The 72,089-nt window shown below is 37.4% G+C and overlaps 1 protein-coding gene across 1 annotated transcript; it reads right to left on the bottom strand.

The window, feature by feature from the left end:
• Window positions 1-4,608: 4,608 nt before the first annotated feature.
• LOC128579168 (ankyrin repeat domain-containing protein 26-like) lies at window positions 4,609-25,905 on the bottom strand. The gene is made up of 7 exons (XM_053581402.1): window positions 25,649-25,905; window positions 24,615-24,767; window positions 19,511-19,581; window positions 19,071-19,164; window positions 17,767-17,840; window positions 17,349-17,433; window positions 4,609-5,085 (listed from the first exon to the last, which is right to left on the bottom strand). Exons 1-7 carry the CDS (start codon window positions 25,871-25,873, stop codon window positions 4,879-4,881), a joined length of 909 nt encoding a protein of 302 aa, XP_053437377.1. The 5' UTR covers window positions 25,874-25,905; the 3' UTR covers window positions 4,609-4,878.
• Between the last annotated feature and the right edge of the window lie 46,184 nt (window positions 25,906-72,089).

Here is a 72,089-nt window from a genome sequence, read left to right on the forward strand (position 1 = left end):
ATCTTGATTTTTTCATATTTTATTTATTTTTTTATTAAATCATAACTATGTACATTTATGTGGCACTGTGTACTAATTTGATATAAATATGGAATGCTTACATCATACTGATTAACATAACCATCACCTCAATTATAAATTGTCAGTCCAATTCATAATTGCCAAGTCATGGAAGCAACCCAAATGCCCATTAACCCAGGAACAGATTAACAAATTGTGGTATATGTACGTTATGGAATAAGATCTGGATCTATGATGACTCCAGTCTTGCACTAGATGATGGGAGGCTGCAGTTATTTTGTCTGCATTCACAAGTGAAAATTGTCAAATATTAAAGGACTTTTAAAAAGTCTCTCTCACTTTATTTATTTATTTATTTATTTTTTTGTAGAGACAGAGTCTCACTGTACTGCCCTCAGTAGAGTGCCATGACGTCAAAGGACTCACAGCAACCTCTAGCTCTTGGGCTTACGCGATTCTCTTGCCTCAGCCTCCCGAGCAGCTGGGACTACAGGCTCCCGCCACAACGCCCGGCTATTTTTTTGTTGCACTTTGGCCGGGGCTGGGTTTGAACCCGCCACCCTCGGTATATGGGGCTGGCGCCTTACTCACTGAGCCACAGGTGCTGCCCTCTCTCACTTTATTTTTATGTTCCTATTAAGTCATGTATTTTTCCTCATACTTCTCTTAATAGAAATGCAGAATCATTGTCCCCAAGTGAATTATTTAATACAGTGCCTGGTACAGATGACAAAAGCAAAAGGGGGAGAAAAATATCTCGGTGACATTGATCACTGACAAGGTACCACCAATGGTTTGTGAAGTGTGTGGAGCAATATCTTAGGAAAAACTGATGACTGCCAGAGGAAATAAAAAAGCTTAATGAACTGCTAATATTTTCATACATAATACTAAGTCAAAAGCTATCTTAGCTCCCTATGGAGTACAATGCACCAATTATTTGTAGGAAAAGCACTGCCCCTATCTCCATGTTCTTTCTGTTTATTTGCAGGTGGAGATTAGGTTTCAGGTGGCAGGGGTAGCTTGAAGTCCAATATTAATATGAGGAGCACATTTGCGACTTTGTTTCTAATTTTTCATTCTTAAATATAGGAATATTGTAATATATACAGAACACAAATGTATCAGCAAATTTTAGCTAATTAAGAAGATTCTCTCATAACTGGTAACTTACAATCTATGTCCCAGGGAAATCTAAGTGTCCAGAGAGAACACTGTAGGATTAAGAGTCAAGGAAGTCACACCTAGAGAGGCAGCATGCCTCCTTTAGCCAGACGACTGTGTTTCTGTTTTGTATAATACGGTTTCATGCATTTTTTAAAGAAACTTTATATTTGTAAAAAATTCCAGAAACCCGTAAAACACATTAATGTAATCAACCCCCTAAATTCATATTAGAGGCAACACTGGGTCAGAGAGATTGTAGTTTGTCTAAAGTCAAAAAGGAAATTAGCTTCAGCCCGGGAATGGGCTTTAGGTCACCTTCTTGAATGTGGAGTTCTTTTTCAGCTACTTTCTGCACATTGATAAAACCACACAGATTTTTAAATATAACTCAGAGAAAATGGAAGGAATATACACATTTAAAATAAACATTCCTTTCCTTCTGAAAAATTATGGGAGAATATTTCCTCCAAAATCTTCCCTTTCACTGCATCTGTACTTATACATTCTTTCATCATTATTCTATAAAATGATACATTATCTGACTTTCCTGGTAAGAGCCAATCAGGACATTTTATATTTGCAGAGTATTTAACACTCATTTTCTTTTTATATCCAGTAGCTCAATTTCATGACTCGGAAGTACATAGACCCTGATCATCTCATGTTTTGTTTTTAAAAAAAACAAACACTAAGTAAGAAAAATAATGAAGAAAAATTTGTAAGCTAGTATTTTGCCATTTAAGTATTAAAATCATCATGAAAATTAGTTGCTATTTGTTTTTGTTCAAACAAATGTTTTATGGTTTTTGTAAATTCTTTTTGAGACAGGGCCATGCTATATTGCTCAGGTTGGAGTGCAGTGGCTATACACAGGGATGATCACCGCACGCCACAGCTTGAACTGCTTGGGCTCTGGAGCTCATCCTGCCTCAGACTCCCACAGGAATGTGTTCCTGTGAACGGCCTTTGTAATGTCCCCCAGAGTAAAAATGGCCAAACATTAGATAAGCAATTTAAATTGGGACAAGACAGTTGAAGTAAATTTTTCTTTATGGCCTCTACAATTGACACAGCTTGTCATCATCGGATCCATTTTGAGATTTGCAGAAATGAATTCTTACTATGAATAAAATAAAATGGCTGTAATATCAGGTTCTTGTTACATCTCCAAGAGAAATGGGAACCATGTGTTCCTTTACAAGAAATTCTGAGTAGGAAGAATTAATTGATTCTCTTTGGTTGTCATTGCTATTTACACATCTTTGATACTTTTGCCATCTTGGTCTTGGATCATTCAAGCAATGGTCAAATAGAGAGGCATGGATAAACTTCATTTTAAAAGCTCAATTAGTTGCTTGATTTCACTATTTAAAAAGTATAATACAATTGCCCAGAAATCTATACATTTTATGAAACTTGATACAAAACCGCCATAAGTTCAATGGTAATTAAGGACATATGGTTATGTAATAAAGTAAAAAAAAAAGAAATTAATTAGAAACAGAAATTAATATTTCTTTGTATTACAGGCTTATTGAATTCATAAAAAGTGTCTATGTTGGATTCCTATAGGTAGTAAACATCCTATGTGGTTAAAGTTTTGGATGGCAAGCATTCCCTTGTGATTAGGGGGTGGAACACTTTAGGTGGTTCAGGAAACCTTGAAGTGTTATGAAACACAGTCACAGTGAAATCAATTACAAAGTAACTCAGAGCACCTATGGGTATTCATTCGATTATTAGGCAATAATGTTCAATACCCTAAATGTAACTTAAATGTAGCTTTTTAGAAAATGTAAAATGCATACAGTAATGCATTTATGGGGTACAGTGTGCTGATTTCATACACAATTTGGAATGCTTACATCATACAGGTTAAGATCTATCTCTTTATGATTTAATAAAAAATTAAAAAATAAAAAATTTAAAATGCATCAGTTTAGTTATATTTATCCCATCAAGGTAACAAATGGGTATCTCTTGAAAATGAGAGCACCAGATACTTAAAATAAAATTTCTGTTTCTTTTCTTAATTAAGGTAGATAATTATGATCTTTGCTTAACATGTTAAGTTAATTAAACAACTCAGCATTTGCACAAATTAAAAAGAAAAGTTACGTCAGAAATTTGAAACTCAAAAGAAAAAAAGATAACATAACTAACTTTGGTTAGGTAGTTCACTAGGCTGTTATCTGAAATCTCTGGGCTTGAGGCAGAAGATCACCAAGGTTCCCTTCAAATAAACTTTCTGTTGAAAACTACACTTTTTAAATATTTTCAATACAAGTGAATCTGGAACTGACCTTATGGCAAGAGTGATACATCAAGATCTGTTACTCTTTTTTTCATCAAGCAAATCAGCAGTGTCTTCTGTTAGATTTTGATGAATTCTATGAAGATTGCAAAAGATGAGTGGTTAGTATTTCATTTTTCCTAAAGCATTCCTAAGTGGCTTGCAATTTAATATTAAGAAGTTGGCATAAGTGTAAATAAAATTTCCATTTAAACAGTGTTTTGTAGCTGAAAATGTGTCAGGGCAGGCCTACTCTGTGCAACTGCAGTTATAAAAGCATTCTAAATAAGAAAATAGTTTCTAATAAGAAAATAGTTCAAGTGCAGAGGGGAGAGGTATGGCTGTCAATGATGCAAAGATCAACAGGGTACGCTCGCTGCCTTCTGTAATGGCTCTCTTTATAATAAACACTTGAGGGTATCATTAGAAATACTTATGTTTAGAAAGCAACTATGTGCAATAGGGAATATATCAATTTGCTTGACTATACTAAACATTCCACAACAAAAAAGTTAGAAAAAAACTTATTCTCTTAAGCCAGTACAAAGATTAAAAAAAAAAAAAAAAAAAGTTCCTCAAAGACTTCTTCGAGCACTTGCTTTTGCCACCCTTTTACATTTCACCCACTATATGGGGAAAGTTAAGTATTGGGCACTGAGAGATAATTCAGAGCAACAACTTCTAGGTGAGAATGAGATGGCTGAGTTGGTGATCAAGAAGAACTTCAGCAAGCACCGGTGGAAATTAGCTGCTAACACTGTTACCAAGGCATGAGTGGTGGGGCCTAACCTTTTTGTGTGTCTTCCATACCTCAGGCTGACCATGGCATTATTTTTAAGAACTTCGTGAATTATCCATTCCTTTATCTCTGTGTTAATCAAGTATGCAAGTTTTGCAAATATGCCTTTGTGTTGAGTGGAAAAACTATACCAGAAATTCTTTCTCAATGTGCCCACTAGTGCCAAGACCAAAGATCACAGCCAAGAAAAGTTAATTTTCCAGGTGCCAGAAGATGCTGAAAGAATAGTTGTAGTACTTGACTATTTGGGTTTAAGTTGTAATCTTCATTAGATTAATGAAACTCATTAATATTTTTACCTAGTGGAATGGTGGCAAGAAATTTATAACAATATCACTGTCTAAATTATAAAGCTACAAAAATATCTAGCTGAAGGAATAAGAGATCAGGTTCACTACATAATAATTCATATGAAAAAATTTCATATAAAATCATAAAAAGGGAGAAAAACAAACTGCTCTGAATGAATATTTCAAAATTAAGTTCACTAAGACCTGTTTTTATTTCCAAATAATTTCATGAGCTTCCCTCCCTAAAAAATTATGCATTGAGGAAAATTAATGAACTTAATTTATTTTCTATGATTTTGTGTTTTGACCTACTCTCTTAGTTTTTTGTATGACAATTTTCTAATTTTCAATTCTTTTAGATAGAGTTGCTTGTATTTCCGAAATGTGGTTTCATTGATTTCTTCTCGAGAAGTTTCTGTTACAGAGATTTCAGATTCCAGATATGCAATACAGGATTTCATCTGAGCTCCTGCTGAAACAATATGCTCTAATTTTCCTTGAGATGATGCTCCAGTCTAAAACATATTGAAAGGATACATTTTAAAGAATTATAATATGAATAGTTATTGTATATTTATTTTTTAATGTGTTGAGTCAGTGATGCCCTGAGTAAGTTTAAACATGGGGAGAAAGCATACATTGCAAATGTTCATCATCAAGATCAACTAAGTTGGCAAAGCACCTATAGCTCAGCAGCTAAGGTGCTGGCCACATACATTGGGGCTGGTGAGTTTGAACCAAGCCCAGGCCTGCCAAACAAGGACAATTATAACACACACATAAAAAAAATAGCTGGGCATTGTGGTGGGTGCCTGTAGTCCCAGCTACTTGGGAAGCTAAAGCAAGAGAATTGCTTAAGCCCAAGAGTCTGAGGTTGCTGTGAGCTGTGACACAAGGTTACTCTATTGAGTAAGACTCTGTCTCAAAAATAAAAACAACAAAAAAAGTAAGCTGTTAATATAATTCAATATTAAATATAATTATACAAAAGGAATCATTATGTTAGAACTCATGTAATATGATCATTCAAAGAATATTAGAATCAATTTAAATTTTAAAAATGTTAAATAGTGTATCTTAAGAACAATTCAAGAGTGTGGTCTAATTTCTAAATCACAGCTTTTTCTTTCCTGTGGATCTATGTTAACTTCTCTTAATAATCAAATGATTTTCTTTTTGTTTTATTTATCAAATAATAACTGTGTACACTAATGCATTTATGAAGTAAAATGTAATTTGATAGACAACGTGGAATGCTTACATTTAAATGATTAACAGAACCATCTCCTCGCTTACTTATTTGATGTGGTAAGGCATTCGTACGCTTTTCTTAATAGTTTAGAAATGTCTCATTGCATTATGTAAATTAGGTTATTCTTCTTAGTAAAGTATCTCAAAAATGGGGAAAAAAGTATCCAGTGTATTCAATACTAGTATGAAATCAGTATATAATCACCTACACATTCACAAGGAGGTCAGGAGCAGTGTAGGACCAGCATAGAAAGCAGGTGCCTTCTTGCAGAGGCTGGCCGACCCTCTGGCAGAGGGGTAAAGACAGGGAAGTACTGTCCTGCAGATTTTTTGGACTTGGGTGCTCACCACAGCTGCCTTGGGAGAGCCTGCGTGAGAGAGTGAACTTGAATGGTGCCCAGTGGCAGGGATTGAACTACCAGGCAGGGTGTAACTTTGATTAGGTTGGCTGCCATCAGAGGGCTGTCATTGTGGGAGGGCCACTGGGAAGAAACAGCCTGCAGGGTCCCAGCACGTGACTGGCTGTGGTGCACCTGATGAGCTGGGTAGCCATCCTTGGGGTGAGGTGGATGGTTCTCACATCCCAGAAAAGCCACTTTGTGGCCCAGGGGCACTGTTTGGAAACTTGAGGTGTGTATCCTAAAAAGTCTGGTAAAAGCTTCAGGCCCCCACCCTGCTATGACTGAATGTTAATGAAACCACCATGCCCTGACTGAGGGATAATAAGTCAGAAAGAAGGAAGCGGGTTTCCTCAGCAACTAGACAGTGGCTTCCCACATCCATCTTATATAGCAGAATCAGCATGTTTGTTTTGCATCTCCAACCCCCAGAGTGCCACCTGAAGTCCAGGTAATATATTGCTATCTGTATGTATATTTAAAATTTTTTCCTTCTAATTTTTTTAAATTTTTCTTTCCTTGTGTTTTATTTTTTCATTTTTAATTTCTTGTATAATAAGGATTGCATTTTGTGTTAGCATTTCTTTGCTTTTTAAACTTACTTTTCTATTTTTTCTTTCCTTCCTTTTTCTAGATTTTTCTCATCTTTCCTTCATAAATTTTTCAAATGATAACTAAGGTATCCCTCTATCCCTCCTTTCCCCCCCAAAGTTTATAATTTTATTTATTTTCTTTATTTTATTCTCATCTGCTTTGTTCTCTTTCATTCTGTATTTTATTTATGGGACAGAGCCTTGCTCTGGGGCTTAGGCTGGGGGTCCATGGCATTGGCATGGCTCAAGGAGGCCTTAAAACCTGGGCTTGGGTGTCCTTCTCACTTTAGACTTCCAAAGGACAGTATTAGTAGGCCCCCCCAGTGACACAAAGATGTTTTGTTTTTGCATATGTTGGAGGCAAGGTCTTGCTTTTGGTCAGGCTGATAAGGAGCTCTTGACTGTGGAGAACCCAACTTCCTTGGCCCCTCAGAGTCCTGAAATTGCATGTATGGGTCAATGCACCCTGTTGAACACCACTATTACTCCCGTATTTCTCTTCCTGTCCTTTCTTTTCTTTTTCTTTCACACTTATTTTCTGTTTCTTTTCTCCTTTCTCATTCATTTCTCTTTTCTTCCTTTCGTCCCTGTACCAAAAGGCCACTCCAACATTCAAGCACAGAAACAAGAACATTTAAGAAGGAGGACGTGAGAGGAAAAAGTAGGGGAAGGATATGGATAAAGAAGAAAGCACATATGAGGAAAAACCAACAAGAAAAAAAAATCTGGCAACACGAAAAACCAAAACAGATCAACCCTAACCTCAAGGGACCATGAGGCAGCTACCATAGAGGATCCCACCTAGAAGGAAATTATGGAAATAACATCAAGGGAATTTAGAGTATGGATGGCAAAAATGATGAAGGGAATTGAAGGGAAAGCGGATAATCACTGAAGGGAAATCCAAAAATTGACTTAAGAAGTGAATAAAAGATAGGAAAGAGGTACTAGACCTTAAAGAAATAAAGGAGTCACCCAGGGAAGTTAAAGATGCAGTAGAAGTACAAATAATAGATTAGACCATGGAGAAAGAAGAATCTCAGAGCTAGGGGATATGTCTCTTGAGCTAACTCAGGCATTTAAAGAGGCAGAAAAGAGTAAAAGTAGAGCTTAGAGAATTATGGAAATTCATGAAGCACACAAATACACAAATTAAAGTGATCCCTGAGGGGAAAGGAAAATAACCCAAAGGTATAGAAGCCCTTCTAGAGCATATTGTCAATGAAAATTTCCCAAGCATCACCAAGATTCTGACACAGTCCTCTTAGATGCATATCAAACTCTGGTTTATCTCAACAGACACATTGTAATGAACCTGTCCAAGGTCAAAATTAAAGAGAAAATTCTGCAAGCAACCAAGAGTAAGCACCAATTGAATTATAAGAGCCAATCCATTAGGGTGACAGTGGACCTTTCAGCTGAAACTTTGTAATCCAGAAGAAGGTGGTCATTGACATTTAACTTTCTTGAATACAACAATTTTCAGCCCAGGATTCTGTATACTAGTTTTTAAATTTGACAGAGAAATCAAATTTTTTATTGACATGCAAACATTGATGAAATCTTCTACTACACGTCCAGCTCTGCAGAAATACTCAGACCCATTCTCCATACTGACCATCACAATGGACCTCCTAAAAAAGTAGACACCCAGAAACTGAAGAACAAAACGTAGCTTCCACATTGGTGCAAAAAATAAAATTAAGCAATGGACCTTCACAAAATAAGGTGAATAGAACTCCACGATACTTAACAATTCTCTCAATGAATGGCTTGGATTCCCCACTGACAAGGCACAGACTGGGTGACTGGATAAAAAAGCACAATCCATCTATATGCTGTCTCTAGAAACACACCTAATGTTGAAGGACAAAAGAAGACTCAGGGTGAACCAGCAGTTAAGTAAGCGAGGAGATGATTACCATTTGCCTGAATTATTGTTTTCCAGTCCTTCCTCCTGAGTCTTGTTTTATCCTTCAACATGTACAATCACCACATTATACCCCATAAATGCATTAAGGTACACAGTTATGATTTAATGAAGGAAAATATATTTAAAATATTAAAAAACAAAAGGAAATCAGAAAAGGAGGGGTTGCAAGTTTATTTTCAGAGACAATTGTATTTAAAGCAAAAAAGTAAGTAATAACAAAGAGTGTCACTATATACTGGTCAAGGGAACAATAGAACAAGAGGACATTTCAATTCTAAAAGTATATAACACCCAACTTATATGGTCCCAGATTTATGAAGCCAACACTAATTGTCTGAACAATATAATATCCTACAACACTACAGTAGCTAGGGACTTTAACATTCCTCCAAGAGAAATGGACAGAGCCACTAAACAGAAACTACACATAGAAACAAGGAACTTGAATGCTACCCTAGATCAGTATGTTAATAGACATATATAGAACACACAACCCCAAAGCCAAAGAGAATATGTTCTTCTATCAGCCCATAGATCATACTCCAGCCCACAGACACAAATCAAACCTCAACAATTTTTTTTGAAAATTTTAAATAATACTTTGCATCTTTTCAGTCCACCAGGGAATAAAGATAGAAATCGATTGCAACAGAAACCTTCATCCACACACAAAGTCCTGGAAACTACAAACTTTATGCTACGTGACAGTTGAATCAAGGAGGATAAAAGAAGGAAATTATTAGATTTCATGAACAGCATGACAATGAAGCCACAGATTCCCAAAACCTGTGGGATACTGAAATAGATGTCATAAGAGGAAATTTATTGCATTAGATACCAACATATGAAATATAGAAAGAGAGCACATCAACAGCCTAATGAATCATCTCAAAGAAATGGAGAAGGAAGAGTAATCCAATTGCAAACCTAGCAGAAGAAAAGAAATAACCAAAATTAAATTAGAAATAAATGAAGTTGTAAACAAAAGAATCATTCAGAAAATCAATAAAATGGAAAGTTTGTTCTTTGAAAATATAAATAAAATCAATAAACCTTTGGCCAGATTAAATAGAAAGATAGCATTAAAATCTCTAAAGCCTCAATCAGAAACAAAAAAAGGGGAAATAACTACAGATACCACAGAGATACAAGAGATTATCTCTGTCTACTACAAGCAACTCTATGCCCAGAAATTTGACAATGTGGACGAAATGGACCAATACCTGGAATCACACTGTCTCTCTAGACTTAACCAGGAAGAAATAGAGCTCTAGAACAGACAAATATCAAGCACTGAAATTTAAATAACAATAAAAAAGCTTCCAACAACAAAAAGAAAATCCCTAAACCACATGGCTTCACGAGAATTTGATCAAAACTTCAATGAAGAGCTTATACCTACCATGCAGAATGAATTCCAAAACACTGAGAAGAAAGAAACCTTCCCTAGCATGTTCTCTGAAGAAAATATCACCCTGATACCAATACCAAGAAAAGACCAAACTAAAAAGAGAACAACAGACCAATTTCACTAATGAATATTGACAGAAATATACTCAACAAAATCCTAGAAAATAGATTTTATCTATACATTTAAAAAATTATATGTCATAATCAAATCAGCTTCATCCCAGGGATGCTAAGATGAAGCTAGTTTAACCTACACAAGTCCATAAACATAATTCACCATATCAATAGAAGCCAAAATAAAGACCATAAAATCCTCTCAATAGATGCAGAAAAAACATTTGGCAATATTCAGCATCTTTTTCTAACAAGAACACTTAAGAAAATAGGCAGAGATGACATATTTCTTAATTGGTTGAAGCCTTCTGGGACAAAAATCACAGCCAATTTCACACTGAATAAAGTTTTCCACTTAGAACTGAAACTAGACAGGATGTCCACCATCACCACTGGTATTCCACATAGCTCTGGAAGTTTTAACTAATGCAATCAGGAAAGAGAAGGACATTAAGTGGATACAAATGATGGCCGAGGAGGTCAAACTTTCACTCTTTGCCAATGTTATCATTTTATACTTAGAGAACCCAACTGATTCAACTACATGACTCCTGGGAGTGATCAAGATATAGAGTAATGGTGTGGAGTATAAAATCAATGTGCTCAAATCAGGAGCCTTTGTGTATGCAAATAACAATTAAGATGAGAGGCAAACAGGGACACAATACCCTTCAGAGCAGCTTCAAAGAAAGTGAAATACCTGGAAATATACTTAACCAAGGACATGAAAGATCTTTACAAAGAGAATTATGAAACCCTAAGAAAAGAAATAGCAGGAGACATGAATATATGGAAGAATATGTCATGTACACGACTGGGAAGATTTGCATTGTTACAATGTTTATAAAACCCAAAGTAATGTATGGATTCGATGTAATTACCATTAAAATACCAACATCATACTTTGAAGAAATGGAAGAAAGAGTTCTGCATGTTGTATGGAAACAATAAAAAAACCCATAAAGCCAAGGAAATTATTAATAATAAAAACAAATCCAGAAGTATCACTCTACCAGACTTTACATTATATTGTAAGTCCACAGTTATCAGAACAGCATGGTACAGGCACAAAAATAGAAATACAGACATATAGAACAGAATAGAAAACCTAGAGATGAAACCAGCTTCTTATTGCTATCTGATCTTTGATAAACCAAACAAATAATCACTATTCAATAAATGGTACTGGGAGAACTGGATAATTCACATAAAAACTGAAAGTGGACCTGCACTTTTCGTCAACTTACAAAAATTGAATTCAAGATGGATAAAAGTTTAAATCTAAGACATGAAATGATAAAAGTCCTAGAAGAAAGTGTAGGGGAAAACTTGATGATGTAGACCTGGGGAAAGATTTTATGTAGACTCTGTTGGCAATCCACGACAATACCAAAATTAAACAAATGGGACTTAATTAAGCTGGAAAGTCTCTGCACAGTTAAGGACACAAAAACTAAAGCAAGATGCCATTAATCCTCCTCCCTCCCTCCTCTTTCTCCCCTTCCCTATTCTTACATTGTAACTGGGTTATAGTTTTCATATGAAGGTCCTACATTAGTTTCATAATAAGGGTGAGTACATTGGGTACTTTTTCTTCCATTCTTGAGACACTTTACTAAGAAGAATATGTTCCAGCTCCATCCATGTAAACATGAAAGAGGTAAAGTCTCCATCTTTTTTAAGGCTGCATAATATTCCATGGTGTACATATACCACAATTTATTAATCCATTCGTGGATCAATGGGCACTTGGGCTTTTTCCATGACTTAGCAATTATGAATAGGGCTGCAATAAATACTCTAATACAAATATTTTTGTTACGATGTGATTTTTGGTCTTCTGGGTATATGCCCAGTAGAGGGATTACAGGATTGAATGGCAGATCTATTTTTAGATCTCCAAGTGTTCTCCATGTCTCTTTCCAAAAGGAATGTATTAATTTGCATTCCCACCGGCAGTGCAAAAGTGTTCCCTTTTCTCCACATCCACGCCAACATCTCTGGTTTTGGGATTTTGTGATGTAGGCTAGTCTCACTGGAGTTAGATGATATCTCAAAGTAGTTTTGATTTGCATTTCTCTGATGATTAAAGATGATGAGCATGTTTTCATATGTCTGAAGGCCGCGTGCCTGTCTTCTTCAGAGAAATTTCTCTTAAAGTCCTTTTCCCAGCCTGCGATGGGATCCCTTGTTCTTTTCTTGCTAATGCGTTTGAGTTCTCTGTGGATTCTGGTTATTAAATCTTTGTCGGAGACATAACCTGCAAATATCTTTTCCCATTCTGAGGGCTGTTTGCTTGCTTTACTTCCTGTGTTCTTGGCTGTGCAGAAGCTTTTTAGTTTGATCAAGTCCCAATAGTGTATTTTTGAAGCAGCTTCAATTGCCTGGGGGATCCTTCTCATGAAAAACTCGCCCAACCCAATTTCTTCAAGGGTTTTCCCTGCAATCTCTTCTAGTATTTTTATAGTTTCATGTCTTAGGTTTAAATCTTTAATCCAGTGAGAGGCTATATTGGTTAATGGTGAGAGGTGTGGGTCCAGTTTCAGTCTTCTACAGGTTGTCAGCCAGTTCACCCAGCACCATTTGTTAAATAGGGAATCTTTTCCCCATTGAATGTTTTTAATTGGCTTGTCAAAGATTAAATAACAGTAATTAGCTGGATTCATCTCTTGGTTCTCTATTCTGTTCCAGACGTCTACTTCTCTGTTTTTGTGCCAGTACCATGCTGTTTTTTGTTTGTTTGTTTGTTTGTTTTTGTGGTTTTTGGCCAGGACTGGGTTTGAACCCACCACCTCTGGCATATGGGACCAGCACCCTATCCCCTTGAGCCACAGGCACTGCCCAGCATGCTGTTTTGATCACTATCGATTTGTAGTATAGTCTGAGGTCTGGTAGAGTGATTCCTCCTGCTTTGTTTTTATTTCTGAGTAATGTCTTGGCTATTCGAGGTTTTTTCTGATTCCATATAAAACTAAGTATTGTTTTTTCAAGATCTTTAAAGTATGACGTGGAGCTTTAATGGGGATTGCGTTGAAATTATATATTGCTTTGGGTAGTATGGACATTTTAACAATGTTGATTTTTCCCAACCATGGCATGGTATATTTTTCCATTTGTTAACATTCTCAGCTATCTCTTTTCTTAGAGTTTCATTATTCTCTTTATATAGATCTTTCTCTTTGTTAGATAAACTCCAAAGTATTTCATCTTCTTTGGCACTACTGTGAATGGGATAGAGTCCTTAATTGTTTTTTTAACTTGACGATTGTAGGTATATATAAAGGATACCGATTTATGAATGTTGATTTTGTAACACGAGACGCTGCTGTATTCCTTGATCACTTCTAAGAGTTTTGTAGTAGAGTCCCTAGTATTTTCCAGATATACAATCATATCATCTGCAAAGAGTGAAAGTTTGTTCTCCTCTGACCTTATGTGGATACCCTTGATCGCCTTTTCTTCCCTAATTGTGGTGGCTAAAACTTCCATTAAAATGTATATATTTTTTTTTTGAGATGGAGTCTTAAGCTGTCGCCCTGGGTAGAGTGTAGTGGCATCACAGCTCACAGCAACCTCCAACTCCTGGGTTTAAGCAATTCTCCTGCCTCTGCCTCACAAGTAGCTGGGACCACAGGCGCTGGCCACAACACCTGGCTATTTTTTGGTTGTAGTTGTCATTGTTGTTTGGTGGGCCTCCGCTTTGGATTCGAACCTGCCAGCTCAGGTGTATGTGGCTGGCACCTTAGCTGCTTGAGCCACAGGCACTGAGCCTACTTCCATTACAATGTTAAAGAGCAATGGGCAGCTTTGTCTGGTTCCAGATCTGAGTGGAAATGATTCCAATTTAACTCCATTCAATATGATATTGGCTGTGGGTTTGCTGTATATGGCCTCTATCAGTTTAAGAAATGTCCCTTCTATACCAATTTTCTTAAGTGTTCTGATCATGAAGGGATGTTGGATGTTATCAAAAGCTTTTTCTGCATTGATTGAGAGAATCATATGGTCTTTGTTTTTTTAATTTGTTTATGTGCTGAATTACATTTATAGATTTACGTATATTGAACCAGCCTTGAGACCCTGGGATAAAACCGACTTGGTCATGATGTATGATTTGTTTGATAAGTTGCTGGATTCTGTTTGTTAGAATCTTGTTGAATATTTTTGCATCTATATTCATTAGTGATATTGGTCTACAATTTTCTTTTTTTGTTGGGTCTTTTCCTGGTTTGGGGATCAGGGTGATGTTTGCTTCATAGAACGTGTTGGGTAGTCTTCCTTCTTTTTCTACCTTTTGGAACAGGTTGAGTAATCTTCAAAGGAATATGTGAATCCTAGTAAAAGTGGAATGTAAAGGTCTTAGCCAAATAACTATGAGAATGCCACGAAAGCTATGTTAACTAGTGTAATGAAAAGGTGTCAAACGGTCTATGAACCAAGTGTATGGTGCCCCATAATCATACTAATGTACACAGCTATGATTTAATAAAAATGAAAAAAACTAAAGCAAATAAAGAACCTTTGGAATGGGAAAAGATACTTGCAGGTTATTAATCTGACAAAGGGTTGATAATTAGAATCCACAGGGAATTCAGATTAATCAACATAAAAAGAACAAACAATCCCATCTATCACTGGGCAAGAGTCATGAATACAACCTATGAAGAAGACAAATGAAGGGCTAACAAACATGAAAAAAATCAGAAATCATCACAGAAATACAATCATCACAGAAATACAATCAAAATCATTTTTAGATATCACTTAACCCCACTCAGAATAGCTTACATCACAGAGTCCCAAATGAGATGCTTGTGCAAATGTGGAGAAAAGTGAACATCTTTACACTGTTGTTGAGATTGCAAACTAACAGAGTCTCTTTGGAAAGAAGTAGGGAGAGTCCTCAAAGAACTCAAATTATACCTCCCATTTGATCCCACAATGCCACTACTAGGCATCTAGCCAGAAGAAAAAAATAGCACCTTATCATAAAGACATCTGCATTTGATTATTGCTGCTCAGTTTACAATCAGCAAGATGTGGAAACTACCCTAGTGCCCACCAACTCATGAATGGTTTAACAAACTGTGGTATATGTATACTATGAAATACTACTTAGCCATAAAAAGATGGAGAATTTACATCTGGATAGTTAGAAAACATTCTTTTTAGTAAAGTATCACAAGAATGGAAAAGCAAGTATCCAATGGATTAAACAGTAATATGAAGCTGGTAAACCAACTAATACATGCCCCCACAAAACAAAAAGTCAATTTAACTCCAGTTGAGCTAAGGGGGGAGGAAAAAGGGGGAGAAGGGAATGGGATCAGTGTGGTCCCACCTAATGGGCACATGTAAGGACATAGGGCACATCTCCCCAGAGTGAGAAACAATTATAATAGGGACTTTCCCTAACAAACTCAAAAACAAAACAAAACAAACCCCCACAAAGTTTAAGACTTCTCTATAATAAACATGCCTTTTTCCCTGTTTCTTGCAGCTTTTCATTTATTTTTATTTTTATTTTCTATTTTAAATTTTATTTATTTCTGTTTTAAACTTTCTTTTATTTGAGCCAGGGTCTTGCTCTGACTCTCAGTACAATGCCATGATCATAGCTCATTGCAACCTCTAATATGAGGGCTCATGTTATTTTCTCACTGCAGCCTCTTGAATAGCTGGAACTATAGGGAAGCATCACCACACCCAAACCTGGATAATTATTTTTTCTTTCTTTCTTTCCTTTTCCTTCCTTACTCCCTCTCTCCCTCCCTCCCTTCCTTCCTTCCTTCCTCAATTAAAAAAGAGGGTCATCAAGGCCATATCTTTCAGTCTTAGTTAGCTTTACCTCTCAGCACCACCTGCAGGCCCGTGCGTCTTTCCTTCCTTCTTTCCTTCCTTCCTCCCTTCCTTCCTTTCCTCCTTCCTTTCTTCTTTCCTTCCTTCCTTCCCTCCCTCCCTCCTTTCTTCCTTCCTTTCTCTCTCTTTTCTTTTCTTTTCTTCCTTTTCTCTCTTTCCCCTCCCTCCCTCCCTTCCTTCCGTCCTTTCTACCTTCCTTCCTTTCTTCATTTCTTTCTTCTCTCTCTTTCTTTCTTTTTGTTCTCACAACCTAGGCTTGTCTACAGCTCCTGGTTTCAAGCCTCCTACAGTGCTTAGATTATAGGCATGAATCACCTCTTACAGCTTTTCTATCATCCAGTTTCTCCCCTTGCTTTGAACTCTATTTTTTTTTTTTTTGAGACTAGGTATAACTTTGTCACCCAAGATCAAGTACAGTGCTACCATCATAGCTTGATGAAGTCTCTAATTCCTGGGCTCAAGTGATTCACCTGACTGCGCCTCTAAGGAGCTAGGACTACAGTTTCATATCACCATGATGGGCTAATGCCTTTATAGTTTTTGTAGAGATAGGCCCAGGCTTCAGGTGATCTTTTTGCCTTGGCCTTTTTACTTTGGCCTCATAAAGTGCTGGGATTCCATGGTATGACTGTGTATTAATATTCCTTAATACACAGTCTCATCCAGAGATCTATTTTTCATCACTTTTTTAAACTAAAATCTTTTACAATCCTACACTTCCAATTTAAAAAGAGGGCCATCAAGGCCATATCTTTGAGTTTTAGTTTGCTTTACCTCTCAGTACCACCTGCAGGCACTGACTAGGCCCTTCCCTGTGCTCCTGGACGAGCATCTATCCTGAAATCTCCAAACCTGAAATCCAAAATGCTTCAAAATGTTATTCATCTTACATATAAAGATGACAGCACAAGTGGAAAATTACACATCTGAATTCATGTGACAGGTTTCAGTGAAAACACACATCTTTGTTTCATGCAAAATTTAGTACTTAAAAATATTATATCAAGTTACATTCAGGCTTTGTGCATAAGTTGTTCATGAAGCATTAATGAATATTGTGTTTAGACTTGGATCCCATCCTCAAGATATTTTATTGTGTATATATAAATATTCTAAAATCTGAAATATTTCTGGGCATTTGGGGTGCAGAATGTACAGCCTGTACTAGTAGAGAAAAAAAGTTCCTTTTAAGTATGATAGAAAGTAAGAGATTGACTTACTGAACTTGCAGATGACACATATTTCTCAACGCAGTCCAGTGTCTTTCCAAAGTTTACTTTCATTTTTGAATTTTCTTTTTCAAGGCTAAAATACATATTGTAAAATAATTCTTATCACAGATAAATTTTTAAAATGCCATAAAGCTTGTGAACAAATATCTAAAGGCATAATTAGAGAATTTCTCAAAGATTAACAAAGCAGATGATTTGGCAAAGGTATTTTTCTAGGTGTATTTTTGGAAAATGTATAAAATTTTGAAAAAATATACAAAGGCATGCATTTCAAAATAGCTTAAAGTTGAAACTTTCCTTGGCTTCACACAAACATACTTATTATCTGAACAGACACAATCTCATATTACACTGCTATTTGCTTTATGAATACTCAAGTTATTTTGTGTGCTGCTTTTAACTGTACCTTTGCATGCGGTCTTCCATCATCCTTTTACATTTTATAGTCTCTGCTAACTGATCTTCCAGAGATTTCTGCACCTAAAACAAAGGATTAAAAATAATTTACACTTGGAAAAACAAAGTGTCCACCAATGGATTAATGGATAAATGAAATGTGGTATACATAAAAATATTATTCTTGGGCTATGACAATGTTTTTATTAAAATCTTACTACCCAAATCATTAATTTTAGGAATTAAGTCAATTTCTTTTGTAAAGTCAAGGGGACTGGCACTACTTGCAATAAGTATTATCACTATGAAGGGGATAGATATTTTTATCAGAGACGTTTTTCATATTGTCTACCATATTCTTTTATTTATTTATTTATTTATTTATTTTTTTATTAAATCGTAACTGTATACAATGATATGATTATGGGGCATCATACACTCACTTCATAAACCATTTGACACATTTTTATCACAGTGGTTAACATAGCCTTTCCGGCGTTATCTCAGTTACTGTGCCAAAACATTTACATTCTACATTTACCAAGTTTCGCAAATACCCCTGTAATATCACACCTGTCTACCATATTCTTATACGCAGGCTGTCCCTGACTTGGGATCCTCCAACTTCCTATTGTTTGACTCCATAATGATGTGAAGCCATTGCAAGTTTGACATACTGATGATGGCCACCTTAATTTTTTTGACTTTAAAATGATATGAAACACCCCAATTTCAATGTATGTTGAATTTTGATTCATGATCCTTCCCAGGCTAGCAATATGTGGTATGAGGGACATATAATGCTTTATTAGAGACAGACTTATATTAGATGATTTTTTCAACTGAAGGCTAATGTAAGTGCTCTGAACATGTTCCAGGTAGGCTAGGCTAAGTGAGGATGGGTTTATTGGGATATAACCCCACTGAAAGTCAGTGAGCATCTGTACTACAGGTTGAGCGTCTTAATATTAGAACCTAAAATCCAAAATGCCCCCAAATCCTAATCACTTTTAGGTTCAAAATGACATTCCAAATGGAAAATTTGACATCTGACTTCATGTGCCATGTTGCAGTGAAAACATCTTTGCTTCATGCACAAAATTATAAAACATTACATAAAATTATCTTCAGGGTGTGTGAATATGGTATATATATTACAAATAAATTTGTGTTTAGACTTGAATTCCCTTCCCAAGATATTTCAATAGGCATATACAAATATTCCACAATCCAAAACATTTCTAGTCCAAAGCATTTTGAGTAAGATACACTCAGCCTATTCTGCCCCAGAACTAAAATAAGAGATTAACTTACGAAACTTTCACTTGACAAGTCTTTCTCATACTGGTTGAGTTTTTCGGCTTGGTCTTTGACAGTAAGTTTTAATTTGGAATTTGCCATTTTGATCCTAAAATATAATTTTTAAAATAATTAATGTCAGATAATTTTTTTAAATATCATGCAATTTTTGAACAAACACTTGAAGGTATGTTTATGTGAATCCTTAAATATTTGAAAAGTAGATGATTAAGCAACTATATCATTTTTCTAGCAATGTCCATGCATAATGTGCAAAATTTAGAAACAAAGTAAAAAAAATATGCATTTCAAAATAGCTTAAAGCTGAAAATTTTCCTAAGATTCATACAGATATAGTTACTATTACAACTAGCACTAGTCTCAAACTGTAACACTTATTTTCTTTATAATACTCAAGTCTTTTTATTTTTCCTTTTTGCTGCTTGAAAGCATACTTTTTCCATTGGTCTAGCATCTTCTCAGCATGGTGTCCTTCCTCTTTGAGTTGATCCTCTACTTCTTGAAACTAAAACAAAGATTAGAAAAATGTTTACACTTGGAAATGACAGACATTTCCCTCACTGGATGGACAGCTAAAAAATGTAGCATATAGAAAACAAAGTTTTTAGACTAACACACTATTTGCGTTAAAAATAATAATGATCTAGTACAAATCTGCTCATCACCTGAAGAGATTTTTGTAGCTAAATTTCATTGGAACCCTGACACACCCCTTCATTCTGCATATTATTTATAGATACTTTTCTGCCATCACTGCACAGTGGAGCTGTTGCAACAGGAATCTTCTGGATCATAAAACCTAAAATATACTATTTGGCCCTTCACAGAGAAGTTTATCTACTCCTGTTATAGGATGAAAACACAACATTATTCTTGCTTTTACAAATTATATTGTATTATTATTAATTTTTACAAATTATATTGTATTACATAAATACTCAATAAATACATTATTCTTAATTTTACAAACTATATTGTATGAGATAAATACTCAAATTTATAAAATTGATAAAATGGGGAAAGAGAAGATTATATTATGATAAGCATGTATATTTTGTATTCTAAGATCACAACATCAACTTTTATTATTTTATTTTATTCACATTTAATTTTATTGTAACAAGGCAACTTATATACTTTCAGCATCTAACACTCACCATCATCTTTCCTTTTAGGAAAAGGAAAAGGACTTTTAAAAATAAATGGGAAGTAAAGTACAACAGAGAATGTCAACCCCAAAGTTAAGTCGCAAGGCTTAAGTTTTCACTAGGAGAGAATTTAATTTAAATGTGTCGCCTTAAACTGTGAGGATGACTATTAAACTTTGCGATTAAACACGACAAAAGAGAGGCCATCATGTTAAAATTACCACTTAACCTACCCAGTCACGTCAAAGCCATGTTTTACTAACCATCGTGACCAGATGTTTATTTATTTATTTTTTTTGTGAACATGAGCAAGTAGACAGGCACAAGTTGGTAAATGCTAACTGTCCATATTCATAGACACATTGTAGTCTCTGAGCCAATTTACAGGTAAAATAGAGAAAAGGCTAGAACTTTGTGCACTGCTACACAGGGGGACAGCACCCTTCAGCTTCCCACAGAGCAAGGGGACCAGGTTTTCCTTTTTCTCTCACATCTCGTGGTGTGTATGCTTCAGATGACAACCAGATGTCTCATGGAGTAGTTTGAGAGGTGTATCTTTACAGAGGCCAAAAGATCTGGGTTTGAGTACTGGCTCCACCAGTACTAGCTGTGTGACCTTTAGCAAATTAGCAACTTGGTTTCTTCATCTACAACATGGACAGAATAGCACTGATTTCCTCATGTGGATGTTGGGAAGACTGAACTGGGGAATACACGTAATGCACTTAGAAAAACATGAGGCACATGGTGAGTGGCATATAATATTTACTATTAACATCTTGTTGTATTTTATGTTCTAATTTTATAGTTTAGGCAGGTGACATGCCAATGAAAATGGTCCCCGACAGCTGCATTCAACTGATCTCCACACTACTGAAATGGGCAATAAATGCAGAGCATGATGCCCACAACAGTCCCAAATTCTGAGATAACAGTCACCAACTCCAGTAGCCAGCAGTGTTCTCGTCCACTCATAAGAATTCATAGTTTACTTGTCTCCATGGCAATCAGTGGGATGCATGACCATGCACTGCAGTGCACAGAGCATCTTCTGGAGTGAGTTGTATGGAACTTACATGACCCCAGGCAATAGCCTCAACCTGAAAACACTGGACTCCATTGATAAATCAAGGTGCCTTGATCACTTCATTCCCAGCAACTGGATATGATGGGCTGCACTAGCAAGCACTCTGATGATCAAGTTAAGGTCATGTGCTGTGGTAGATCAGAAAGGCCAGAGCTTTTCAGTTGGAAAGGCAATTATCAATCTACAAGTCCCAATTCTGACTTTGTAATGAAGGAATACTAATTTAATTTTTTTTTCTATAGTGAGAATGACATGAATATATTTTTTTCCTGCTGATTGCATCTACATTCACTTATTTATTTGGTTGAACACTTTCCTTGGAAATTAAATTAGTACTAGCAGGAAAGAAGCAGACTGGTTTGGCCCTAACTCATTAAAACAAACAAAGAAACAAACAAAAAACAGAAAAACATTTTCTTGCTACTGTTGAAACAGCAATGAACAATAAGAAAGAACTACAGGAAATATTTCAAACTTTATCAATATTAAATAAGATTACATGAGGAGATAAGCAAAGACATAGAGTACTTTTCAGATGTATATCTTTGAAGGAGATAAGGAAATCAAAATATAATTCCTTGGTATAGAGAATATTTTCAATGAAAAGGCCATTTTTGATTAGAATGCACTAGTCTCTCCTCTATAAAACCTGAATAACTTGATTTAGAATCAGAAAAGGGGCTGCTGGAGTCCTTATCACATAGGCCTGGCCCTAATGTCCTTTGAAGCACTGAGACCTGTCTCTCAGGTTAAACTGCAACTCAGTCTGTTTCCCTCCATCTACCCATCATCCCTCGCAACCACTTGCAACACATATATTTTACAGTTTCTCTCCCCCCTCCCTTCTAAAAGGCATCTTTAAAAGCCACTGACTATCACTGAAACATTGGGCAATCATTCATACCCCCCATGTGCATGGTATTTGGAAATAAACCTTTCTCTTATTAATCTACTATAACTGTGAGTTGATCTTTTCAGCAAATCAACCTAGGGGAAAAGGGCAAGTTTCCCTGAGACTCCCCTTCACCTTCTTTCCATATAATTTCCTTAATTCCCCAATTACAAACTTCATTGGGAATATATTGCATTGGATAAATCACAGCTAGACATATTTACAAAATACTTTTCACTAAATTCTGTTAAATACCATCTATTAATTATAAAATAACTTGGAAAAAGTCACTGAAATATATATCCCAAATAGAGAAAATTAGTAACAATAGCAAGAAAGAGTTTTTTTCTGTTTTTTTAATAAAAAAGTTCCAATTTTATATTTTATTGCTTAAAATATATTTAGAATAAAATTTTATTATATCAATTATCAGTATAGTATAAAGTATTTAATTATATTCTAACAAATGTTAATCTAAAACATTTTCAATTTATATAAGGATAACTTATAGGCATATCAACTTTTGCTATTAAATCATAGCTGTGTACATTAATGCAATTATGGGGTACAATGTGCTCGTTTTATATACAACTTAGATATTATTCTCACCTTAGGCAAATTTATAATTGAACAAGATGACTTCTCATGAAAAAATAAAAGCCCTCAGAATGGGAGAAAATATTTGCAGGTTATACCTCCGATAAAGGTTTAATAACCAGAATCCACAGAGAACTCAAACGTATTAGCAAGAAAAGAACAAGTGATCCAGTCACAGGGTGGGCAAAGAACTTGAAGAGAAACTTCTCTAAAGAAGACAGACACACGGACTACAGACACATGAAGAAAAGCTCATCATTCTTAATCATCAGAGAAATGCCAATCAAAACTACTTTGAGATATCACCTAACCCGAGTAAGAGTAGCCCACATAACAAAATCCCCAAACCAGAGATCTTCACATGGATGTGGAGAAAAGAGCATTTACATTTACCTGGATGGAACTGAAATACATTCTTCTTAGTAAAGTACCATAAGAATAGAAAAATAAATATCCAATATGAAATCCATACCTCCATACTTATATGAAATCAATATATAAACAATTACATGCTCGTAAGAACAATAAAACACTCTTATAGTCCAGTTTGTGGGTAGAGTGAAGTGGGGTGGGGAACGTTTGGCAGAATGAGGGAGGGCACGAGGCAAGATCTCACCTATTGTGCACATTGTGAGGATGTATAATATGCCCCTTGAAAAAAAATAAAATAAAATTTGATTGATAAAGTCTCCCTCACCCCCACCCCGCCACCCCACCACCCCAAAAATGAACTGTCTAGATAAGCAAATCTATGGAGATAAAGGTAGATGGTGGTTGCCCAGGCCTGGGGAAAGTGGAGGGATAAGATGAGGGTGGAGGTTATGGTTATAAGATGTGGGGTTTCTTTTCGCATTGATGCAAATGTTCTGAAATTGATTGTGATGATGGTTCCACAACCCTGTGAATATACTAAGAGACATTAAGTGGTGAACTGCATGGTATGTGAATGAGACCTCAATACATTTGCTTTTAAAAATCCAATGGCAGGATCTGGATAATTTTCTTAATTCTTTATTTTGGATGTACCTCCTATCCAAGACCTGAATATTTCTGTGCTTTTACAATATAATTAAAGTGAAATGATATGAAGGCAATTAACTTTGCAAAGAGTTTATAAATTAACGTAAAACATTTTCATTTTATTTATTTATTTATTTATTTATTTATTTATTTATTTATTTATTTATTTATTTATTTATTTATTTATTTATTTTTAGAGACAGAGTCTCACTTTATGGCCCTCTGTAGAGTGCCATGGCCTCACACAGCTCACAGCAACCTCCAACTTCTGGACTTAAGCGATTCTCTTGCCTCAGCCTCCCGAGCAGCATTTTCATTTTAGACAAGAATATGAAGGCCTTTCTCTATGAGTTAACCTGAAATCCGTGAAATAAGTATACACAGATTTTGTATCCATTCACAAAATTGAAGATATGTTCTGGAACATTTCATTAGACATTACCCTGATTTAATCTGGCTTGCCTCACAATGGCAATAGAGAAATCACTGAAAACTACTGCTTAACAGGAAAAATGTCTCACAACTTCTGTGAAAAATGATGCATAATCCTCGACTTTCCTAAGGGTATATATTATAAGAAAATATGGTATATTTCTATGTAATTTTAAGGAAAAGTGGAAGAATGAAAGTCAGAATTTAAGAAATAAGTACATGATAAAGATAATAAAATTGTACAAAATTACTCATAATGAAAATACAAAAAGAAAGCTGTCACCTGCAGCTAGTATTCTAAAACACTTTATGTTATTGGATCAGCTCCAGATTAACTGGTGGCATGTTAATTTCATACATACTTGGTTTGTCATCTGACTTATTTTTCTCATTGAATGTTGGGTCTCATCTTCTAAATGAATGTGACAACATGATGTAGTTTCTAGTAACGTCTCCGATCTGGATAGTTTTTGCATGGTATCACACAGTTCTTGGCGAAGTTGTCTCAAAACTGCCTGGTAAGATATTTTTGTTGCAGATATTATAAACACTTTATTATTAGGATGTGTTAATAATATTTAACTTTAACATATATACCTTGAAGATTATCATCACATACATTGCATTGACTCACCTTCTTTTCCTCCTGTGTACACATTCCTGTTGACCACTAAATTTGGCTAAGGACACTAAGGAAGTGCTACCTCCCCCCCAAGTCAGTATTCTACTGCTCAGAGAACAGATTCAGTCCTCTATTCATTCCTCCCCTCATGAATGTGAAATGCATAAGGACCAACTGAAGGCTTAAAAGGAATGTGAAATGCATAACAAAAGATTCATATGCATGTGGATGGGATAGTGGTGGCAAATTCTACCCTGTAAAATGGTTTCTTTCTTTTTGATTAGAAGCTCAGATCAGCCTCAAAGTTTCTCACAAATTCAGTCCTCTGCTCAAACTCTCCCAATAATCCCTATTTTAGAATAAAAGTAAAATTCCAATGGCTCCTGCAGGCCCTAAGTAAGCTGGCCTCCACCTCCCTCCCTAATCTCAACTCCTGCAAGTCCTACCCCTACTCAGCTTCCTACTCACTTTTTTCTGCTTCGGCTCTGTCTTAAAATGAGGCAACATAAAGACACTAAAATTATGATTTCAGCATTTTTACTCTATGTCTATTAACAATTTATAACTTAAACTCTTAAAATGTTGTAAGTGACACACTGTCTTTACTCAAAGTAAAACATCTCTCAGTACTAACTTTTACTGTTTCTAGGCTGATATCACAAATATAGATCTAGATAGTCTCACATTCAACCAGATACGATGCTTAGTCACTACCAAATACCACTTCTCTTTTCTTTTTGGAAGTTTGAAAAATGTTTATTTCTTGATACTTACTTCTCTTTTCACTTTCTCTTTTTTATATTGGTACTGCCTTTCTTTTAAGTGATTGCATTCATCAAGCAACTTCTTGTTTTCCTCTTCCAAAAGCAGACTGTACCTTTCATGCCCTACTTCAAGAGCCTTCACCACTGCAGCACACGGTCTGTCTCTGGTGTGTTTTGCCTTCTCTTTATCTGCAGAATCCTTGTGAACATCATCCAGCTGTTGTTGAAGTGACATAGTTTTACACTGCAGTCCGGACAGTCTCTGCTCTAAAGACTCCTGCTTCACAATGTACATACTCACTGTTCTTTGTACTCTTTGATACTTAAGTTGAATGCTCTGCTTTTCCAACTGTGCTTCCATTAGGTCTCTCTGTGCACCTTCTAGAGCAAAAGTCTTCTCTCGAAGAGAATCTTTCGTGGGACAAAACTCAGCTTGCAGGCAACTGAATTTCTCTTCTGCATCACAAAGTTGTTGGAAAAGGGTTTCGGCAACAGAGTTCACATATTCCTGTGTACCAGACCATTCTTCTTTTGTTCTCTGGACAATGAAGGCAAGGTCTCTTTGGGAGACCTGACTTTGGTGACGCTCATGGTTAACATCTGCCAGTCTGAGATGGTGGGCTTCAAGTTCTGCTTCTAGTTTTTTCTGGTTTTCTTTCTCTTCCTTCAGTTTGGCTTGTAGCACTTTATTCTCCTCTCGTAGTATGTTGAGCTGGCCACTATACTGGGCTGTTACTTTCATTAACCTTTCTTCACTGAGCTTTATAGCATTTTGAAGATCATCAGTCTTGTCTTTGATGATTTCCAAGTCCCGCAAGTGTTTCTTGTCTATCTCCTCATTGTTCATTTTCATTCTTTCTACTTTCAATCTTAGTCTGACAATTTCTTTGTTCAGGAGATCTCTTCCATGTTCATGCCTTTGACAATTCTAAGTAAAAGAAAGGAAACTTTTAGCTATCACTCAATAAAATAATATATCATGATCTCCCCAGAAAGTAAATAATAACATGCACATTTATGAAATGAAAGGGTTGTAAAAAGCAGCTAACTGGGCAAAGAAGCTGGATCCAAACCTCAAAACTTATAGAGCATAAATTCCTGAAAGTTCAAAAATTTACATGAATGCAATGAATCTGTGAAAGCAAAAAAGAAATCAGTAAAGAATTTTTATGAATCTCCAAATTGGAAAAGGCTTTCTTTGAATTACAACAAATCCAAATGCACAAAACTCTAATAACTGTGACACACTAGAAAGTTGGGTGTACACTCTGGTGACTAACCTACATCCCCCTCCATAGTAGGAGCCTCAGCTCTGCGTACACTAGAACAGGCAAAATTTAACAACATTCTTTAAGTTTTTTTCTGAGAGCATTCTACAGATATTCTACTCTTCTAACATTTTTATCCTAAGTTATAACAATTATATCTATTGATAAATGACAAATCTAGGCATTGTGCAAAGCATTTCTCTATATATCAATTAACTCAGTTACTGATCACAATTCTGAAAAGGAGAGATTAAAGGTATAAGCCCCTTGTAGGATTTTCCTCAGTCTTCTGATCCTAACCCATGAGGCTCATCTACCAAATCACAGTTACCTCTCTGGAATAAATAGATAAATGCAAAATAAGCCTGATATTTTAAAACACAAATGACAAATAAGATAAAATTTGCAGAGGTCTTCTTAGAAAATCATGAGATTACTTTAGATTACAAAACATTTTGTTTCTTTCCTCTTCATAATGTTTGAATTTGTAATAAATGTGAAATAGGGGAAAAATCACTGAACTATTTTACTAGGAACAAAACACCTAATAAGTCATCATTAAGTATATATTATGGTATATTATTTTCAAAAATTCTTTGTATTGAAATAAGGTACTACTTGGATGCCAAGATTTATAATAAACAACTTTAGCTATAAATATCATAATTAATTTTTAAGGCAAGATTTTGGGTTGTTTTATAACCAAATAATAAGCATTGAATCAAAGAGACATCACAACTAATAGTGATGAAGTAAAATAATAAATGTGATGTTAACCAAAGATTAATTTACCTCCTGATTATTTTTAGGGTCCCCAACTCCACATTTTGGGCTCTCAGTCTGTGTTCCAATTCTTCTTTTATTGCAACTTCTTTTCTATGTTGCTCTATTTCTCTTGTTAACTTTTCCTTAATTTGTTCAAATGCTATAGAATCATTTTTTCTCATCTCTTCCATTTCTTTTAGTGTGAATCTGCAGTTAAATATACTTATCTTAAAATTCATTTTGTTAGCGAAAAGTTCATTTTGAGACCTGACTCTTCATCTATTCATTGATTATCTAATAAAATGTCTGTTTTCTTGAATATTTGTTTTTTCTAGTTCTAAGGTTTTGAATATCTCACTTCATTTTCTCCCAAAAGACATGTACACATGAAAGGTAGATGTGAAAGAACATTCTCCTAATTGGTAAGTTTCCGTTAGTTTAATTACTCTTGAAAAGGATATTGAAAATTTTCAAATGTAGGGCGACGCCTGTGGCTCAGTCGGTAGGGCGCCGGCCCCATATACGGAGGGTGGTGGGTTCAAGCCCGGCCCCGGCCAAACTGCAACCAAAAAATAGCCGGGCGTTGTGGCGGGGGCCTGTAGTCCCAGCTACTCAGGAGGCTGAGGCAAGAGAATTGCTTAAGCCCAGGAGTTGGAGGTTGCTGTGAGCTGTGTGAGGCCACGGCACTCTACCGAGGGCCATAAAGTGAGACTCTGTCTCTAAAAAAAAAAAAAAAAAAAAAGAAAATTTTCAAATGTATAAGTTGAAAATTACTTTTTTACATAGTCATAATTACTCCCAAACTGGGACAGATCATGGAGTGTAAACTAACCAAAATTTTCCATTTATAAATAAGTTTATGAATTCACTGGAGGGAAATGTTCATCTCCACAAAACAGCACAAGCATTCCTGAAAGTGACTGGCAGTGTAAGAGAACTCATTCCGATGTCTCTCACACAACATATAATTGCAGACTGCTATTTTTATATTTGCTACCCACGTGTTCTGTGTTTCTGTTTTGAGTGATAATTTCAAGGTACTTGTTGATGCTGGTATATATTATAAACAATTCTGAAATTCCTTTTGGGGAAAGACAAGGTCTAATATTTAATTAAACAATGAAGAATAATATATGTTTTCAACACAAAAGTTTAAATTAATTTTATCTGTGTAGGAGAGATGTTGAACAAGCGAATCAGTAGTCACTTTCCATTTTCCTTTTCATTCCCTGCATTATGAAAACAAACTATGTAATTTCCTTAAGAAACTTCTTCTGGGTTGAAAAAGGCCAATTAAAACTCTGTTGGTTGAGTTATAAATTTGCATAAACATTCCTGAGAACCATTTCAAAATATTGATCAAAGCCATTTTCATAAGATTACTTTAACCCAAGAATTCTATATTGAAGAATATGTTAAAGGCATATAATTTGAAAATTAAGACGTGTAAAAATGTTCATAACAGTATTAATTATAATACAAATATTTAAAATTCCAAATTCAATTTGTTAAATAAATGCAGATTCCCTAAGGTGAACTTCTAATATAGTTATTAGAATTATGATTTAAAAGAATATACATTTAATTATCAGTAATTGTAATTACAATTAAGAACTTACTTTATTATTTCCAAGAATTTTATACTGCAGAAGACTAAGATGACTTCTCTCCTATTAAATACCAGATGATATGTCAGCAGTGTCAAAAATTCTCCAACACATAAATAAATAAATATTTCAAATAAATAGTTCTAAATAAATAGTTCAAATGTTTCTTTAAAGCTAGGATTTCATACCTCAAACTGTGGAGTTTTTGCTCCCATTCACATCTTTGATGGTATAACTGTAAGTTTATTCCTTTCGTTTTAGATAGCTTCATTTTTAGAAAAATAATCATAGTTTCCAGTGCTTTGATATTATCTGTAAGTTTTTTATAATAATTTTTATTACGTTCTGCATGGCTCTTACAGGGAAGAGCTGTGTTTTGAATTTCCAATTGGTTAAAAGAATCTGTATCAGGATGAAAAAAAAGAAAGAGAATACAGGAACACTTTTTATATATAAAGGGCTTCACATTCTCACAGTCACTCACTCACACATTATACATATATAACTCGGTGGGTACAGTGGCGGACATGTGATACTGAGCTCTGCAGACTAGACAGGACCTCTGCTCTTATTTAGCTTGAAGTAAAGTGAAAAAAAAAAAAAGACAAAACAGTGACAATTATTAATTCAGATAGATTCTGTAAGAAAATTAGTCTGTTATGTAAGAGAATTTAATCTATACTGGGCCCAGGGAAGATTTCTCTGAGGAAGAGATGGCCATACGGACAAATGAAGGATGAGAAGCAAGCAGTAAAGTAAAGCAAGAATAAAAGCATGCTGGCCAGTCCATAGCATGTGCTGAAGTTCTACTGCAATCTCCTTCTAGCCAAGACAGAGGAACAGGTGTTAATTTTCCATCTTCCCCCTTACCCCCCCCAAAAAAAACCCCAGCCAAAACACATTAAGCAGTTATTATTAAGACAGTAGAATTTAGGCAACAAAGACAAAGATCTTTGAAAAATAGAAAACAAGAGAAGGAAGCCTTGGGAATGCCCCAGATCCCTGTCTTAACAGAGTTTTCAGGAAAGCACACCTGGAGAAAAAAAATGAAAAAAAAAGAAAAAGCCTGACCTGCACGCTACCAGACACCCCTAATTGTAGTTGAGTAAGGAGAGTCTGAAAAGACCAAAGCAGACAGTGATCACAGGATAGCAACTGAAGAGGAGAAAGCAGTATAGTGAAAGAATCCTGAGATGTGTGGAGATTCCCCTCTCAGGTATTTATCAGAGTAGTCAACTGTGCATGTGTGCTAGGAATTATTTGAGACTAAGAGAAAAATTATCTAAACAACATCAAGGTAAACCAAGCCTGGTGCTCATATAGTGCCAGGAAGTGTCCATTCTCCTAATGAAGGATGGAAAAACACAGACTGCATAAGATAATCATGAAATAGGTCTTGCCTCTTGCGTAGGGTATTATCTCAAATTATAAAAGCAACAGCAGAAAGGGCCAAGCTGTTTTAAAGTAACGCAACCCTATCCCTATGTAAATCTTAAGAAGATAAGTATAGACATGGAAGAAATTAAAAATTAAAAAAAACTGTGCTGATAGACGTGTAAATTGTAATGTCAGAGAGGCAGACTACACCAGATAGAAAAAAAAAAAAAAACACATTAGATATCATGAAAGAAAATATTTACAAAACTGAGATATTTGTGATCTCTGAGAAACCTTTGATGAAAAAATACTTCTAATTATCCAAAACTTCACAAAACCACCCAAAGGGCACTAGATGTCACTAGGTTCAACAAATACAGACATATCACAGATTTACTCATATATTTATCCACCTAATGTATATACATATAATGTTAGAAGAAAAACAGAATTTAAATATACAATACACATATAAAATAACATTGTGGATTGTTCTCTACTTCATAATAGTACCATTGAACAGCATGCTGTGCATGTTTTATTAATAATTCACAAACTTCTGTTACTTTTTATATTTTCATCAGTGTACATCCTGTTTGTTACATATGAAAAGATTTCCTCTGCTATTCTAACAATTTTATTTTCATCTTTTAAGGCCTTAGACTGCTACATGAAGCCTTCATTGATTCCTGCTTTTTCACCAGATAAATAGGCATCTCCATCCTCAGGGCTGCCTTAGTACTCTAGTGTCATCTCTACTGCAATGTTCCTACCTAAACTGTAAGTCGTTTCTTGCCATGTCTCTACCCTTTGCCCCTGTACTGTGAGCACAATATTTCAAAACTTCTGGAACAGTCTTTATCTGTTTTACTCAATAATTATTGATGCTGTAGCTGGAAGGAATATAAATAAAACTGTCAAAAATGAGTTTTCCAGAGATCATGTCTGAGTTGACACTTAGATGAGCCAAATTAAAGGGTGTAGGGGCCAGGAAAGGATGAGAGAAGGAGAGGAAGCAGAAAGCGAGAGAGAAAAATTCCTGAAAAAACATATGTATATGTATTTGTCTACAGTAGAGGGATTGGTGAGCCAGGCATTCTAGGAGAAGCAAGAAGAAATGAAACAAAAGGGTAGAAAAAAGATGTAAAGAGTGATGGTAAAGAAAAAGAAACAAAAAAAATTAAAATGGAGGAGGTAGAATGACAGAATAAAATTGAAGAACAGGAGAAGAAGGAAAGATGAGAGTGATAGAAAAAATGTTATTTTTCAGCCCAGTTCTAAAGTCATGTCTATAGCTCAAGGGTTTTAAGAAGCTGCACTGAGTGGGCTCCTCTAAGTCAGGCACTCATAACCAGCCTGAAAACATTCAGACTATTTCTCTGCCCTAATTGGGAAGAAAAAGGTAAAGAGCAAACAGAAATCACAAGAAGAGAAACTTGAGTGGGGATAGAGGAAAAAAAAAAGATAGAAAAGGAAAGAAGAAAAAATGGAAAATATCTCCAGAGTGATCTTAATACTTCCTTCCTGGTGCCAATGGTATAGAATTTTCCTGGACTACTTGAGCCACAATACTGCTGCTGTCTACATGCTGGACCACAACTGTGTCACATCTGCCTTTAGGCAAGAAAGGGTGGAGGAAAAAGGAAAAAGAAACAAAAAATAAACATAAATAAATTAAAACAGGGGAAAATATTGCTAAAAAGCATAGACCCAGGAAATGTCATGTACCATTCAATCAAATAAATGAGAGGAAGGGAAAAGGAAAAAAGAAAGACAAGAATCCAGGAAGAAAGAACAAAAGAGGGGAGGGGAATATCTTAGCTGTTGCAGAAGTACATCATGTGGGAATTACAAGAAAAGCAGAAGAGTCTCTATCATCTGAGAGAATGTTGAGGAGTGAAATAGGGAGACAGAATAAATCAACTCAAATTTCTACAACCAACAAAAAGAAAAAAAGAAAAATATACAAGGGCCCTTGCTCTTGTTAAATATAAAAATGTGAATTAGGCAAAGAGACAACCGAACAACTTAGTAAAAAAGAGAACATAAAAAATAAGCTTTTAAAATAGCTGAAATAGCCTGATATGAGCAATCTCACAAACCAAAAGGCGAACAAAAGGAGAGAGAATACAAGTTAAACATAACTCCTATAAGAAAAAACAAAGAATAAAAAATAAAAGAAAATAGAGAAAGTAACAAAAAATTTCTTTATGTATACAAACATATAGAGGAAAAAGCAACAAACAACTCCCAAATATTGCATCATCTTTGTCTCTACTGTAAATGGAATCGTGTTCTTGATTGTTTTTTCAGCTTGGCTATTGTTGGTGTATATAAAGGCTACAAATTCATGAGTGTTGATTTTGTAACCTGAGACATTGTTGTATTCCTCTATCACTTCTAAGAGTTTTGTAGTAGAATCCCTGGTATTTTCCAGATATACAATCATATCATCTGCAAAGAGTGAAAGATTGGTGTCTTCTGTCCCTATATGGATACCCTTGATCGCCTTTTCTTCCCTAATTGCAAAGACTAAAACTTCCATTACAATGTTAAATAGCGGTGGAGCCAATGGACAACTTTGCCTGGTTCCTGATCTGAGTGGAAATGGTTTCAATTTAACTTGATTCAATACGATATTGGCTGTAGTTTTGTTATCGATGGTCTCTATTAGTTTAAGAGATGTCCCTTCAATACCCATTGTCTTAAGTGTTCTCATCAGAAAGGATGCCAGATATTATCAAAGGCTTTTTCTGCATCAGTTGAGAGAATCAAATGAAACTCTAAGAAAATAAATCACTGAAGATGTTAACAAATGGAAAAACATGCCTTGCTCATGGCTGGGAAAAATCAACATTGTCAAAATGTCTATACTATCCAAAGCAGTATACAATTTTAATACAATCCCTATTAAACTCTATTGTAATAATTTCAAAATATTGAAAAAATAATACAACATTTTATATTAAGTCAGGAAAAAACCTCAAATAGCCAGGACACTGCTCAGAAATAAAAACAAAGCTACCATACCTCAGACTGTACTATAAATCGATAGTGATCACAATGGCATGGTACTGGTACAAAAACAGAGAAGTAGATGTCTGGAACAGAATAGAGAACCAAAAAATGAACCTGGCTACTTACTGTTATTTGATCTTTGACAAATCAATTAAAAACATTCAGCGGGGAAATTATTTCTTATTTAACAAATGGTGCTGGGTGAACTGGCTGCCAACCTGTAGAAGCCTGAAATGGGACCCACACCTTTCATCATTAACTAAGATAAACTCTCACTGGATTAAAATTTAATCTTAAGACATGAAGCTATATAAATACTAGAAGAAAGCACAGTGAAAACTCTTCAAGGAATTGGCGTTGGCAAATGTCTTATGAGAAGGACACCCCCCCTACGCATTTGAAGCAGGGTCAAAAATAAACTACTGGGACCTGATCAAACTAAAAAGCTTCTGCACAGCCAAGAACACAGTAAATACAGCAAGGAGACAGCCCTCAAAATGGGAGAAGATATTTGCAGACTATATCTTTGACAAAGGTTTCAGAACAGAATACATAGAGAACTCAAACATATAACCAAGGAAAGAACAAGTGATCCAATCTCAGGCTGGGGAAAAGAAGTGAAAAGAAACTTCTCTGAAAAAGACAGGTGGACGGCCTACAGACACATGAAAAAATGCTCATGATCCTTAATCATCAGAGAAATGCAAATCAAAGCTACTTTGCGATATCATCTAACTCCAGTAGATTAGCCCCCATCACAGAATCCCAAAACTAGAGATGTTGGTGTGGATGAGGAGAAAAGAGAACACTTCTACATTCCTGGTGAACATGCAAATTAATATGTTCCTTTTGGAAAGATGTTTGGAGAATTCTTAGAGATCTAAAATAGACCTGCCATTTGATCCTATAATTCCTCTAGGAGGTTTATATCCAGAAGAACAAAAATTACATTATAACAAAGACATTTGTATCAGAATATTTATTACAGCCCAATTCATAATTGCTAAGTCATGGAAAAAGTCCACATGCCCATAGACTTATAAATGGATTAATAAATTGTGGTATATGTATACTCTTTCATGTTTAAATGAGTGGAGATGGAAAATATTCTTCTTAGCAAGGTATTTCAAGAATAAAAGAAAAAGTAACCAATGTACTCAGCCCTAATATGAAACTAATTTATAACTCAATCTTAACACGAGAATATGGGGACGGGGGAAGGAAGGGGAGGGGAGAGGGAAGTATGGGTGGAGGAGGGTAATTAATGGGTCCACATCTACTGTGCATCTTAGAAGGGTACAAGTGAATTTTACTAAATGTAGAATATAAAATTCTGAACACAATAACTAAGAAAATGCATGAAGGCTATGTTAACCAGTTCAGTAAAATTATTTCAAACTGTATATAAAACCTGGACATTGTACCTCATGATTGCATTATTGTACACAGCTATGATTTAATAAAAAACTATAAATATATATATTTATATACATAAAAAACTTTGTTGTTTTTTCTTTTTTTTTGCTTTTTTCTCTTATACATATATATATATTTATATGCATAAAAATTTTTGTTGCTTTTCTTTTTTTGGCTTTTTTTCTCTTTCTTCTTTCTTGTAGGATTGTGGTTATTTTTATATTTAATATTATATATGTAAATATGCATATATATGATGTAGGAATCCTGATCAGTAGGAATATATTTATGTTGCAATATATATTGTTTTGATACCTAGTGACCCTGTGAATTTGGGTGATGAAAAGTGCAGCTATTAACCTCTGCCTGGTTCCTAGGCTTATGCCTATTTCGCAAGCTAAATTGATCTTGGTGATCACCTGATTACCCGCTTGGCACTCATTCCTGCCCATGTGTGATTCCGCAGTTCTCAAAAAATCTTCAGAGGCAGGTTTCACAGATTCCCCCTATAATGGTTCACGTGGAGTGCCAGAGATCCTGGGCGTGTGCCATAGCATGGCTCCCTGTAAGTGGAGCTCTGACCTCATAGCCTAAGATCCGCAGAAACAGACGTGCCTACACAAATCTCTGGCAAATTTTATGACAACAGTGGCCTGCTGTATGGGAACTTTCTCTATATGGATGTCTCACCTGCTGACAAACTGTGGAATAGTCTCCAGACAGTACCCAACTGTAGCCACTAAATTCTGCTGGGGAGTGCACTCTTCACCAATCTTTCCACTCAAAGCCTAGCTTCCCCCAAGCATGAAAAACTGCAACAGGCTTCTTCTGGGACCTCTGTGTGTTGGGGGGGCTGGCTGTAGTCTCTATCGTGGCCAGGGCAGGCTTGCAGAAACTTGCCTGGCAGTCGCCACAGCTCCAGTTTTAACTATAAGTCCCGTAATCCAGCCACTTCAATGCATACTCCAAAGTATCACTCCACAGCAATATGCCAAGCCAGGTATGATCTAGCCCACTTGCTCTCAACATTTTTCCACGGGAGTTCAACTAATCGTCTTTCCCATCCACCATCATGCTCCAACTACTTTTAATCTGTATCTGAAATAATAATAATCAGCACAAACTATGACCCATGTAATAAACAATAGTCAGGATTACCCTTGATCCAAAACAACATTCCAATTCAAAGGTTAATCTACTAAATCAATTGTCCTTAGGCACTCAAAATATACCTTTTTGTGTTAAAGTTGAATTTTTAAAACAGAAAGAACAGGAGGCATCAGGTGAAGATCACATACCTAAACTGACCAGACCAGCTGTGTCCTCTTGGTGCTAGATGGAATGACTCTACCTTGTTCTATTACATGTGTTTTCAGCAGGAGTCAGGGAAAATGAATAACATATTCTCAGACATAAGTGGTTAGTTGTGTACATAGAAGATCTCCCAGGTAAGTCTTGAATAGACTTAGGCCTATTAATGAGTCAGAAAGTTATCTCTAAGAAGGCAGGGAGACATGATGAAGGATGTCTGATCTCTTTTCTCATGGCTAGCAACTCAGTTTTAGGGGATCCCCTTGGCCAATGGGGACGGGATCCCGTCAGTCAGCTACTTGAGGGGGATCCTTAAGATTTTATTTTAGTTCACACTAGGTAGTCTTTGAACACTGAGACTTTATTTGGCTTATGGTTCTGGAAGCTGGGCAGTCCAAGAGCATGCTGCTGGCATGAGGAATGGGTCTTCTTGCTGTTTGTTCTCCTGGCAGAATGGTGAAAGGCAAAACCAGCATGTGAGACAGAAACAAAAATGGAACCAAACTTATGCTGTTATCAGGAGCCCATTCCCTTGATAACTAATCCACTTCCATAATTAAGGCTTTAGCCCATTCATGAGGGCAGAACATAATCACCTCTTCAGGGTCTCCCTCTTTATATAGACACAGTAGCCATTAAATTTCAATGAGTTTTGGAGAGGACATTCAAATCATTGTACATGGAACGAATTCCATAAAGACTGAACTCTGATCTATGTTCCCACTTTTCCAAATTCCTTTATAAGAGGACTGGTGAGTCTCAACTTCAAATAACATCTCATTGAATGCATTTGTATTAACCCACTATAATGTGGCTTATTTTCCATGTTGAATCTAGTGTAGTTCGCCTGACAAATTTCTTTCTTCTGATTACAGTTCTTTAGACAAAGCTTTCCTCTCTCAACCAATTGCCTATTAAAGAACCCCTAAAGACCACCTATGACTTGTAAGCACCAGCTTCAATATGCCCTACTTTGGGGAGCTAATACAAGGTATTCTTTCCATGCTTTGAATCATGGGTTTGTTACTGGGTGAAGAGGTTATGGTCACCTGTCATTGTCAGCTAATTTGCAGATACAGAAATAGATCCACCAAACTTTACTTTTCAGAAGGCTGACAATTCTGGACAATAGTGAGAGTAGCGTCTCCAAGACTGTTGTTTTTCTATCTCCAAAATCACATTTTTATTCAAAAGCATTCAAATCAAAGACCATATTAACCCTTATTTTAAATAATAATCAACACAACTCAGTGAAAATCTATTACAACACTTTCAATTGGAAAGTCAGGTTTATTATTATTTTAAACACTAATTTATGTATTAATTTTTATTGTTAAAATTTGTTTACTTATTTCCTTTTTTTTTTTTTTTTTTGAGGCAGAGTCTCACTTAATTTCCCTCGGTAGAGTGTTCTTCCCTCATAGGTCATAGCAACTTCAAACTCTTCAGCACAAAAGATCCTCTTCCATTAGACTTCTAGTAGTTGGAATTATAGGCACCCTCCATAATTGTTGGGTACTTTTTTTTTTGTAGAGATGGTGTCTCACTCTCACTCATGCTGGTCTTGAACTCCTGTACTCAAGCTATTCACCCTCCTCAGCCTCCCTGAGTGCTGGGATTAAAGGCATGAGCCACCGTGCCTGCCTTAGAAACCTTGAACATTTGCCTGAGCCTCACAGATAGCTCAGGCTACAGTTCCACACCACAACACCTGGCTATTTTTTGAGATGTGGTCTTGCTCTTGCTCAGGCTGGTCTTGAACTCCTGAGCTCAAGAAATCCTGTGGTATTTGCCTCTAGAATGTTGGGATTACAGGCATGCAAAGTCCACTTCCTAAACTGTGCATGGTGGCTCACTGGAATCCTAGCACTTTGGGAGGCAGAGGAGGGTGGATTGCCTAAGCTCACCTGTTCCAGACAAGATCATCTGTTTCATGTCTACACAAGCCCAACAGGCTCCATTTTATTGTCACTTTATGTGCTTTATGTTTCACCTATAACTCCTGTCTCCATGGATGCATAAAACCAAACTGAAGGCTAGGTGTGGTGGCTGTGACTTGTAATCCCAGAATTTTAGGAAGCAACTACAGAAGGTTTCTTGAGCCTAGGAGATCAAGACCAGCCTGAGCAACATATTGAGACAGTATTTTCACAAAATATGTAAAAATTAGAAGGTATTGTGGGGCACACCTGTAGTATTAGCTGCTAGAGAAGCTGAGACAAGATGATCACTAGAGCCCAGGAGTTAGAGATTGAAGTGAGCTAATGATCACACCACTGAATTCTAGCCCAGAAGACACGTGATACTCTGGCTCAAAAAACAAACAAATAAACAACAACAAGAATAACAAAACAAAATAAAAATAAAACATCCAAACATAATCTGAGCTCCTGAGGTATATTTCCTCAAGACCTCTTCAGATCACATTCCCTTGGCTGCAGGAACACGTATTAGGATCCAAATAAACCTCCTAAAATCATCTTTACAGTGTTTGAGGTTTTCTGTTGATATCTACTTCCAAACTATCTATACTTAAAGGTTCTATACAACTTCTCCCAGCTTCAGCTCCAACTTCCCTTCTCTGCTCCTGTCTACTTTCAAGGTCAATAAAGTCAAGTTCACTAGATGCTAATTCTTTTCTCAGCTAGAAGCCAGGATTATCTTAACTTCAGTTATCATTTGCTCCTGCAATAATCAATGACCAATAGAAAAGCAAAATAATGTCTGAAGGTGCAGAGAGACCAATGAAAGAGTTGCAATCAACTTCAAATGGCAGAAAATAAATGGGGTATTTAAATCTCTGCATTGCCTTTGTTTCTTGTCTCTCTCAACTCTTCTCATTTATGGCTGAGACACTCTTCCAAGCTTCTCTGGAAATAATCTAAGCTTTCTCTTTGCTCTCAAATACCATTTTTCCTTCTTAAGAGTATATATATAAATTGCTCATCTGCTCTTCAGATATGGCCTGATTCAGGTTCTGAGCATTAGTTCTTCCCATGGTCCCAGTTTATAATCTACGTATAAATTTGGATTTCTCAAACTCAAGACACAGTTTATGAAGATCACTCGCCTGGGCTCTGCATCCCCAGAAACTTCCCAATTATCTTTAGCCCTCTGAGGCACAAATTTCAGACTGTAGGGCATTCCCAGGCTTTCAAAGTCTTCCTAAAATATACCTGCTCACCTTTAGTGCTCCCAGAACCCTGATACCAACATTTATCCCATCATGGTTTCAAGACAGATATCCACAAACATTGTCATATAAGGTAAGGGCAAAGGGGCCTCTGCTCCAAGGTCAAGTAAAATCCTTTTTTGATGAAAAATTTGTTTTTCCAATCAAAGTCAGAGGATTTTTCAAAATTTTAAACCATTGCTGACATCTCAAAATAGATGGAGCTTTGTCAGTATTTCATCCAGTCTATGCTGGAGCTCTCTAACCATTGAACTCAATTTTATTTGTTTGCTTGTTTTTTTGAGACAGAGTCTGACTATATCACTGCTGGTACAGTGCCAAAACATCACATCTCACAGCAACCTCAAACTGTTGGGCTTAAGTGATTCTCTTGAAGTTGTCATTGTTTAGCAGGCCTGAGCCAGGTTTCAACCCACCACCTTCTGTTATTTGGCTGGCCCCCTACTCACTAACTGATGGGTGCCAAGCCTGAACTCAATTTTAAATAAGCTAGAAGCAAAATGCAATTTGACCACTGGATGGCAGGACATATTCAACATGAGTGTAACATGAAGCTGGCTCAGACAACCCCTGAGTGATCATAAGAGTGAAGTTTCAAAGTAGAAGGACTCCACCAGGTTCGGAGGGAGAAGTTCTTCAGATATGAATCTTCACAAGTTATCTTTATTCTTGATAATGATGTTAGCAAATATAATTGTGATCATATGGATTGTTTGCATAGTGGTATGTCTGTTCTTGTTACTACCTCTTCCCACACTTAAGAATTCTGTTAAGGAAAGGCATTTTAACCAGGAAAAAAAAATCTGAGACTTTTGATGGAAATAAAGGGTAAATACAGAGACTCCACATTTGTTCAAAAATGTTCTTTAGAGTTAGTCACTAGGAATCTTCAGCAAGATTCTTAAGCGTGGGTCATTTTGAATACAAAGAACTGATCAAAATTTCATTTAGAGAAATTATTCAGAGGCCTTAAAAATAATGAATTTAATGCCAAGTGCACTGAAATCCTACTATTGGTGAAGTGTGTGCATTTCAAAATTTATTTTGGAGGGGGAGACAAGATAGCTGATTGAAACCAGCTTTCCACAGAGACTCCCATACAGAAGGAGAGTTAAAGGACAAAAATTTAACATGTAACCAGGTGGATTTGAGCTACACCAGGAAAGAAAGTTGAAGAACGCACATCTACCCCACTGAGGTGAGCTGTGACCAAAAGGATACCAAAAAAAGGTACAAAATCCATCACCCAAGTGAACGGCAGTCACTTCCCCATGAGAACAGCTAGGAGTGCCCCACAAAAAATCAGCAGAGTTCAAAGGTCCTCCAACTTAACTCCATGGGAGAGACCCTCTAAAAACTGGACCTACCTCCCCTACCAGGGGCCCATGGTGTTCCCCTGCCAGTCATAAAATTGTACATATTCTCTACCTGCAACTCTGAGCACCCAGCCCTCCCCTCCACTCTCACCCTGAGGTCTGGAGGCCTGCCCTGAGGAGTCCAGATTCTTGGATGATTTCTTGAGGGGTGTGGACAGTGCCTAAGCTGCAGATGGTCAGCGCTGATTCTGGGGCACAGGAGCAAGGAGAGGATGGTTGATTGAGAGGTAACCACACCAGAGCAGCAGTTCCCTGTTACAAAGAAAAGCAGCCATCTTTTAGCACCTATACAGCTCATTCCCAGATATTCTGAAGCCACAACCCCTGTCTCCCTGGGCAACCAGAGGAGGCTGGCAACCACACATGAGTAAAGGATTTGCCTGAGGCAGTACCGACTCGCAGACCGGGGAAGTTCCCTGGGTGGGACTGACATAGAGGACAGCTTTACTGAGCCTAAAATGCACCTGGCCCTCAGGGGATCATCAGCCTATAGACAAAGGAAAGCAGCAGGATAGAACTGACAGGTAACTGAATACAAACCTGCAGGAGCAAAGACAGGGCTCTGGTACTCAAAACAGCTTCTCTTCTGTAGGGTAATTTAGCAGGTCCCGCAAAGTTGTTCTGTTCTGTTCTGCCAGTAACATCAATCAGGGGTGGGGCTGGACCTGAGTGAACACCTCCCAATCTTCATCAAGAGCCTGAGGTTTTCAGGCCTCACTTCCTCCTGCTAGAAAGAGGCAGAGCATGGGGCGGCGCCTGTGGCTCAACGTGTAGGGCGCCGGTCCCATATGCCGGAGGTGGCGGGTTCAAGCCCAGCCCCGGCCAAAAAAAAAAAAAAAAATTAAAAAAAAAAAAAAAAGAAAGAGGCAGAGCAAAGCGGCCTGGTAGATTTCCTTGTGATTCAGACAGGTACAAAACCCTGGAGTGTCTGTTCACTATAGGCAACTGGGTCAGGAAAATGCAGGGCTATCAGTGACTCGGTGTGACATAGGTGCAAAATGGGGAAGGAGGCATCAATTTTCCCAGAAGGATCTGTTGGGTGGGTGGCTCCTCCTGACTCCACGCAGCACTGGAACAAGCCATATCAGAGTAGTCACCAGACCCCTGTGACCCAGTTCCCAGAGACCCCTTAAACTCTTCCAACCGAGACAGGTGCTGACTGAGACAATTGATATGGACCTTTTGAACTGAGAAAATCGCCTGAGGACTATTCAGATGGTGCCCTGGGTGTTTGGTTGTAAGAAGGTTTGATTTTCCTTTTGAAATTGTTACCTGTTGTGGGTGTGGTGACTTAATTGCTGGTATTTCTCCACAGATGAGACTTCAACTCAGAGTAACTTTTTCACAGTGGTTGAACAGAAACAAGCTGAAAACAAGACAGAACCACTTAGCCCACCGCACAAAACAGGGCCTTAGTTTTTCAGGCCATAGCACTGTATGGGTCCTTGACAAATCTCCAGGAAAATAATCAAAAGGTGTAAAACATACATGGGATAGAATCAGTGGGAAAACCCTGGTAACATGAATGACCAGAATAGATCGATCACCCCCCAATGAAAGATATGGCAGATGTAACGAACATCCCATTCATAAACTGGCCGAAATATCAGAAATCAAATTCAAAATTTGGTTTGCAAAGAAGATTAATAACATGGAGGAAAATTTGGAATTAGAAATTTGAGCAGCAATTCATGAGGGGAAGGTAGTACCAGTGACAGGCAGCTGGTACTCACTTCATCTGGTTACATATGCATCAACCCAAAATCCCTGAATGGTAGTAGTAACAATACCAATTGGTACAGAAGTTCAGGAACAGACTAAATAGATACCACATCTCCAAAATAACAGCCAGGCATGGAGGTAGGCCTCTTTAGTCCCAGATACTCAGAAGGCTGAGGCAAAAGGAAAGGTTTACCCAAGTGGATCTCAAAAGAAGAGAAGAAGGGGGCACAGACAAGATGGCTGACTGAACCCAGCTTTCCACAGAGGCTCCTGTCCAGAAGGAGAGTTAAAGGACAGAAATTTAGCAAGTAACCTGGTGGATTTCAGCTGCAGAGTGAAGGTTGAAGAATACACATGATCCCTGCTGAGGTGAGCTGCGACCACAAGGATACAAACAAAAAGTACAAAATCGATCGCCAAGCAAATGAGAGTCCCCTCCCCCATGAAAACGTCTCACAGTGCCCCACAAACAAACAAGCAGAGTTCAAAGGTCCTCCCACTATACTCCAAGGAATAGATCCTCTAAAAACTGGACCTACCTCCCCTACTAGGGTGCCATGGTGTTCTCATGCCAGGCATAAAACTGTATAAAACTGGTGCTGACTGAAACAATCACTTTTGAACTAAGCCAATCACTCAACGACTTTCCAAGTGGTGCCCTGGGTTTGTGTTTATAGGAACGTTTTGTTTTCTTTTTCCAATTGATTTATGTGGAAGGAGGGGTGACTTAATTGCTGGTATTTCTCCACAGTTGAGACTTCAACTGAGAGTAACTGTTTCACTAGGGTTGAAAAAAAAAACAGTTTGGAAAAAAAAAAAAAAGAAAGAAAGAAACATTTAGCCCCACCACACCAAACTGAGCTCCAGTTTCTCAGACAACAACACTGTACAGGTCCTTGACAAAGTTCCAGGGGAATAATCAAAGGGAGTAAAACAATCATGGGGTGGAATCAACAGAAAACTCTGGTAACATGAATAACCAGAATAGATCAACCCTGCCAAGGAAAGATATGGAAGATTTAACTGAAGATCCCATTCATAAACAGCTGGCTGAGATGTCAGAAATTGAATTCAGAATTTAGCTTGCAAACAGGATTAATAAAATGGAGGAAAATCTGGAAATAGAAATTCGAGCAGCAATTCAAAAGTTGGAATTAGAAATTCTAGGAGAAATACAAAATTTGTCCAAGAATTTAATGTATTTAAAAACAAAACCAACAAAGATTTTGATGCACTGAAGCAAGAATTTGCAGCCATCAAAGATCCGAAAAATACAGTAGAATACCTCAGTAACAGAGTAGAGAAAGAAGAAGAAAGAATTTCTGACATTAAAGACAAAGCCATTGAACATTGCCAAACTCTCAAAGAGAAATGGAGAGCAAAAACGGATCATTCTTCCAGAGCGCTCTGGGATAATTCGAAGAAGGCAAATATCCACCTCATTGGAATCCCTGAAACCGATTAAGTGGCTTCACTTGGCACACAGGCCATTATCCATGAAATTATGAAGGAGAACTTTGCAGACATGCCTAGAGATTCCGAAATTCAGATAGCAGACACCTTCAGAAGCCGAGCACAACTCAACCCCAATAAGACATCCCCCAGGCATATCATAATTCACTTCACTAAAGTTAACATGAAGGAGAAAATTCTCAAAACAGCCAGATGGAAGAAAGCCATTACTTACAAAAGGAAGAATATTAGAATGACTGCAGATTTCTCTGCTGAAACTTTTGAAGCCAGAAGAGGGTGGTCATCAACTTTTAATTTCCTATAGCAAAATAACTTTCAACACCAGATCCTGTATCCAGATAAACTGAGTTTCATTTATGATGGAGAAATTAAATACTTTAATGATATTCATATGTTGAAGAAATTTGCTATAACTGTTGCATGAACCGAGACGCGAACGAGCAGCAGCTTTGCTGTAGGTGTGAACTCGCTCCTGTAATTATTAAGTCAAGAAACAGACTATACACCGTTTGATGGCATATAGCAAAGTTCTTTATTCCACGTTTAAGTTTTATACTCTTCCAGTCACGTACACACCTAATCCATTATCTATTAGCTGAATTTGAACTTGAAAGGAAATATTTATCATATCAATGTAACCACTTGTGTAGTAAATCTCTTCCTCTAAACAGTGACTAGTTTTCCGAGCAGGGCACAAAGACGAAAACAGCTATAGGGGAACAGAGTTAATCTTCAAACATTCACTCAGTTTACTCAGTATGAAGTAACGACTGTGACCTTCCTTCAGGGCAGACTACTTATAGACCTGTGACAATATGTTGTTAACATATGTCAATCCTCTGGCCCGTATCTCTGAGGAAGGGCGGCATGCCCTTGGATCTCAGGCTTCACGGGGTGTACTGCTTCAGAGAAAAGGCCTAAGGAATTTTCCAAAGAGCCTAACTCTGTGAGTAACCCAGGGGGGTCCAAGCGTCTTAAGCCTCTGGAAGAAAACATGTCATTTTAAACTCACACTGAATTTACTTTGTGTGCTTGATGTAGGATAAGTTTACTTCTAAATATGATCCTACATTTCCCCCTTTGTTTTTGATGAATATTATTCATATCTGTCATCAATAAAGCAAACACTTGTGCATAACATTCATTTTCTCTTTGTGCATGCTTCACTCTTTTACAAATCAAATATAAAATGAATCCAATAATTAAAAACAATGCTAACGATCCTACAGAACTTCCTATAAGTCCTTGTATTTTTGGGATAGGATTCATTCGTTCAATTCCATCAGCTATGCCTTGTAAAATCTGATCTCCATCTATCCTTTGAAACTTATTTTCGAAAGTGGTATATATCTCATGTTGTCAATTTCTTTAGTCAAATTATTATGGTTTAACAAATGCTTTTTAACAATCTCCCAAGGAAATTTATTCTCATTATATTTAACAGGGGTTATACAAAAAGTAGTTATATTCCAATCACATTTCAACTTCATTTGTTTCTTTAAGTTAACTAATTCATCCCCTAACATAACAACAGCTTGTTCTAAGTCAGCAATTTCATTATATAACTCCATGTCAATTTGTTTTTGAGCAGTCCATAATTGTTCAGAGTCTTTATGTCAATTAGCCACGAAATTATGTGTTTTAATCCCTTGAGTTAAAGCCACGCCAGAGACAGCAGCAGAAGCTGTCACAGCGATAATTCCTAGGATAATAGCAAATAAAAATCCAATAAATCTCTTCATTCTTCTCAACACTCGATCAGCCAGAAGTTGAAGAACTGTCAGGGCAGGAGATTCTTGCCACGGTCTGGTCAAATTCACTGGCATCCACACACCTGTCCTGGCTCTCAACAAATACAGCTGTTCCTTTTGAGGTTTAAAACTTAGAGAACTATTGATACAAGTAAACAGTTGACACACAGGACAAAATAATTCTCCTGTTTTTTATTCCACTTTATGTTGCCTTTAAGCCACACAAAGGGTAATTGAACACAAGCTTGAATGTATCTTTCATCATGAACAGTAAATTCCATATCATAAGTATGAGATGTGGTGGTTTGATGGTAAAACAATCCACCAGTCCAACCCTTCATAGGTTTTAGAGCTGCTGCTACTTTCCACAAATGATTTTGTTTAGGAAAGCCATAAATTCCAGGTGCGGGGGGTGAAAACCCAACATCTGCCCAAGTCACAGGTGTTGTCATATTAATACTGATTTTATTTTTATTTATAAGATAGGTAAACTCATCTCTTGGCAACTCAATGTTAATAGGTCTCTTATTGCTGTCCAGTAAAGTTGCCTTTGGACTCCAGTCCATTATAGGACCTTTAGAAGTATTATTTAAGAAAAAAGTTTGATTTCCTTTACATCGAGTCCAATGCACCCATTCCCTTTGTAATGTAAAACTGTGCTCCTTACAAGGAGGAGCTTCCACATCTATAGGAGTAAAACCTGGGATAAAACGAGAGATGGAATTAGCACTTAGCATAAACATCTCACGTTTGACATCACTCCCAGAAGCTGGCCGGTCATAATGACTTAGCCAGTACTGTACAGTCATATTTAAACACTGATATTGTTGACCAAAGCAAATAGGAGGACCGGTGACCCCTGAAGTATAATTAACAAGCTTCATTCAATCTTCTTCAGGTTTAAATGGTCCTCGGGTATTAAAAGGTCCTGGGAGCCAGACAGATTCATTTGTAAATACGGGGACTGTGGGTTCTGTCCAACTAAGCCTCGCATCAGCGGAGGATTAGGGACATATGTCCAATAATGAAATTCCTTTCCTTCTACAGTTGACATAAGGAAAGCAAACATTGCTAAAAAAATATTTACAGGTGTTAACTTATGCTTTTGTTTGCGTATACTTGTCACAGCGGCTTTCCCCAGTTTTCGCATTTGTTGCATGGTCACCATTTCTGGGTGTTCTGATGTCATCTTTTTCTTCTTTCCATTCTTGTGGGTCAATGTTAGACGCTGGAATCTCGTGGCTAATTTGTTCACTCGGATTTTCATCTGATTTCTCTGTCGTTGTTTCTTCATGGGTAACTCTTCTGAGTTTAATATTTTTATCTGGAACCGAAAAGTTATGGTCTCCTGTGGAAATATAAGCAAATCCTCTCCCCCATTTTACCACAGTGGCAGGGATCCACAGATTATTGACGTTGTCCTTGTAATATACTGGTTGGTCAATAGATGAGGGTGTAACCACACTCCAGTGCTTAAATGCTGGAGTTGCATTTTCATCATTCAAATTTAAAAAATTTAAAGTAAATAGTGCTGAAGATAACCTGTTTTGGGGGGTGGTATACTGCCCTTCCCCCTTCTGTCTTTTGAGCATATCTTTTAATGTTCTATTCTGTCTTTCAATTATAGCCTGACCCTGGCTATTTTGAGGAATACCTGTTAAATGATTAATTTGATGGAGATTAAAAAATTCTCTGCATTTATTTGAAATATATGCTGATCCATTATCTGTTTTTATAGTTTCAGGTTTGCCCATAATAGGAAAGCATTCTAATAGATGTGTAATAACAGCATCTGCTTTTTCCGATGATAATGCTGTTGCCCATGAAAAATGAGAATAAGTATCTACAGTATGATGTATATATTTTGTCTTACCAAATTCTGGAAATTGAGTCACATCCATTTGCCATAGTTGATTAGATTTCAATCCGCTAGGATTAACTCCCTTGGGTAAAGGAGGTGATACTAAAAGTTGGCAAGTGGGGCAAGATCGGACTATGGCTCTGGCAGAGTGCCAAGTGATGCCATGTCTCTGTTTTAATGATCTTGCATTAGAATGATGAATGTTATGTTCTTGTTGGGCAGTAAGTACTGACCCTATTAATTGATCTACCATATGATTGCCTTCTGATAAAGGTCCGGGTAATTCTGTATGGGCTCTAATGTGTGTAATATAAATACCTTTTACTCTGACTCTTACTAACTTTTGTAGTTTGTGAAACAACAAATTTAATTCTGAATTATTTTCAGTTAAAGTAACAGTCTCAATGTTTTGTACTACAATTGTACAAAAGATTGAGTCACTAATAATATTTATCTCTCAATCTGGAGAATCACTTAGTAGCATTAGTATAGCAAATAATTCAGCTTTCTGAACAGATTGATAAGGAGACTGTTCAACCTTTTGTATTTTTTCTCCTATATATCCTGCAATTCCTTTCTTGTTAGCATCCGTATAAAAAGTGAGAGCATTATCTAAAGGATGGTCTTTAATAACTTTTGGTAATATCCAATAGGTTTTTTTAAGAAATTGAATTCTTTTATCCTTAGTATAATGGTTATCTATAATTCCTAGGTAATCTGAAAGAGTGATTTGCCATTCAATGTTGAAGATAAATAAATTATTAATTTGAGAATTAGTAAGAGGCACAAATATTTTTTCTGGGTCTTTCCCAATTAATTGTCTAAATCTTTGACGTCCTTTTAAAATTATTGCGGCTTTTTTGTATATATATGTTTCCATTTTTTTAACTGTCTTGTTAGGTAGAAAACACCATTCTATAAAATTGTTCTCTTGTGTTAACAGTCCGGTAGGAGAATGATTGGAAGGAAACACATATAAATAAAAATGACCGACTTCATCAATTCTATCTATCTGAGATTGCTGGATAGGCTGTTCTATCCACTGTAATTCTTTTTCTGCCTCAGCAGTTAATACTCTAGGGCTTTTTAAATCAGCTGGTCCTTATAAGGTTGCAAACAAATTTTTTAGAGCATATGTGGGAATTCCTAAACTAGGTCTAATCCAATTTATATCTCCTAATAGTTTTTGAAAATCATTCAGAGGGCGGCGCCTGTGGCTCAGCGGGTAGGGCGCCGGTCCCATATGCCGGAGGTGGCGGGTTCAAACCCAGCCCCGGCCAAAAAAAAAAAAAAAAAAAAAAAAAGATTTCATGAAAATCATTCAGAGTTTTTAAAGTATCTCTTCTAATAGTTACTTTTTGTGGAATTATTTTTTGTCTAGTTATTTTATATCCTAAATATTCCCATGGATCTGTATACTGTATTTTGTCCTCAGAAACTACAAGTCCAAACTGCTGGCAGTTTTCCTTTACAGTTTCAAACATCTGTTGTAACTTTTCCTTATCAGGGTGTGCTATTAAGATATCATCCATATAATGTAAGCATATACCCTCCGGGAAAAGTGTCCTTACTATCTCTAAAGGCTGATTTACAAAAAGTTGACATAAGGTGGGGCTATTCAACATGCCTTGAGGAAGGACCTTCCAATGGAAGCATCTTGCAGGATTTTCTGAGTTCAAGGCAGGAATAGTGAAAGCAAATCTTTCAGCATCTTCAGGATGAAGGGGAATGGTAAAGAAACAGTCTTTTAAATCAATTATGATGATAGAATAAGTTTTAGGAATTAGAGATGGGTTAGGTATTCCAGATTGGGAGTTTCCCATCAGAGAAATAATTGCATTGATTCGTCTGAAATCAGTCACCATTCTCCATTTCCCAGATCTCTTTTTTACTAGAAATACTGGGCTATTCCATTGACTGGTACTGCACATTATATGGCCTGCTTTTAACTGGTCTTGAACTATATTATGAAGCGCTTCTAATTTTTCATAAGGGAGCGGCCACTGTTCAACCCATATCGGTTTATCTGTTAACCATTTTAACGGCAGGGCAAAGCACTGAACAGGAGCCTCTATATAAAACCCTCATGAAGAGCAGGCAAGCCTAGTCAAGTTTTGTCATTTCCCAATCTTACAATTTCAGGTTTTAAATTAGGAGTGGGGTCAATGGGATTATAACCCATATTCATCATTATAGTCTTGGCTGGTTTGGAAATAGTTGGAATAGTAATCATAGCTCCACACTGTTGTAAAAGATCTCTGCCCCAAATAGATAATGCAATAGGAGCCACATAAGGGCGTAGTTGAGCTTTCTCACCCTCAGGGCCAGAGCAGTTTAAAATATTTGTACTTTGTTCAATATCAGTTAAAGTTCCCAAACCAACAAAAGTAGTGTCGATTTTCTTTTTTGGCCAGCCCTTAGGCCACATGTAGGAAGCAATTATCGAAACATCAGCTCCTGAATCTACTAGTCCAGTAATTGTTATTTTGTCAGCAAAAGTTACTGTACACTGAGGTCTAGAGTCATTAAGGAAAGTGTGCCAAAAAACCTGTTTTGCTGTGCTGCCAAAGCCACCTTCCCGCTTTACGGGAGCAGCCTGTCCTTTATGATAGGGCAGTATTAAAATTTGTGCAATTCTTTGACCAGCTTTTAATTTTATATTTTGAGTAGAAGAAGCCATAAGCATAATTTCCCCTTGAAAATCAGAATCAATAACTCCAGGATGTATGTTCAAACCTTCCATTGTTAAACTGCTTCTACCTAAAATCAGTCCCACGGAGTCTGGTGGAATAGGGCCATGTATTCCAGTCTGAAGTTTTCTAGGTTTTTGTCCAGCTAAGATTTCTTCCTCATGTAGTATTGGTATGTCTAATGCTGCACTTCCTTGAGTTGCATGAAAGAGATCTTGGACATGTAATTTTTCAGGCTCTATTTCAATTAATTGTTCTGATTCTCCTGGGCGTGTGTTACCCCATTGTCCACTGGAAATGGACCTTAATTGCTCGATTTTGTTTTCAGGCCCCGAGCTGGGCCTGATATCCCATTTTTTGATTCCTGAGCTGGAATAAATTTTACTTTGGGCGGCAGGAGTTTGCCGTCTTTATCTCTAACAGATCTACATTCATTAGTCCAATGTTTACCTTTTCCACAGCGGCGGCATAGGCCAGGTGCTTGCAGCTTCACATTCTGAGTTACCGCAGCTGTAGTACTCTCAATTTTAGCCTTGCGACATTCAGAACGCAGATGCCCTATTTTCCCACAATTAAAACATTTTACCTTCTTTTTAGTCCCATTAAGTGCCTCCGCCAAGGCGGCAGCATTAAGCTTTGCCTGAAATGCTCCAGAACCAATATCCCTACAAGTGCAGAGATATTGTTCAATGGAAACCTTGTCCTGATTCTTGACGGGGGTCAGGGCTAACTTAAAATCTGAATTGGCATTCTCAAATGCTAATTGTAATAGAAGCATCTGTCTGGCCTGTTCTCCAGGAACAGACCTTTCAATTGCTGTCTGAAGTCTAGCTACAAATTCAGAGTATGGTTTATTGTTTGCTTGCATGATTTTTGTAAAAAATTGTTTAACCCCATCTTTTTCCTCTAGTCTTTGCCAAGCTCCAATACAAACATCTTTAACTTGCCTTAATTAATCTTGTGTTAATTGCAGCTGTTTTTGAATGTCAGCCGCAGGGCCAGAACCCATTAAAGAGTTAACTAGAGTTCCCTGAGCTCGGTTTTGCAAAGTTGCCTCTTCCAGCCACCAAGCCTTAAATTGTAAAAACTGACCAGGGCTCAAGGTAGTACGAGCTAAAGTTTCCCAGTCAGCAGGAATAAAAATATGATTTGTGCAATATGAATTTAAAATGCCAATTACGAAGGGTGAAGTGGGTCCATAGGCAAAAATAGCATCTTTCATTGTTCTTAAAATTTTTCTTTGTATAGGAGCATGCTGAGCAACTCCTGATTGACCATTCTCTTGAATTTCCCTGAAAACAGGATATGCTTGTACAACAGGCTCCTTATTATAACCTGATTCTGAAATTTGAACTGAGTTTTCATTAGATATAGCCAATTCAGAAATATCTAAAGGAAAGTGATGCCGTACTGTGAAGCGAGTATTTGGAGGATTAGGCCACACAGGATAGAAGGGGCCTTCCCTCCAGCCTATAGGACCTGCTGGTGCAGAAGGAGTTAGAGGCTTGTAAGGTGGAAGCACATCTTTACAAGAACCTGCTTTAGAGCTTGCTCTAGAGGAGAGTATTGCAGCTCCCTTCTTTTCTAAGAAGGCAATTCTTTGATTCATTGTATGAAAATTTTCAGCCATAACCTTTTTAAGGTGTTCAAACTCAGACTCTTTTTGAGCTGATTCATCAGCCATTTCCACTAATTCTGGACAGGTCTCTGTGTCACTTTTAAGTCTTTTAAGTCACCCACATATTACTTTTGAGGCTTCTTAGATTGGGATTTAGAATGGGAATGTGGCATATCATATACATATTCCTATTCTGAGATATTCCGCAACTTGTTCTGGCTGGCCTTACTGACCCAGCTCGGACAAAGGAGGCGGGGGTGGCCACTCGTCAGCGCCAATATCCTCAGTCTCAGAATCTTGCTCAGAACATGTCTGAAACAGCTGATATGTTACCCATATTACCCTACTTATAAAATTGCCTTCTTGGTGGGCACGACGCAGAGCCTGACCCACTTTCTTCCAGACTTTTAAATTAAGCTGGACTTTCCGGTCAGGTGTAAACCAGCCGCAATGCTTAACAACCACACGGAAATGTTCCCTCAGGTTACTGGTTTTTACCGGAATTTTAGTTTCAGAAATCAGAGTTTTTAAAATGGCAATAGATTTGTCCTCCAAAGAAGAAGAGAGCTGAAGACTCATATTATTCCCTCCCATGTTTCTTGATATGCTGGAGACGGCCCATGTACTCTGCGTGGCAATTGCACTGTCCCAGTTACAGGGTTCTCAAGCTTACCTCAAACTGCTTCAGCGAAGATCTCTCCGAGGCATCCTGGTGGTGGCGGCCATCCTCCAGCCTGGTGTTCAGAAAGTCTTACTGCTCCTTCGCGATCCCCTGATCCTGCCGACTACGCCAATATGTTGCATGAACCGAGAGGCGAACGAGCAGCAGCTTTGCTGTAGGTGTGAACTCGCTCCTGTAATTATTAAGTCAAGAAACAGACTATACACCGTTTGATGGCATATAGCAAAGTTCTTTATTCCACGTTTAAGTTTTATACCCTTCCAGTCACGTACACACCTAATCCATTATCTATTAGCTGAATTTGGACTTGAAAGGAAATATTTATCATATCAGTGTAACCACTTGTGTAGTAAATCTCTTCCTCTAAACAGTGACTAGTTTTCCGAGCAGGGCACAAAGACGAAAACAGCTATAGGGGAACAGAGTTAATCTTCAAGCATTCACTCAGTTTACTCAGTATGAAGTAACGACTGTGACCTTCCTTCAGGGCAGACCACCTATAGACCTGTGACAATATGTTGTTAACATATGTCAATCCTCTGGCCCGTATCTCTGAGGAAGGGCGGCATGCCCTTGGATCTCAGGCTTCATGGGGTGTACTGCTTCAGAGAAAAGGCCTAAGGAATTTTCCAAAGAGCCTAACTCTGTGAGTAACCCAGGGGGGTCCAAGCATCTTAAGCCTCTGGAAGTAAAGCATGTCATTTTAAACTCACACTGAATTTACTTTGTGTGCTTGATGTAGGATAAGTTTATTTCTAAATATGATCCTACAATAACCAAATGAGCTATTTAGGATATTCTCAGACCTATCCTCTGTAATGACCAACCATATCCTCTACCACAAAAGTAAACTCACTCAGAACCTTTTGATGAAACTCCAACTTCCACAGTGGCGAAAGGATTAAAAATGTACAATGGACTCTTGAAAAACTTGATACCCAAAATTTTACCAGACTTATGCATATTCTCCATTAATGTGAACGGCTTAAACTGTCCTCTAAAGAGGCACAGTTTAGCTGAATGGGTACAAAAACTCATGCCAGATATTTTCTGCCTACAAAGTCACATCATACCTTAAAAGACAAAAATAAACACAGTGTGAAAGGTTGGTCATCCATATTTCAGGCAAATTATAATAAGAAAAAAACTTGTGTTACAATCCTATTTGCAGACACAATGGGCTTTAAACCAACAAAAGTAAGTAAGGATAAGAATGGTCACTTTATTTTTGTTAATGGTAATGCTCAATATTATGAGTTTTCAATTATTAAAATCTATTTAACCAACCAGAATGCACCTCAAGTTATAAGAGAAACTCTAACAGACATGAGCCACTTGATTTCCTCCAGCTCCATAATAGTTGAAGATTTCAACACTCCTTTGACAGTGTTGGATCGATCCTCCAATAAGAATCTGAAGAAAGAAATTTTAGATTTAAACCTAACCATCCAACATTTTGATTTAGCAGAAATCTATGGAACATTTCATTCCAACAAAACTGAATACACCTAATTCTCATCAGCCCACAGAACATACTCAAAAAACGATCCTAACTTAGGTTACAAGTCTAACCTCAGTAAATTTAAAGGAATTGAAATTATTCCTTGCATGTCCTAAGACCATCATGAAATAAAAGTTGAGCTCAGTAACAACAGGATACTGCAAACTCATATAAAAAACATGGAAGTTAAATAAACTTATGGTGAATGATAGCTGGGTCAGAGATGAGATTAAGAAACAATTTGCCAATTCTTTGGAACAAAATGACAATGGAGACATGAAGTATCAGAACCCCTGGGATATCACAAATGCAGTCCTAAGAAGAAAATTTATAACAATGCAAGCCTTCCTGAAGAGAACAGAAAGAGAGGAAGTTAACAACTTAATGGGACATTTCAAGCAACTGGAAAAAAAGAACATTCCAAACCCAGTAGAGGAAAAGATATATCAAAAATTAGAGCAGAATTAAAAGAAATTGAAAACAAAAGATTATGCAACAGATCAATAAATCAAAAAGTTGTTTTTTTGAAAATGTCAATAAAATAGATAAACCTTTGGCTAACCTAATCAGAAAAAAAAGAGTAAAATCTTTTATCTCGTCAATCAGAAACAACAAAGACAAAATAACAACAGACTCCTCATAAATTCAAAAAATCCTTAATGAATATTACAAGAAACTTTATTCTCAGACATAGGAAAATATGAAGGAATTTGACCAATACTTGAAAGCACGTCACCTTCCAAGACTTTGGCAGAATCAAGTGGAAATGCTGAACAGGCCCATATCAAGTTCTGAAATAGCATCAATCATACAAAACCTCCCTAAAAATAAAAGCCCCGGACCAGATGGCTTCACGTCAGAATTCTATTAAACCTTTAAGGAGGAATTAGTACATATATTAATCAACATGTTCCACAAGAAAGAAAAAGAAGGAAGACTACACAAGACATTCTATGAAGAAAGCATGACCTGATCTCCAAACCAGAAAAATACCCAACAAGAAAAGAAAATTATAGACCAATATAACTAATCAATACAGATGCAAAAATATTAAACAAGATACTAACAAACAGAATCCAGGACCACATCAAATAAATTATACCTCATGACCAAGTTGGTTTTATCCCAGGGTCTCAAGGCTGGTTCAATATACGTAAATCTATAAGTATAATTTAGCACATAAACAAATTAAAGAACAAAGACCATATGCTTCTCTCAATTGATGAAGAAAAAGCTTTTGATAATATACAGTATCCCCTCATGATCAGAACACTTAAGAAAATTGGTATAGAAGGGACATTTCTTAAACTGATAGAGGCCCTCTACAGAAAACCCACAGCCAATATCTTACTGACTGGAGTTAAATTGAAATCATTTCCACTCAGCTGAGGAACCTGACAAGGCTGCCCATTCTCTCCACTGCTCTTTAACATGGAAATGGAAGCTTTAGCAACTGCAATTACGGAAGAAAAGGTGATCAAGTGTATCCATATAAGGTCAGAAGATATCAAACTTTCATTCTTTGCAAATGAAATGATTGTTTATCTAGAAAACTCCAGGGAATCTACTACAAAATTCTTAGAAGTGATAAAAAAAAATACAGCAGCATCTCAGGTTACAAAATCAACATTAATGAATTGGTAGCCTTTATAATACAAACAACAGTCAAGGTAAAAAACAGTTAATAACTTTATTCCATTCACAGTACTGCCAAAGAAGATGAAATATTTGGGATTATAACTAACAAAGGACGTGAAAGCTCTCTATAAAGAGAATTATGAAACTCTAAGAAAAGAAACAGCTGAAAATGTTAACAAATGGAAAAACATACCATGCTGATGGCTGGGAAGAATCAACATTGCTAAGATGTTGATACTACCCAAAGCAATGTACAATTTTAATGCAATCCCTATTAAAGCTCCACTGTCATACTTTAAATATCTTGAAAAAACAATACTTCATTTTATATGGAATCAGATAAAACCTCTAATAGCCAGACATTACTCAGAAATAAAAACAAACAGGAGGAATTATGCTACCAGATCTCAGACTATACTACAAATCAATAGTGATCAAAACAGCATGGTACTGGCCCAAAAACAGAAAAATAGATGTCTAGAACACAATAGAGAACCAAGACATGAATCCAGCTACTTACAGTTATTTGATCTTTGACAAGCCAATTAAAAACATTTAGTGGGGAAAAGATTAGCTATTTAACAAATGGTGCTGGGTGAACAGGTTGGCCACCTGTAAAAAACTAAAACTTGACCCACACCTGTCACTATTAACTAACATAGACTCTCACTGGATTAAAGATTTAAACTTAAGATATTAAACTATAAAAATACTAGAAGAGAGTGCAGGGAAAGCCCTTGAAGAAATCGATCTGGGCGAATATTTTATGAGGAGGATCCCCCACCCCCGAGCAATTTAAGTAGCTTCAAAAATTCACTACTGTGACCCGATCAAACTAAAAAGCTTCTGCACAGCCAAGATCACAGTAAGTAAAGCAAGCAAACAGCCATCAGAATTGGAGAAGATATTTGCAGTTTATAAATCAAAGGTTTAATAACCAGAATCAACAGAGAACTCTAATGTATATGCAAGAAAAGAACATGTGATCCCATCACAGGTTGGGAAAAAAAACTTGAAGAGAAATTTCACTGAGGAAGATAGGCATGCGGCCTACAGACGTATGAAAAATGCTCATCATCTTTAATCATCAGAGAAATGCAAATCAAAACAAATTTGAGATATCATCTAACTTCAGTAAGATTAGCCTATATCACAAAATCTCAAGACCAGAGATGTTGGCGTGGATGTGGAGAAACGGGAACACCTTTACACTTCTGGTGGTACTGAAATTAAACATTTCTTTTGGAAAGATGTTTGGAGAACACTTAGAGATCTAAAAATAGAATTACCATTCAATTCTATAATTCCTCTACTAGGCATATACCAAGAAGACCCAAAATCACATCATAACAATGATATTTGTACCAGAATGTTTATTGAAGCCCTATTAAAAATTGCTAAGCCATGGAAAAAGCCTAAGTGCCCTTCGATTCATGAATGGATTAATAAATTGTGCTATATGTACACCATGCAGTATTATGCAGCCTTAAAGAAAGATGGAATCTTTACATCTTTCATGTTTACATGGATAGAGCTGAAACATATTCTTCTTAGTAAAGCATCTCAAGAATTGAAAAAAAAGTATCCAATGTACTCAGCCCTACTATGAAACTAATTTATGGCTTTCACATGAAAGCTATAACCCAGTTATAACCCAAGAATAGGGGAAATAGGAAAAGAGAGAGGAGATTTTTGGTCTTCTGGGTATATGCCCAGCAGAGGAAGTGAGTGTATGATGCCCCATAATCATATCATTGTATACAGTTATGATTTAATAAAAAAATTAAAAAAAAAAAAAAGAGAGAGGAGAGAGCTGGAGGTTGGCGGAGGGAGGGTGATTCGTGGGATTACACCTGTGGTGCATCTTACAAGGGTATATGTGAAACTTAGTAAATGTGAATGTAAATGTCTTAGCATAATAACTAAGAAAATGCCAGGAATACTAGGTTAGCCAGTGTGATGAAAATGTGTCAAACGGTCTATATAACCAGTGTATGGTGCCCCATGATCGTATTAATGTACACAGCTATGATTTAATAATAATAATAAAAATACCAAGTGATAGTACATGGGTAAAATGTAGAACGTGTTCGTGTGGTCAGAATATCTCTCTGTGCCAAGACTCTGGTCTCAGTGTTTGAAGAATAAAACCACGTAATGTTCTTCACCAAGTGTCACTATGGAGTCTGACTTCAACAGTGTTTGAACTGAACCTGGTGCTCATTCCCCACCGGGGCCGGCCACTCACAAGCAGCCCTCCAATACCTTTTTACTGTGCCCTCTGACTGCCCTAAGGCCCCCTGGGGCCACCAGTCAAACTCTTTCAGATGCCACACCTCTCCTCAGCTACCAGCGAGACAACCATATCCCCCTGGCTGGTGCAACAGAACTACCATCAGGACTCAGAGGCTGCCATCAATTGCCAGCTCATCCTGGAGTTCTCTCGTCTTATGTCTGCCTGTCCATGTCTTACTACTTTGTCCGTGACAATGTGGCTATAAAGAATTTGCCTAATACTTTCATCTTCAAGCTCATGAAGAGAGGGAACATTCCTAGAAACTGAGAAACCTTGCAATCAGACGGTGATGATTGGGAGAGTGGGGTGAATCCGATGAAGTGTGCATTACACTAGGGAAAATGGTGTAAATCAGTCACTACTGGAACTGCAGAAACTGGCCAATGACAAAAATGATTCCCACTGTTTGACTTAATTGAGACACATTACCTGAAATCCATTAAAGAACTGAGGGATCACATAAACAACCTGTGCAGGGTGGGAACCTCAAATCTTGGATGTCTGAGTATCTCTTTGAACAGCACACCCTGGTAGAGAGTAATGATGAGAGCTAAGCCTTAGGTATACTTCCCCATAGCCATAGGGTGACTTCCGTGGTCACCAAGGCACTGCATGCTTCTTGGGGTTTCCTTGACCATTTCCATAATTTATATCAAAACATCCACTAATGTTGTTTTATTTGTACCATTCCTTCATATACAGAAATTTGGACGCCCCCCCCCAAAAAAAAAAGAATGGAACTACATTCCAAGCAGATAAGCAACAGGATAGAGTTTATTTTCAGGGAAAGACTGATAGAAAGATTGATAAGCAAAAGGGGGAACAGAAACTCTGTCAGCTGAGGGGGAGAAGCAAAGTGGGAAGCCCCAAAAGTCTAGGGGGGTTAAATTCTATCCTCCAGGCAGGAGGAGATTGGGGAAGTTTACCACAATTAGTCAGAGGTCTGCCAGCAGAAAATAATCCTAAACTTAGCACAGGATTTTGGGTCCTGCAGTTTTTGCCTCAGGCAAGTAATTAGGGTATATGGTCCCTACTTCAGGAGGAACCTCCTAGAAAGTGTGGCCTGTTTGTGCCTAGGAATGGGAGTCTGTGCTGAGACTCATTTCTGAGCTCATTCAGGCCTAGAAAACAGGGGGCCCCTATTTAGCCCTGAGAAGAAGAGCCCTATATAATTGGGAGTATAAGTGTCATTAATTACAGGAGGGGTAAGCTGGTTTTTGTGTCCCTAGAGGTAGACACATTTCTGAGTAGAGTTAAATAGTTAAATAAAACAAGATGATGTGTTTCTGAAGAGAACAAACTGACTATTTGGCCAAAACCTCTCAATGTTAATTGTCTACTTCTGACTGGCTAGGTCTTATAAATACAATAATACCCATAGCAGAAGCATTCTGAAATGTGAGGTCAAAATACATTTTCAAAAGGCTGAAGGTTGAGATTTAACAATATGATGGGACTTTAAGTGCAGGAAGGGATACTCTCTGCATTGAGAAGTTTTTAAAAAATTGCTGGCTTGGTGTCCGTAGCACAATGGTTATGGCACCAGCCACATACACTGAGGGTGGTGGATTCAAACCCAGCCTGGGCCAGCTAAGCAACAATAACAACTGCAACAGAAAAAGGGAAATAGGGAAAGACTGAGAAGGGGCATTTTGGTGGATGCCTGTAATCCCAGCTATTCAGGAGGCTGAGGCAAGAGAATCACTTAAGCCCAACAGTTTGATGCTGCTGTGATCTGTGAGGCAATGACACTCTATTTAGGGAGACATTGTGAAAATCTATCTCAAAAAAAAAGAAAGAAAGAAAAACAATAAATAAATTGCTATTAAATTATTATCATCAAGTGTTGGTAGATGTTAGATCCACCAGTCAGTTAAAGTCAGAGCAGTATATAGGACATATGAAAAACTTAAAGGTACATTTTGTTTTTCTTAAGTGACAGAAGGCAGTCATAAAGGTTCCAAATAATAGGATGAGGATAAGGTGATCATATTGTTACTGAAAGTTTAGCACTTCTTTTGGAGGTCAAATAAAAACAAAAACACAAGAATAAGTGGTTTTTGAGAAGGAAAATTAAATTTATTACTTTGCTGGCAAAGGATGAAAAATGACAGACTATCCCTCTCAAAATACCGATTTTTCCTGCACATCTGTTTTCTGCATAAACACAGTGTTTCTTAGTTTGTTGGTTTAGACCGAGTCTCACTCAGTTGCCCTGTATAGAGTGAAGTGGCGTCATAGCTCACAGCAACCTCAAACTCTTGGTCTCAAGTGATACTCTTCCCTCGGCCTCCCCAATAGCTGGGATATAGGCACCCACCACAACAAATGGCTCATTGTTTTTCTAATTTTAGTAGAAATAGAGTCTCACTCTTGTTCACACTGGTCTCGAATTCCTGCGCTCAAGGAAACCACCCGCCTTGGCCTCCCAAAGTGCTAGGATCACAGGCATGAGACACCAACTCCAGCATCACAGAGCTCATAATGGAGGTCCAGGACCATATGACATGACTCATGACTGTAATCTTAGCACTCTGTGAGGCTCAGGTGGGTGTATAGCCTTAACCCACGGGTTGGAGACCAGTCTGAGCCAGAGAGAGACCTCATCTCTAAACAATAGCTGGGCTTTGTGTAGATCCCTATAGTCCAGCTACTTGGGAGACTGAGGCAAGAGAATCTCTTGAGCCCAGGAATTTGAGATTGCTGTGAGCCACAATGCCAGGGCACTCTACCAAGGGTGACAAAGTGAAACTCTGTCTCCAAAAAATTAAGAGAGAGGGCCTATTGTTATTCAACTGAAGTTAATATCCCATATCAGATGAAGACACAACTGTGATCTCTGCTGCCTATATGGGAGCCAGCTCAGCAGCTCAGCAGCTCACCACCTCTGCCTCTCAGCCAGATCACAGCCTCCTGACCCACTTTGCTAGTGCAAAATAACTAAAGACATTTTCCTCCCCCTCTGGACTACTGCTAAAGACAGGGATGCATGTCTTGTTTCAAAAAGAGTTAAGAGACAGAAAATGTGTTAGCTATTTTTTTAGGGCATTTCCTCTGTTACATATTTTCCAGCCTCAATTTTATGTTTTTATATCTATGGGGGGGAGGGTTGCTTACTCTGTTTCAACATTAATATTTGAGAGCATATTGTAGTGTAATAATAGGTAATGTGTGTAGAATGGTTAGTGACTTAGGATCTTTGTTCCCACCCTCTAAAGGTTCTCTGAAAGGTTACTGACATGAGGCTTGGTGTGGTTGCTCACACCTACAATCCTAGCACTCTGGGAGGCTGAGGGAGCTGGATCCCTTGAACATGGGATTTTGACCCAGTCTGAGTAGGGGTGGAGACCCTGGATCTACTTAAAATAGAAAAAATTAGCTGGGTGTAATCTTGTTCTGTTTTCTTTGGTAGTAGTTTTAAAAGCAGCAGCTTGTTTCCTCTTATGTGGAAACTGTCCACTTATAGAAACAGTGGCTTTCAGTGGTTTGCAGCAGATTCCTAGAAATCCTCAAGGTAAAGTGCCTTTGATGATATGGATGTCCCTTAGAGTAAGAGTGTTCTGGGTTCCGGGTACCAGTTCCCCAAACCCTGTTGTCCTGGTTCAACTATTGGACTGAGCTCTAGTAAAGCTCAATTGAGGCACAGCGGTAATAGAAAAAGTGAGTGGAAACAGAGAATAAACCTGGAGCACCTCAGGCAGGTGGATAGAAAGGGAAGGAAACCTACACAAGTTTCAGGGTAACAGAGGTTTTTTTTTTTTTTTCAGAAGAAGAAAGAGAAAGTTTAGAGCACTTCCAAAGAGAATTGGAAGTAGGTTCCTCTCATGGAGGAGAAAAAGTGAGAGGACCAGATAGGCAAAGACGGGCAGGGGTATAAATGCTCTCTCTGTTTGAAATTGGCTGCAAGACTTTCATAGGCCTCCAGGCAGTATTGCCCTTTCCTATTGGTCATTGATGGTCTGTTTCTATTGGTCATTGGTTACTTATGTGACTTCATGTCCACATTCTTTTTCTTTTCTTCTTTTCTTTTCTTTTTCATTCTTTTCTTTCTTTCTTTTTTTTTGAGAGTGTCTCACTTTGTCACCCTTGGTAGGGTGCTGTGGCATCACAGTTCAGAGCAACCTCAAACTCTGAGGCTTAAGTGATTCTCTTGCCTGAAACTCCAGAGTAGCCATGACTATATGACTACAGTTGCCGCCACAATGCCCGGATATGCATTTTGTTGCAGTTGTCATTGTTTAGCTGCCCGGTCGGGTTGGAACCTCCCTGCCTTGGTGTACATGGCCAGCACTCTAGCCAGTGAGCTATGAGTGCCGCCCATGTCCACGTTCTTTTTTTCTTATTATTTATTTATTTACTTTTATTGATTTTTTTAATTAAATAGCTGTGTACATTAATGTGATCATGGGCACCATGCCCTGGTTTTACATAATATTTGACATATTGTCATAATACTGGTTATCATAGCCCTCCTGGCACTTTTTTGGCCATCGTGTAAAGACATTTATGTTCTACATTTAGTAAGTTTCACATGTACACTTGTTTTTTTTTTTTTTTTTTTTTTTTTTTGTAGAGACAGAGTCTCACTGTACCGCCCTCGGGTAGAGTGCCGTGGCGTCACACAGCAACCTCTTAACCCTTGGGCTTACGCGATTCTCTTGCCTCAGCCTCCCGAGCAGCTGGGACTACAGGCGCCCGCCACAACGCCCGGCTATTTTTTGGTTGCAGTTTGGCCGGGGCTGGGTTTGAACCCGCCACCCTCGGCATATGGGGCTGGCGCCCTACTTACTGAGTCACAGGAGCCGCCCTCACATGTACACTTGTAAGATGCACTGTAGGTGTAATCCCACCAATCACCCTCCCTCTGCCCATCCTCCTCCCTCCCCTCCCCCTCCACATTCCCCATATTCTAAGGTTATAACTGGGTTATAGCTTTCATATGAAAGCCATAAATTAGTTTCATAGTAGGGTTGAGTACATTGGATACTTTTTCTTCCATTCTTGAGGTACTTTACTAAGAAGAATATGTTCCAGCTCCATCCGCGTAAACATGAAAGATTTAAGTCTCCATCTTTTTTAAGGCTGCTTAGTATTCCATGACTTACATATACCACAATTTATTAATCCATTTGTAGATCAATGGGCATTTGTGCTTTTTCCATGACATAGCAATTATGAATTGGGCTGCATTAAACATTCTGGTACAAATATATTTGTTATAATGTGATGTTTGGTCTTCTGGGTATATACCTAGTAGAGGAATTATAGGATTGAATGGCACGTCTATTTTTAGATCCATAAGTGTTCTCCAAACATCTTTCCAAAAGGAATGTACTAATTTGCATTCCCACAAGAAGTGTAGAAATGTTCCCTTTTCTCCACATCAATGCCAACATCTCTGGTCTTGGGATTTTGTGATAAGGGCTAGTCTTACTGGAGTTAGATAATATCTCAAAGTAGTTTTGATTTACATTTCTCTAATGATTAAGGAAGATGAGCATTTTTTCTTATGTCTGTAGGCCATGCATCTGTCTTCTTCAGGGAAATTTCTCTTCAAGTCCCTTGCCCAGCCTGTGTTGGGATCACTTGTTCTTTTCTTGCTTATACATTTGAGTTCTCTGTGGATTCTGGTTACTAAACCTTGGTGAAAGACATATCCTGAAAATATCTTCTCCCATTCTGAGGGCTGTCTGCTTGCTTTACTTACTGTGTTCTTTGCCATACAGAAGCTTTTTAGTTTGATCAGGTCCCAGTAGTGTACTTTTGAAGGTGCTTCATTTGCCTGGGGGTTCCTCCTCATGAAATATTTGCCCAGACAGATTTCTTCAAGAGTTTTCCATGCAATTTATTCTCATATTTTTATAATTTCATGTCTTAGGTTTAAATTTTTAATCCAGTTAGATTCAATATTAGTTAATAGTGAAAGGTGTGGGTCCAGTTTCAGTCTTCTACTTGTTGCCAGCCAGTTCACCCATCACCATTTGTTAAATAGGGAATCGTTTCCCCACTAAATGTTTTTAATTGGCTTGTCAAAGATCAGTTAACAGTAAGTAGGTGGGTTCATCTCTTGGTTCTCTATACTGTTCCAGACATCTACTTCTCTGTTTTTGTGCCAGTACCATCCTATTTTGATCACTATCAATTTACAGTATAGTCTGAGGTCTGGTAGCATGATTCCTCCTGCTTTGTTTTTATTTCTGAGTAATATCTTGTCTATTCAAGTTTTTTTCTGATTCTATATGAAATGATGTATTATTTTTTCAAGATCTTTAAAGTATGACAGTTAAGGATTAGTAGAGATTGCACTAAAATTGTATATTTTTTTGGGTAGTGTGGACATTTTAACAATGTTGATTCTTCCCTGGTATGAGCATGGTATGTTTTTCCATTTTTTAACATTTTCATCTATTTCTTTTCTTAGAGTTCCATAGTTGCTTTATGGAGATCTTTCATGTATTTATTAGATAAACTCCCAAATATTTCGTCTTCCTTGGCACTACTGTTAATGGAATAGAGTCCTTAACTGTTTTTTCCGCTTGACTATTTTTGATATATATAAAGGCTACTGATTTATGAATGTTGATTTTGTAACCTGAGACACCATTGTATTCTTTCATCACTTCTAAGAGTTTTGTAGCAGAATCCCTGGTATTTTCAGTATATACAATCATATCTGCGAAAAGCAAAAGTTTGATCTCTTTTGACCCTATATGAATACACTTGATCACCTCCTCTTCCCTAATTACCATGGCTAATACTTCCATTACAATGTTAAATAGCAGAGGAGACAATAGACTTCCTCGCCTTGTTTCTGATCTGAGTGGAAATGATTTCAATTTAACACTGTTCAATATCATATTGACTGTGGGTTTGCGGTTGATGACCTCTATCATTTCTAGAAATGTCCTTTCTATACCAATTTTCTTAAGTGTTCTGATCATGAAGGGATGGGGGATATTATCAAAAGCTGTTTCTGCATCAATTGAGAGAATCAAATGGTCTCTGTTTTTTAATTTGTTTATGTGATGAATTATATTTATAAATTTATGTATACTGTACCAGCCTTGAGACTCTGAGATAAAACCAACTTGGTCATGATATATAATTTGTTTGATGTGTTGCTGGATCCTCTGTTTTTTAGTATCTTGTTGAATATTTTTGAATCTATATTCATTAGTGATATCGGTCTACAATTATTTTTTTCTTGTTGGGTCTTTTCCTGGTTTGGGGATCAAGGTGATGTTTGCTTCATAGAACGTGTTGGATAGTCTTTATTCTTTTTCTATATTTTGGAACAGGTTGAGCAATATAGGTACTAGTTCCTTTTTAAAGGTTTGGTAGAATTCTGACATGAAGACATCTGGTCCCAGGCGTTTCTTTTTAGGGAGATTTTGTATGTCTTATGCTATTTCAGTACTTGATAGGCCTGTTCAACATTTCACTTGATTTTGCCTAAGTCTTGGAAGGTGACATGCTTCCAAGTATTGGTGACTTTCCTACAGATTTTCTTAGGACAATAAAGTTTCTTGTAATATTCATTAATGATTTTTTTTTAATTCTGAGGAGTCCGTTGTTATTTCATCATTGTCTTTTCTGATTAATGAAATTCGAGATTTTATTCTTTTTTTCTCATTAGTTTAGTCAAAGTTTTATCTATTTTATTAACCTTTTCAAAAAAACAACTTTTTGATTCATTGATCTGTTGTATAATTATTTTTCATTTTATTCTGGTCTAATTAATTTTATTTATTTTCTTCTACTGGGTTCGGGATTGGAATGTTCTTCCTTTTCAGTTGCTTGAGATATTCCATTAAGCTGTTAACTTCCTCTCTTTCTGTTCTCTCAAGGAAGGCTTGTAGTGCTATAAATTTCCCTCTTAGGACTGTCTTTGTGTTATCCAAGAGGTTCTGATAATTCATGTCTTCATTGTCATTTTGTTCCAAAAATTTGGCAATTTTTTTCTTAATCTCATTTATGACCCAGTTATCATTCAGCACAAGGTTATTTAACTTTCATGTTTTTATATGAGTATGCAGGCTCCTATTTTTACTGAGTTTAACTTTTATTCCATGGTGGTGCAAGAAGATGCAATGAATAATTTATATTCCTTTAAATTTACTGAGGTTAGACTTGTGACCTAAGATGGGGTCGTTTTTGGAGTATGTTCCATGAGCTGATGATAAGTGTGTGTGTTCAGTTTTGTTGGGATGAAATGTTCTGTAGATGTCTGTTAAATCCAAATGTTGGATGGTTAGGTTTAAATTTAAAATTACTTTTTTTTTTTATTGTTGGGGATTCATTGAGGGTACAATAAGCCAGGTTACACTGATTGCAATTGTTAGGTAAAGTCCCTCGTGTAATCTTGTCTTGCCCCGATAAAGGGTGACACACCCCAAGGCCCCACCCCCTCCCTCCTACCCTCTTTCTTATTGGAGGATCTATCCAACACGGTCAAAGGACTGTTAAAATCTCGGACTATTATGGACATGGAGGAAATAAAATTACTCATGTTTATTAGAGTTTCACTTATAAATTGAGGTGCATTCTGGTTCTGGTTATTTAATTATTAAATATTAATAATTGAAATCTCATCGTATTGAGTATTACCCTTAACAAATATGAAGTTACCATTCTTATTCTTTCTTATTTTGTTGGTTTAAAGCATATTGTATCTGCAAATCAACTTGCAACATTTGATTTTTTCTGATTTCCATTTGCCTGAATTATGGACAACCATCCTTTCACCCAGAGTCTATATTTATCTTTTAAGGTAAGATGAGATTCTTGTATGCAGAAAATATCTCTCCTGAGTAGCCGGGCATTGTGACGGGTGCCTGTAGTCCCAGCTCCTCGGGAGGCTGAGGCAAGAGAATCGCGTAAGCCCAAGAGTTAAGAGGTTGCTGTGAGCCGTGTGACGCCACAGCACTCTACCCGAGGGCGGTACAGTGAGACTCTGTCTCTACAAAAAAATATATATATCTCTCTCTCCTGAGTTTTTGTATCCAGTCAGCCAACATGTGCCTCTTTAGAAGACAGTGTAAGCCATTCACATTAATGAACAACATTGATAAGTCTGGTAAAAGTTTGGGTATCAAGGTTTTCAAAAGTCAAGTGGACATTTTTAATCCTTTCAGTACTGGGGAAGTTGGAGTATTATCCAAAGTTTCTGAGTGAGTTTACTTTTGTGGTAGATGATTGGGCGGTCATTACAGAGGATAGGTCTGAGAATATCCTGAAGTGCTGGTTTGGTTATGGCAAATGTCTTCAAACTGTGAATGTCATTAATGTGTTTAATTTCTCCATCATAAATGAAAGTCAGTTTAGCTGGATAAAGAATTGAGGCTGAAAGTTATTTTGCTTTTTGAGTTTGTAATTCAATGGCCACCCTCCGGTCCTCTGTGAGGTCAGGAAGACCCACCTAGCTAATAGATTAATCTGGGAAGGTTGATGACTCCTTCCCCACCTTGCACCTCTGTCACACCCGGTCACTGATAACCCCACAGGGTTGTGATCCAGTTGCCTCCAATGAGCAGATATTCCAGGGGTTTGCACCTGCCTGAATCACAAGGAGATCTATGTCTCCTCATCGTGGGCACTGCTCTTTGCCACTATCCAGCAGGGGGAGGTGAGGTCTGACAACCTTGTTTTTTTTATGGAGGCTGAGGGTGTTTACTCAGTTCCTGCCCTGCCCTGATTGATGTTACTGTCAGAACAGAACAACTTTTCAGAATTTGTCTCTGTCTCTGCTAAATTCCTCTGCAGAATAGAACCTGTTTTGAGTTTACAGAGTTTGTGCCTCAGGCCCTTTCTGTGCCACTGCCCAGTCTCAGCTGTATGTTGTATTCACAGCATGGTTACCTGTCAGTTCCAGCCTCTTCCTGCTCTCCTTTGTTTAGGATGATGATCCCTTGTTGAAAAGGTGTGTCTTAGTCTCATTAAAATGGTTCTCTGGGTCACCCCCACCCTGGAAATTATCCCACTCTCTATGTGCATTTTCTAGTTCTCACTCCACCCAGGCCAATACTGCCTCAAGCAAACCCTTTACTCAGTGTTCCTGTGTTTCTGTGCTAGATCTGTTCCGCAGGGCTGGTGGTTGCCACCTGAGAAGATGCCTGGCCTCCTCCAGTTGCCCAGAGAAACATCAGGGTATAACTCCGGAATATCCAGGGGTGAGCCCTATTGTTGCCAAGAATGGCTACTGCTCTGTGCCTTGTGGCACAACTGCCCTGGTGTGGTTCCGCATCCCCTCATTCCCATGCCACAGAATTAGCACTGGCCAGCAGCAGTCCAGACCCTGTCCACACCTCTCAAGAAAATCCTAGTGGATAGGTTTCCAGACCTTAGAGTGAGAGTGGAGGGGAGTGCTGGGAGCTCAGAATTCCAGGCAGAGAACATATACCATTTTACACAGTTTTATGCCTAGCAGGAGAATGCCATCACACCCTAGTAGGCAAAGTATGTCCAGTCTTCAGAAGGCCTGTCCTGTGGATTTTAATGGGAGGACTTTTGAACTCTGCTCGTTTGTTCATGGGTTACTCCAAGCTGTTCTTTTGAAGGAGGGGCTCTCGTTCACTTGGTGATGGATTTTGTACCTTTTGTTTTATCCTTGGGGTCACAGCTTGCCTCAGCAGGGTTGATGTGAATTCTCCAACTTTCTCTCTTGGTGCAGTTTAATCCAACAGCTTACTTGCTAAATCCCATTTCCACATTCTTATGGGCCCTCCAGACTTCCTGCTTCAACAGAGCAGGTTTTCTTTTCACTCTGCTTTAAGCCCCTATCTTAGTGTCTATTGTCAAGAAGGAAGTCATTGTGCAAGGTTGTAAAGGAATTTAAAAACTAAATTTTGTTGTAAAATACACATTTTTTTTGAGACAGTGTTTTTGTTTCTTTAGTTAAAGTGCTGTGGTGTCATCACAGATCATTGCAACCTCAAAGTCTTGGGAGCCACCTATCTTCTTGACTCAACTCAAGGCACACTATAAGTTATTTACCTGGTATGACAATGGGAAAAAGGCTTCATCTTTGCCAAGTCTCTCATTGATAGTTACAGGTTTTATATATGATTGGCAGAAATAGAAAAATGAAAAACATTTTAATAGTGGCTCAAGATGACTATATTGGAAGCATGAATGATAATCTTAGGCCTCTAACTAAATATGACCTCTTCTTCATGTAACTGGACTTTGTTAAATATCTCACTGAGAAGTACTTGTTATAAACCTCTTTACAAGATGTAGAACTGTTAGAGTGAAAAAGCTCAGTACGTGCTGTACACCAGACAAAAAATGAATTTGTCTAAGCAAAGATTCGGGTATAAAAGTATATTTTACAGTTTAGAAGGGGGGAGAGGGAAGGGAGAGAGAAGAGAGCAGAGAGATGAGATGGTATCCCAAAGGGGGGGTGAAGAAAAAATGTCTTCTTAGAGATTCCAAAGATACTTGAATTTAAGAGGAAGAAGGAAGGTAAATGTATCCATTTACTGGGTATTATGAATGTGAATGCTGTGTCCACTTTTCTTTTAACAAGACTGCAGACAGATATTTTTCGAGGTTTTTCCAACCCCAAGGCCTCATAGTTCATATTCCATTGTTCTTATGGGTCACTGAGGAATCATTTGAGTCTATGGAAACAATTCTAAAAGACCAGCGAGATGGTGAAATATAAAGAGAACTAACTTACATGTCTTATGAATCTACTGGTCTCCTCATAGTTTTATGAAAACAAATCTATTTTTGGGGAGTGCTGCTATCAAGAGAGGGAGAAGGTAGAACGAGATCTTAATCCCTTTTCAAGAGTAATTAGTTAGGCTGGCCACATTTCCTCAGGCCTGTAATCCTAGAACTCTGGAAGATGGAGTGGGATGTATTACTTGAGCTCAGGAGTTCCAGACCATCCTGAGAAAGAGCGAGACCTTGCCTATTCTAAAAATAGAAAAATTAGGTGGGCGCTGTTGCAGCTGTCTGCAGTCCCTGCTACTTGGGAGGCTGAGGCAAGAGGATTCCTTGAGCCCTGTAGATTCAGTTTGTTCTGAGCTAGGCTGTGGCTACACTGTTCTCTAACCTGGGCAACACAGTGAGACTGTATCTCAAAAAAGAAGAAGAAGGAGGAGGAGGGGGTGAGGAGGAGAAAAAGAAGACAGACAAAAGAAAAGGAAAAAAACTGAAGAAAAGCTATGCGCTAACAATGTTTCTTTTTCTTTCCTTTCTTTCTTTTTTTTTTTTTTTAACACAGTCTGAAGCTGTGGCACTGGTAGAGGGCCATGGTGTCACAACTCACAGCAACCTCAATCTCTTGGGCTCAAGGATTCCTCTTGCCTCAGCCTCCGAAGTAGCTGAGACTCAGCCCCCCACCCCTACAACAACCCATTATTTTTCCTATTTTTAGTAGAGACAGGGTCTTGGTCTTGCTCAGACTGGTCTTGAACTCCTGATATCAAGCTTTCTACCTGCCTTGGTCTACCATAGTTCTATGATTACAGGCATGAGCCAAAAAAAAAAAAAAAAAAAAAAAAAAAACAGTTTAATAAATTTTTTTTTGAGACACAGTCTCACTTTTTTTGCGCCCCATAGAGTATCCTGGGCTCTAACTCTTGATCTCAAGTGATTCTTTGGCCTCAGCCTCCCGAGTAGCTGGGATTACAGGTACCCACCACAGCCCTGGCTATAATTTTTCTATTGTTTCACTATAAAGACCAACCATCTTTATAAGAACAAAGATAGGATGAAATCAATCAGCCTCTCCCAGATGTTAAGACACCTATCTCCCCGCACACTCAACTGCACATTTACCTTACCTTATGCATAGAATCACTGAGAACCAAGCAGAATCAAAAGAAAGTAATTTTTACTTGAAGGAGCTAAGGAAATTTTGCCTCAAAATATGACCATTTGGTATAAAGAATGCTTTGAATTAAAAATCATTGTAGGCTCGTCACCCCCAGCTCAGTGGTTAGTGAACTTGCCACATGCACTGAGGCTGGGGCTTTGAACCCGGCTAAGGGCTGCTAAAAAACAATGACAACAATAACAAAAAAAAAAAATAAAAACCAACCAGGTGTTGTAAGCACCTGTAGTCCCAGCTACTGGAAGGTTAAGGCATGAGGATCACTTAAGCCCAAGAGTTTTAGGTTGTTGTGAGCTGAGACACCATAGCACTCTAGTGAGAATCTGTCTGAAAAAAAATAAAATAAATAAATAAATAAATACATAAATACATAAATATAACTGGAGATGAGAAAGCATTAGAAGGGTCTTTACCTCTAACTAGTTAAAACTTCACTGACTGGATCAAAATGTCTATGGTAGGCAACTGAATTTCTTTCCTCCTCCTGAATGCTAGCAGAACTGGCCCAAATGATTTATTTATTCATTTTTCTTTTATTTAGTTCAAATTAATATGAGGGTTCAATTTTTAGGCTACATTGTTTTCCCTTCCAGGGTAAAGTTCCATTTGTAGAAGAGCCCCTCACCCAGAGGTCATTATATATGCTCTCACAATGTGCACTTTGGGTGAGTTCCCACCTCATATCCTTCCTCTTTCTGCCTTACTTTCTACCCTCTCCCTCTCCCATGTACCCATATCCCCAAACTGGACTATGTTAGTGTTTTATTGTTTCTATGAACATCTAATTGTTTATATATTGATTTCATAATAGTATAGAGTACATTGGATATTTATCTTTCCATTCATGTGATCCTTTACTAAGAAGAAGGTATTTCAATTCCATCTAGGTAAATGTAAAGGAAGTAAAATCTACATACTTTTACAGCTGAATAATATTTCATGATATTAATATACCATAGTTGATGGGGCTTTAAGTTGCTTCCACAACCTGGCAATTAGGAATTGAGCTGCAATCAACATTCGAGTGCAAATCTCTTTGTGGTA

This window comes from Nycticebus coucang, chromosome Y (assembly GCF_027406575.1).
Source record: "Nycticebus coucang isolate mNycCou1 chromosome Y, mNycCou1.pri, whole genome shotgun sequence".
Classification (NCBI taxonomy): domain Eukaryota; kingdom Metazoa; phylum Chordata; class Mammalia; order Primates; family Lorisidae; genus Nycticebus; species Nycticebus coucang.

Bases quoted from the DNA above. Each gene is read 5' to 3' on its own strand.
- LOC128579168 (XM_053581402.1), bottom strand. From the start codon at position 25,873: ATGTCACTTCAACAACAGCTGGATGATGTTCACAAGGATTCTGCAGAT. The intron at 17,841-19,070 runs GTAAGTTAATCT...CCTTTGTTTTAG, and splicing joins ACTTGTCAAGTGAAAGTTTC to GTGCAGAAATCTCTGGAAGA. The intron at 17,434-17,766 runs GTACAGTTAAAA...TATGTATTTTAG, and splicing joins ATGGAAGACCGCATGCAAAG to CCTTGAAAAAGAAAATTCAA.